Here is a 55,161-nt window from a genome sequence, read left to right on the forward strand (position 1 = left end):
CCCAATTTTAAAACCAACAAAAAGAATTTAATTGGCATGCGCAGCAAAAGAGAGGGACTAAATGCGCAAATTCCCCACCTGACGTCAGAGCGCGCGGATCCTCCCCTTCGGGTCGGGTCACCGCGCGGGTCAGGCCTGGGAAAACGACGCCGTTTTGAAATTGTTATTTAAAACAATTTTTCTTTCTAAAATCATTTTAAAAGAATGAAAGAAAAAAAAACAAAAAAAAAACCCCTTTTTGCTCTGCTAGGGTTTCACCCTAGCGTCCTCGCGCCGCCGCTCGCCTGCCTACGGCCTCCGTCGATGGAGAAGACGCCGACCCGTCGACTCCGGTGACCAGGTAAGTTTCTTTCTCCTCTCTTTTTACTTTAAATGAACAATAAAATAAAAAAACTAAAAAAAAGAAACTCAAAACTGAAAAATGGAAAAAAACCTTTTGTATTCGCTCTATTTCTGTCCCTGTTACACTGAAATTCCCCCCCCCCAATCATCGATATTTCACGGCTTTAAATAGCCGAAATGAAAAGAAAAAAAATAGAAAAAATCAAAGACGAATCTATTCGGTTGTTTTGTTCCTATTTTGTTGCCCGATTTTGCTTTGTTCTAGTTTGTTGTTGCAGGTGAGGAGCGCAAGGCGCAGAGAGGAGCGGCGCACGTGGGGGAGGCTTGCTCCGATCCTTGCGGCGGCTGGAAATTTTTTTGCTTAGGGTTTCTATTTTTTTGTTTGTTTTGGGCTTGTTGGGCTGTCATTATTTTGGGCTGTAATTAGGTTTAGGCCCGGGCATTATTGGGTTTGTACAAATTCAAATTTTTTTTAATTTTCAGTTAAATGTATCAAGTTACTTGGTTTCTTTTTTGTACCTTCTCAACCTAGCCTAGACGTTAGACTTAAGTTCGGAAGATTACATTAACTACCGAAGTGGCCCAATAAGCTATCAAAGTTTTTAAAAACAGTCCTTTTAAAACATTTGTTTAATTTGTTTAAAAAATTTAGTTAAACACTTGATTTATTATACCTCAAGTTTTATTTATTACCTAACAGCAGAAAAGATGGTAATTACTTATGTTTTTAGTAAAATTGGGATTTATCATATAATAGTTATCTAATAACCGAATTGAAATTTATAAAAGAATGCCATACAAAAAAAAAAAAAAACCTAAATCCTAAGTCTCATGCCACGGTTCATAAATGAATAATACACTCTTTAAGGATAATAAAGAATATTAACGGACTTAAAATATTGAGAAAAAGCGAAACTAAACCGAGTCCCTCTGAATTTCGTGCCCGCGCCCTAACCTGATGGGTTATCTGAAAGGATGGAAATTAAAGGGGGAGTGAGCTATGTCACTCAGTATGAGTTCATTTACAATAAAACCAATACAAACGGATATTAGGATACATTAAATAACATTGCACATAATTATCATAGACAGCAATTCAGTTCAAAGTACGGTTTTTCAATTCAACCATCACTTAAGCATTAGAACTCACAATCACAGATTTCAAAATAATTAATTTCTCATATTTGCCTACTAAAACCATATAAGATATACACACATTTATATACATGTATCCACTCGTCTGCACATAAATCTCATAACATAATTTTTAGACATGCATGCACATGATATCAAAGATGCCATACCAATTAGGTTTTAAACATGATTTATCCTACCCCACTGCTACACATTACATTGGGAGTTCCCCAGAACTCCAACCACAATAACACCAAATTGTGGATTAACCACCATTAGATTATAGTTTTTACTGCCAATAGTTGTGGACACACACAGTAAAACGACACAAAAAATAGCATAGCTTGAACCTTGGTTCTCTAAGGGGTTTGCTAAGCGCTCTACCACCTAGACTAAAACTCATTTCATAATGGATTTATTAATTCTAACCCTATGACTTTTAGGGTGTTACATTTTTCGAATAAACTTGAATAAGTAATTTGGTTTTTGGACTTTGAGTCGAGTTAAATTTTACAATTCGAATAATTTGAATAACTTAAATAATTAATTGATATAAATACTCCTTGGGTCCCTGATAATTTTTAAAATATGCAAATTGATCCATCTAATTTTTTTAAAATTTAAAATTATCTCTAAAATTTAAAATATTTATAAAATATTTTTTCCTAAATTTTAAATATATAAAATTTTAAAAATTATTAAAATATTTAAAATATATATAAATGCTAAATTATATATTTTTAAAAAGTCCAAGAAGATAAATTTGAGACCCTGAATTATCAAAATAAATTTACCATACCAATTATCTTATTATTTAATAGTGTTTTATATATATATATATATATATATATATATATATATATATGGCATTTACGTTCTTTAACTCGAATTTAGTCATATTGTCAATAAGATTTCAATATGGTTAGTTTAATTTTTTAATTTAACTCAAACAAATTCATTAGGCTCAACTCAACTCAATTTCATTTCATTTGACTTGATTAAAAAAAGTAAAATCAAACTAGAATGATAAAACATGATTCGTTAACTTGAGTAACTCGAAACTTTTTCACTCCGAATGCTCACCCTTATAAGCAATTATAAACACTACAAAGTTATTAAAATTACAAAAACAAATATAATAAGATGCATGAATAATGTGATAAATGTATCACACTATATTAATTACTATATGTTAATTAGACGTATGATATTCGTATCATATATTAATGAATCCATAATTATCGAAAATTATGTTCCACACAAATATCCAAATTCAAATCCGAATCAAAACCAAAATCTAAAGATGGTCCCAATGGTTTAGGAAACCCAGCTCATAGGGGGGCACCCATGCATGTGTTGTTCAGCAAAAAAATGCATAACCAGAAATGGGCAATTTGCTTATTCCATATGTGGTTGATTTTACATGTATATATATACACAATCTTGTGGGAATCCAATGCATCTATTTAAGTTTCTTTTTGTTGTGTTTTATTATTATTATGAAATGATTTTATTAGTGAGATTAAAAAGTCATAACAACCTTTTAATAAATAAGTAAATTACATAGTGTAAAACTTGAAATAAAGATTATCAAATTGTAAATTTTGAGCCAAAATAAACCCATTTTTTAGCAAGGAAACTAAAAAATCTTGGAGACCCAAAGGATGTATACATGCATGGCGCTCTCTATTAATTTAGTCTTTATATTATTAAAAGAAGAAGTCTAAGTTGTAACAAAGTTAAAATTTATTGTATAAAAAATATCTTGAGAATTATTGTTTTAATTGTAGTTCAATAATCAATTCCAAACAAACGATTTTATTTACAAAACCATAAAAACTTTAAAAATATTAATTTTGTTAAACAATCAATAATATCTCTATTCTAATTTGGTCTTATTTATTTCTTTTTCTTATAATATAAAAATTAAATTGATCTATTTAATGGTAGAAAGATTAATTTGATAACGTGACTTCTTAAATACATTCACCTAAATGCATGCCTATAAAGTAATAAATAATTTCTTATAAAATTAAAGTTAAAATATGCTCGATTTAATCTGGAAAATTAAATATGAAATTCTCTTACTTCATTTTTTAATTTTAAAATCTTATTTCAATTGTGGATATCATTAGTAGATTACAATCATATTAATTTCAAATTTTGATAAGCACATTAAAAAAACTTAACAATGGAGTAAATCGAAAAAATAAGGTTATTTTAATTTTTAACTTTTAAAATCATGGAGTAAATCTCAAGTTTTCTCAAATTACTTTCTCGAGAATATATCTTTTACCTAATATTAAAAGTTTATATAGTTATCTTAAAAAGCTAAGAAATAAAGAAAATGGAACAACAATTATTTTAAATGGAAAGATAAACAACATAATTATTTAAAAAACATTAAATTTAATTAGCATTTTAATAAAAAAATAAATGCTCTCAAAATTATATACCTTCTATTTTATCTAGAGGTGTGCATGGGCCGGGCCGGGCTCAACTAAAAATTTAGGCCCGTTTGTTAGGCCTGGCTCAAAAATAGGCTTAAAATTTTACCCAAACCTGACCCGGATAGAAATGTTAAAACTTAGGCTCGACCCGGCCCACACATTTTATTTTTATATTATTTTTTATATAATTTTAAAATACATAATATATCAGAAATACTAAAAACATCAAAATAAATATTTCCCAACAAATTGAAAATAGATTTTAAAAAATATGTATACTTAAACAGCACTAAGATAGATACAATTTAACAAGCAAATGCCTCTAAAATAATAACAAAATTAACAAATGTCTTTAAAATAATAACAAAATTAATAATAAAATGAGTTTTATACAATATCCAAACAATAACAACAAAATAGTAGCAACATAATAGTAAAATGGTAGCAAAATAGGGAGAAAGCAATAAGAAAATAATATTAAAAGAAATAGATTTTTTTGTCCTTTAGTGAATTTGGGCCGAGCCCGGGCCAAAAATGCCTTACCCAAGGCCCGACCTGTTTTTTAAACAGACCTTATTTTTTTGTTCAATCCTATTTTTTGGGCCTATATTTTTGCCTAAATCCTCTCATATTTTATGCTGGGCCGAGTGGCCCGACCCATAAACAGGTCTAATTTTATCACAAAATTTGTATGTAATATTGATAGGATGAAGATTTGGTGCATTAGTAGTGCATTTTTTTTATTCCATAAGAAGTCTTAAAAGGTTGCTATGTGCCTTTTTTTCAAAATATTTTACTATATCTCTATAGAAACTTGTCAATCCTCTTGACCTTGTGGAGTCTAAAAACTCTACTTACAGTGTCTCAAATATGACTTCATTTTCATAATGTTTCTCCCCAAGTTTCTACTTTATATACTCAAATACACTAAATGGTCAAAATATACTCTAAGTTCCTACACTCTTCATATATATGAAATTTAGTCCCTCTACTTTTTGGATTTAAAAAATGTAAATCTAATTTTTACACCTTTATTAAATCCGAGTTCATTGTAATATTTTTTTGTTACATGATTACTAAGTTTGCGTTCTTTTATTTTAAAATGTCACACTAATAAATTTAACAAAATAATTTTAACTGTGTTAACATTTGAATATGGATTTGAAAATCTAAAAAGACTTAATATAAAAATAAAAAGACTAAATGTTTTAACCTACATTAAATCCACACCAAACATGGACTAATTTGTCATCCAACCGCCAAACATTTCATAGTCCCCATATGTTATTGTACAATGCTTTTGGTAGGCCCCTTGAGGAGACATTCAACATTATCTCTTCCATGTGCACTATGTTTTTTCCCCTTAAATGCATTCTCTAAGTATAGACATTAATTCAAAACCTCAAACATCATTGCCCCTCCAAACCCCATTTATTTGATCTATGCATACATATATATTATATAGTTCATTACAAGATTTGAAACCGAGATTCTCGAGCTCAAATTTAAAATTTTATTGACTAAAATACCCTTTTTTGAAGGAAAAATGAAAGATTTTATTAGGTAGTTTCTGGGGTTCTTACATTTAGAGGGCCATCCACACCTTATGGTAAGGGGGGGAAATTAAGGGCAATTTGGTTGCTTATCCAAAACAGCTTCCAACATGGTTTCCATTGAGATTATTGGGTATTTGAGGTCCCAAATTCTTCTTTTAGAAAGTTGGAGATAATAGTACTATGGGCCATTAAATTTAACTTTTTTAATATTTAACCATTAAAGCTTTTTACCTTGAGAAGGAAAGACATTACTTGTTTTTTCCCCCCGCTTTGGTCCCCTATGAAAGTTCAATGAATCTGTGGGGCTTATACACTACATTTAACTCGGCCTATGAAATGTATTGGTGGATATTTAAGTGCAATGCATGAAAGAGTGAAAAATCTTTTGTTTGAAAATCCCCCCATAAAAAGAGCTTACCACTTATAATTGCACTACTTGTCTAACTTTACATAATTATGAATTTGGTATTAACTGCTTATTTAATATAATATAACAATGATAAGTGTTATGCTCTCATTTTAGGAATTATTTGAAATTTGAAGATTAGTTTGATTTTTTTTTTGAATATCTTAAAATAATAATGTTGGTTTTTAGCTATTTCTAATAGGAAATTATCTAGTTACTGAAGTTTCTAAACTCTTTAAGTAAAGTGAAGGTTGTCATCTGAATATTAAAAAATCAGGTCACTATTTACATTTTCAACTCTACTTGTGGAGCTTAAAATCTCCTCATATTATACATCAAATAATTTCCTTTTCTAGTATCTAGCTAATGCTTTTAAGATAATTATTTAATAGACTGTCGGTAGACTTATAGCAAAATCTCAATCTCATTTGTGAAGTTAAAAATCCTATCATCTATGTACTAAATAATTATCCATATTTTTAGGTTTATAAATGCATGCGCATATATAGTTTTGTTTAATGTAAAAGATAATAATAATAATAATAATAATAATAATAATCATCATCATCATTTACTTGAGATAAGCATTTATACACTTCAAAACAAGCAGTAAGAAGAATTAATGTATAATTAATTTCTAAACTCAAATTATGATTTATTGATAGAGTGTTCACCTTTCTTTAAAAATATCTTAGTTTTAATTAATCGTTTCATCAAAAAAATTTAATTTTTAAATATTTATTAAATTTAAATAAATATAAAATTAGAATGCTTTACTTTTAAAAAATAAATATAATACAAGTATTAATATATATTTTACCATTTAAGATATTTCTATACACTTAATTAGAAGATTTTGAATCGTAGAAGTTTAGAGAATAGTTTAAGATTTAAGCTATAATTTGAGGATATCCAATGAAATAATTCATAAATAAAATGAAATGCAAATGACTAGAACTAAAGCTGTCCATGAATTGGACCGAGGCTTGAGCTTGGGACCAAAGTTTTTAGAACCGAACCGGTGATAGAATTAATTCGTTTGATTCGATTAAATAAATTATCAAAAAAAATTCTTAAAATGAAAATTTGATTCGGTTGCTAGTTCAACTGGCCCATACCAATTCTTGAATCAATTGTACTGATATCTTTCTTCGAACCAGTGTCTCGATCCAAGTAGTTTGATCTTTAAGTTCGGTTCTATTCATTAACCATGCCTAGAATTGGCTCAGTTGATCCGAATAACTCATTTTACTATTAAAAAATAATAATTTTGAATTATTTAAACAGGAAAACAAATCAAATCGAAAAAGTCTGAAATTAAAAAATATCTAAACTCAAACCTAACCGAAAATAGGCTGAAATGACTGGGCCAGGCTGGCTGCCCGGAGCATGAACACCGAACAAACAAATATTGAAAAAAATGGTAGGCTAGGAAAAATGGGCCAAATAGGCCTGTAATAGGCCCATATATAATTAGGCTTTTAAGACAGAATTGGTGTACACCTTTACACTTTAAAATTTTGCCACGTGTCAAAACACAGAAGCAGTTAACAGTTTGAACCTCCTATCACAAATAGCCTCCCAAAAAACCATAAGCGGAGATAACCTAAAAAAAAAAAAATCCGAACTTTAAAACACACACAAAAAAATAAAAATAAAAAATGTCGACGGCAGTAGCATTGTCTTCCTCACTTAAACACAATTTAGCTTTGGGCATTCGATTCCCTCAAAACCCTTCCTTTTACCGTCGAAATGGACCCAAAGTTTCAACTTTTAGAACCTTCACAGTTGCAATGGCGGCCATTAACACTACTCCTCTTGAAATCTGCGTTAAAGCTTCTGTTTCCACTCCCAATAAGCTTGGCGACTGTAAAATCTCTTCCTTTCTTTCTATGATGTTGTTTGTTTGTTTGTTTACTGAGAAAATGTGAAACAAAAAAAGAGAAAAGTTCAATTATATTGTTCTTTGTATGTTTTGAGAATTCACTAATCAACTATAATTCATAAAGATTGAAGCTTTCTGATTTTGTTTTCAAATAAAGAATGGGAAAGAAAATTAGGGTCCAAAAGAGGAAATTTTGATTCTTTAGAATTGGAAATATGATATAATTTTGACTGTAAAATCCCTTTCTTTCTTTCTTTCTTTCTTTCTATGATGTTCTTGTTTGTTTACCGAGAAAGTGTGAAACAAACAAAGAAAGAAAAGTTTAGTTATTTTGTTCTTTATATGCTTTATATGTATTTAGTTTTAGCTTGATTGCAATTTTAAAATCCTGAGAATTCAATTAATCAAATTATATATAATTCATAAAGATTGAACCTTTTTTATTGTTTTTCAAATTAAGAATGGGAAAGAAAATTAGGGTCGAAAGGAGGAAATTTTGATTCTTTGGAAAATTTGGGTTAAAAGTATCATGGAGGCAGTCAGATTGCATTTTGCCCTCTTAGGTCAAAAAAATGGGGTAAATTAGTCCCTCTATGTTAAATTAAGCAAATCAGTCCTTTTTGTTGAAAATTTCAATAGAAATGCATGAAACTAGAAGGACAAGATTGCTCTTTGATGTAAAATACAAAGATTAATTTGCCCCATTTTTTTAGTAGAGGTGGAAAATTGCAATTCAACTCCTACTACAAAGGATTTCATGGTATTTTTATCGAAATTTGGGGTTATGGTGGAATATTTATTTATTCATTTATTTGTAAAATGTGTGGTTCAGGCCCCTTTTGCCAAAGGGTATTGCTGACTATGGAAGAAAAGCATCTTCCTTATGAAATGAAGTTGGTAGATTTGTCAAACAAACCAGAATGGTAATATATATATATATATACATGTATATCCATGGAACATTGTAGACAGTAATGTGCTATGTTCAATATTTTCGTTTTAACAATGGGTCAAATTCAGGTTCTTACAAATCAGCCCCGAAGGGAAGGTTCCGGTAGTGAAATTCGATGAGAAATGGGTTCCTGATTCTGATGTCATTGCGCAGTCATTGGAAGAAAAGTATCCCAATCCACCATTGGTAACTCCGCAGGAAAAAGCATTGGTGTATGTCTTAGTGATCATATTGATGTTTATAAACTGTTTTTGAGTGAATAAGTGATGTGTTGCACTGCTTGCTGTATAGTATTGTTATCTTGTACTTTTAATTTCGATGCTTTGAGTGATTGCAGCGCTTACAGTCATTTGTTTAGCTACATGTTCTGTTTAATGGTTGAGACATCGATATATCCTTGAAAATTCTAGTTTTTGTTGAGAACTATCTTATGATTCAATATTTGGCATGACTATCTCATGATGACGTCATATCGAGCTTTCGGTTTTCTCTTGCAGTGGCTCGAAGATCTTCTCCACATTCATCGGTTTTCTTAAAAGCAAAGATCCTAGCGGTGGAACAGAGCAAGCATTGCTTGACGAGTTAAGCTCATTCAATGATTATATCAAAGAAAACGTGAGGCCTCTATCTGGTTCGTTAAATGTGTTACAATTCGTTTACTTGCTGCATAATCGATTTATAGTTTTTTCCTTGAAGGGTCCTTTTATCAACGGGGTGAAGATTTCTGCGGCGGACTTATCTCTAGCGCCAAAGCTATACCATCTCGAGATTGCTTTAGGGCATTACAAGAAATGGTCTATTCCGGACACACTTCCCTACACGAAATCTTACATGAAGGTACATCGTTTATTATGCTCGAACCACATGAAAAAGTAGATATTAGAGCTAACCCATGACATATTATTGCTCATCTCAATGCGCTCTTAACACGAGCTAAATCCTGATTTTTAGCCCTCGACTTCAAGATACATGCCATGCATGCGTGCGTGTTTGATCGGATTATTTTCTCATTTGCAGACGATTTTCTCGATGGATTCATTCATGAAAACACGTGCTAGTCCCGAAGACGTAATTGCGGGTTGGCGTCCAAAGGTTATGGGTTAATTCTTGGCATGCAAATGAGATCAAAGGACCTAGTTTTGTATCTTCGAAGTTAATATCTTATTTCCATTGGTATTTACCCATAATGTATCAAATATTAACTCGATATTCTATGTCTAATATTTATCATAGAGCCTAATATATTTTATTTTAGGTTGAAATGCTAAGAAATCCCTTAGAACTAACTACATTTTAATAATGGTCCATTAAAGATGATAGCATTTATTAATTTTGTTAATTTGGTCTAAATTCTTTTTTCAATTTAATCCTCAATTTTTAAATTGTAGTTAGACTATATATTTTTGGATTAAAATTAAATCATATTTCAATTTTTAGACCTCGAATGGATAGAAAAAAATCAAAATTTGAACTTAATTTTAGATTGAAATCTCAGTTTAGTTCAAAATTAAATTTATAGGTTTTCGGTTTACTTGAAAAAGTGATGTTTAAATTTAGAGGTTTATTCTAGTTTAAATTCAAATTTTATTATCGATTCCAAATCTTAAATAATTTAATTATCCATTTATTAAAAAATTGAATTTGAAAATTCTCAAAACTCTTAAATTAAATTTAATTAACATTAGAACCGAAATTAAATCAAAGTTAAATCTCATTTCAAATTCAAACCCAACTCATGGTCAAACCCAAGGTCAAAATTAGAGTCCAAAGTCGAATTTCTTTGCTGCCCATTTTCTTTTCATTGTTATTTATTGTTACCATTTTTTATTTTGAATTTATTAGTAAATATTTCAGTTCTCAAATTAGTCTTTAAAGATTTTTTTGGCTATATATTATTTTTGAATTATCAAATTTATCTTATTTTATTCTACAAAATCCGATAAAAGTCAATAATAGTCACATTAAAACTATTATTATGTAGAAGCCAAAGATTTCGTCCTGCAACTACAAGAAGCAATGAATTCCAAGTGAGTATGAGTTTGCCAACGAAGCTAAACTGTCAGCAAATTCGTTACCTTCTCTATATATGTGCTTGATTTTAACTTCCTAAGGTAATTGTAGAAAACCAGTAATGAAAGGAAGAACAATAGAATGATGTAATGAAATGAAGAACAATAGAATGATGGGGTGCTGCCAACCTGTATCCAACGCCGGAACAGGGTACGAGGCGTTACCGGACTTAAAATTTCTTGAACATATAAAACCGGGTCATAAAATTTCGTCAACATGTATCATACTATAATTGGACATCCGAATATCAAATTTCCCATACACATTCCCATACACATCGTCATTCATGAAATCATTTGTAAACCACCTCCACAACATTCAATTACGCAATTACCACATACATGAATAACCACATCATAGGCGTATAACAACCATCAATATTGACCATCTCCAAATAGCCTTAATAAAAAAGAACATTTATTAAATAAGGGCTAACATTTTAGGCCATAAGAAATATGACATATATGACAAAACGACTAAGCCTACTATACATGCCATAACCCAAAAATTAATGTATCTAGATATACCAAGTGTTCCAATTGATAGTGTGAGCGAATCTCCGACGTCCGCCGATCCCCGAGCTAACTTGGCGATACTATAAGGCAAAGGAAAAGAGAGGGGAAGTAAGCATAAATGCTTAGTAAGTTCATATGAAAATAATAAGAAATTAATAAACTTGTGTGGACTAATCGTCGCAATAATTTCTTAAGATGATATAATCATTATATCACATGCTTACACCTTATTACTAATGTTCACATTAATCTGTTTATTCATTAAAGATTCCCCTATTTCACTGCTCGACAACTCTGACCCCTCTTCACTAAAAATTAATTATCTCTTTGCACAGAATTCAAATGATGTCCCTGTTTGTTTCTCTTGAAAATAGACTCATTTATAAATTTAAGCATGTAAATTACAAACCATTATTATTTTTGTACAATTTTTAGTAATTTTCCAAATTCAGAACAGGGGATTTTAAATTCATTCTGTCCTTGTCTCACTAGAATTCAAATATCTCAAAATATATAACTCTTTTGCTTACTCTGTTTCCTTTATATGAAAATAGACTCATTCAACTTTAATTTAATATATCATACAACCTCTAATTCAATTCCCACCATTTTTGGTGATTTTTCAAAATCACACAATTGTTTCTGTCCTAAACTGTTTTGTTGTTAAATTTACTCATTCTTAATTTCAATGCTTCATTTCATTGTGCCAAAGGTTTATTAAAGATCGAACACATTGTTCATAACATATATTTTCACTTAATTAGTTTCCCAATAAACACTTTGAAATAATCTCAGTTACACGGTGGATCAGCACACAGCACCACCCTTATAGTCAATAGCACTCGGTGAAATTAGCACATAGCAACCACCTTTATACTCAATGGTACCGGGTGAATTCAGCACATAGCAATCACTTATATAACCATTGGTATCAAGTGAAATCAGCACATAGCATCCACCTATATTTCCAACGATATCCGATCCATTCCAAAGGTTCAACCACAAATTCTCACTTTTTTTGTAACATTTTTCCAACTCTTCCATATTCAATTGTAATTCATAATTCACCTCAAGTAATTATTCCATATTCAATCATATCTCATAAAAATGTTAAAACGTAAGTAAAAGCAAGGAATTAATCACATACAAACTTACTTGTTTGCATCCTTACCAATAATGCATCATAATCTGAGCACATTACTTATGAGTCTCATATACATACATGTGCCTAGTCATAATACTCACATATCCTACACTTACTTATCTTGAGCATACTTCTTGAATTTCCCGTTGAACTATTTGTAATATTAGGGATGTTCGGGATATCTCATACACCTAGTAGGACACCAATGTCATATCTCAAATATGGTCTTACATGGGATCACATATTGGTGTTGGTGCCATGTCCCAGACTCATCTCGAGTCGATGCCATTGTCACAGGCCGCAGTTCAAAGCCCATGACCATCGCACCAAATGCATCCAATGGAGGTCTATTGCTTAGACGGGGATCATTTGGCCTACGAGAACTGGCCCGATTCAAAGAGCTATTGGATAAGCCTGTCAGATTGAAGCCTAGTTGGCCCGATAATGAAGAGATGGCAACTTAGGCTAATATGGTAACTAATCTTAGAAGATAGAGGGAATCATATCTTGCAAAGATTAGATTAGATTTGATAAGGCTTATCTTGTAAATCCCTAAAATCAAGGGATATGGTTAAATCTCGTCTGTCGATGTAAATGTATCTTGACCGTCGGTTTTGGGGGAGCTCAACTATAAATAGAGAGCCTCCTCCTCAGTTGTACTCACTCCATTCATTGTTTCATTATTTTTTGTGAATAAGAGAAATAGAGAGCATTTACTCAAACACTTTGCGAGCGTTCTTTCTGTTGTTCTTCTTTTGGCACAATCGCTTCCTCTTTACAAATGGGTGCCTTGGAGGAGTTCTAAAGAATCATCACTTTTGGGCGTAAAGGCTGACTTAGGCGAGTTTGGAGCAAACGGATCGCCTAAGGCCGCACAGATTGTGAGACGAAAGGTCTAGCCCCGTGACACCATGTCCCAGACATGATCTTACACTGACTCTCCTCTGTTCGTGCCGATGCCATGTCCCAGACATGGTCTTACACTGGCACACTCACTGCCATGGTCCAACCAGGGTCTTTTCCGTCAATTCATCACGAGTTGTAGTACGAATGTACTTGACCCTGCATTTCTCACGATTAATCCTTCAATCTAATCTTGTACTTGCATAAAGTCATGATTAGATAACAAATATATATAAAATAATACATCATCTCAATTCAAATTTAATAATCGATCACTTATACTAACCATATGAACTTACCTCAACGCGAATCGATCATTTTGATTGATATTTCCCCGTACTTGGTCCAAATCTCGATTTTTTTGATCTAAAATGTCACATTTCACTTAATTATCACTCACATTACTCATTTTAATACAAAAATCATACTACGGCAAATTTACAATTTCCCCCTAAACTTTCTCATAATTACAATTTTGCCCCTAGGCTCGTAATATGATTTTTATTCAATTTCCATAACATTCAAGGTCAACCGAACCTTTTTCTCTTCTAAAGGAACCTCAAATTCTTATTATTTCACACTTTTAGGAGTATTTACAACTTTTACTAATTAACCCGTTTTAACCATTTTCAACGAAAATCACTTAGCAAAAATCATTCTCCTAACCTCGTGCACCCTTATTCTACCATTAAACATCAAAATGCACAAATATCTAGCATGGTTCAATTTTTAAACTTCATTTTTCATGCAAATAAATGGTAAAAATAGAAAGGTTAAGCTTCTAGGATCTCAAAAATACGAAGAACATTAAAAATGAGGCTTAAATGCACATACAATTGAACTTTGAAAAAGCTTGAAACCCTAGCCATGGCTTTTTGAAAATTTCGGCTGTATGGAGAAGAGAATGAGCAGATTTTTGGGTTTCAATTTTGTCTTTTATGCCTTAAAACACCCAAATGACAAAAATACCCTTTTTACTAAACCTTCAATTTTTACCATTCCATGACTAGTTTTGTCCATAAAAAAATATGATGGTCTATTTTCCATTTAAAGACCTCTAATTTAAACCCTCATTTAAAACAAGTACTTATGTTTTAGAACTCATATTTTGCAATTAATACAATTTAATCCCAATAATAAAATTGGGCACTTTATCGATAAAAAAAATTACTTAACAAAATTTGCACACCATCACCCAAACATATCATAGACTCTAAAACAATCATAAATTAAATATTTCTACTTCAGGTTTGTGGTCTTGAAACCACTGTTTCGACTAGGCCCTATTTTGGGCTGTTACACCGGTAATGCTCCGTAACCCTATTCTGGCAACGGATTTAGGTTAGGAATTCAATCTAGCCACCGATTGGACCGTAAATCCAGTCTTATACACCGAGCCTGGTTCAACAAATTTTGGTCTCGGTCTCGATTTTTGGTTCTTAAGTGCAATTTTTTTTATCTTAGATCCATTTTTCAAGTTCAATTACTCATTGAGCCAATTGTTTGACTTGAAAATTAATTTCTAAAAATATCATATTTATTTTTATTAATTTGATTAATTTAGTTTTACTAGATAAAAATTAAAATTTCCAAAAATAATTGAGATTTTTGAAGAAATTTCTTTAATCAAATTCTCTAATTTAACAAATTCTCACGACAGCCTAATTTAATTTGCCATCGAATAAATCAACTCAATTAAATTATTTTCAAAGTTGTAGAATTTTCTTCAGATTCAAATGCAGTTTGATCAAGCTTTTGTTGAGCTAGCGGAGGGATCAATCAAGCATATACAATCAAGCTCGAGTAATTACAATTATGTCCAGAAGCATCGTTCCAATAATTCACAATTTACTTAATCATGGAGTCAGTCCACAAGAAGTACCATGATTGAAAACTTCTTATTGTATACGCTTTATGAAAGCAATTTATCCAACTGTTTTGTCCAATGACCTCGTCATATGTGTGCTACCTTCATATGATATCATTAATTCCTTTAAGTTAAATTCGTTCACTTAATACAGTCCTATTTTATCTCATTATCACCATTATGTCTTCTTAATCATTAATATGATCGTTTCCAACTAATGATTGTGATAAATTGCTTGTTTGAGAACAAGCAACTCGTGACCACATTACATATTTATCAATCTACACAATGCTAATGAGATGACATCGTTAACTCTCTAATCGAGCTATGAATTCCATTGCTGCTAGTAAATCCATGCCATACACAAGTCATGTACGCAACATATTGGCTATCGGCTCGATCATCTTTAGAGCATAAGCATCTACTTATATCAAAGCACATGAGTTATATACGCATGGTCAATGACTAACTCATGATTTAGGTAAGTCACACCATGAACGCCATAAGTGAATTAATTCACAAACGGATTCATAATTACTTGGGTCCAGTCCAATGTATCATTCTTCCAATGAGTACATCTATGTCTCTACCCGTAGAGTCAATTGCTCCGATAGCTAAGACTAGTCATCTCTTTAATTGGAATTGTAAATGACATAATAATCCTTTTAAATATTTAAATCAAATGCTCACCTTGATTCTTTTACGAGATTACAGGCTCGTTTAGATTATCCATTGAAGTAAGTTGTCTTTCTCACAATATAAACGTTCTTACAGTGCCACTTATCATCAGTTTGAATTTAGACAATCAATGAGCTAATATTTGTTTGTCACAATTTCGATATGTATGCAAAACATGAAAGGCAGAAACACAAAAGATATAATAGTGAGATGTGAAATTAACTTTATTAATTTATTCATCGTTCAAATATATAAAAAAATAATTACATGTTTACTACAATATGGACACATTTCCTAACACATGGCCAGTACGACCACTACCTATTCCTTGATTTCTACTAGATCATTTATCTCCCTTAGTCTCTTGTTAACGAAGTTTTAGAAAAAAAATGGTAAAAGTATTTATGATAACAACAAATAACAAAAAGGGTAAAGCGAAATAAAACGAAAAAACTTCAAAAATGCAAAAATTGTTCCAGAAAACCAACAAAGACTAATAAATCATTGACAACAGTTGAAAAATTTTCAAAAAAAAAAGGCAAAGTAATCTCGAAGAAGAAAGCCCAGAGATTATATAGACTTATCTCTCAAAATGCATCATTTTGAAGAACAAATGACAATGAATAGCAACTTACCACTTGTTCCAAATGGTTGTTGTTTATCATTATCACAACTTCCTAGAAGCATAATCCTTAAAGTACATTTATGGCAAAATTGCAAACGTTTGGATAATGTTTCATCATAAAATAAAGTCACCATCCAATACAACCTGGAAAAGAGAAAGTTATCAAATCAAAGTGTCTCGAGGAAGGCCACTTTATAACCCTCCTCTTGACTCAAAGGGGGGAATATTGTTACACCACCATTTGCGTTAAGACGTGTAGTAAGCATAGAAGACGCTTGAACAGTAAGCTTACCACCAGGAAGCCGAGAGGTCACCTGTGAACTCACCCTCCCCGGATGACTACCCGAACAACGAATGGCCTAATCTACATCTAAAATATGGAGTCGTTTGGCCACCAAACATCACGTGGGCTCAATTGCTTTATCTTATCAAAGTCAGAAGGAATGACAATATTTGTCCTGCCATAAACATCCTTGTCCTATTAAGACATCCCTCCCACCTTTTTCGTAATGATGGTAAGTCCAACACGTTAACAACACATTACATGGGACCTCTGCCTGTAAATACCCTAAGAACAATAAAGAAATGAGGATCCTTCAAGAATACTAAGTCTACACTATACCAACGCATTCTTAGCTTTCAACCTTTACGTTCTCTTCACGACCAATCTCTATAACCTTCGATTTTTCTTCTTGATTAGGTGAACTGACCTCCATAGCGACCACTCTCCTCTCCTTAGTACTCCTCTCTTGTTATACTCAATATCAACATTAACAAAGGTTTAAGTTCTCAAAATGCTTTGAATTTATTTTAACAAAATCAATTAAATCTATTTTCAAAAAACAAAGCGAATTTAATCTTTAAAACTTAAAAATGGTATCAATTAAATGATTTAACTAACGAAAATTGTGGTTGACTATTAGTAGTGGTTGACTGAAATCAGTCGAGGTCAATGTTGATTGGAAAGAATAGAACCCAAAACTAAAGTTAATTTATGTTGCTCGTCCTTGATTGTGAGCGCCAGACGTATCCAACACATACTTTTAAAGTTTTCTTCATACGTGAATATACATCCAAAATGATGAATATTAGACCTTAAATGTTTCAAAAAATAAAAATTAAAGAATTGGGGCTATACTTGTTAAAGTTGATTGCCCAAAACTATATATATGATTTGTAAAGGATGGGTTCAGAATATGACCACTTCTATTTTATGCAAAACTGTGGGTTCAGAGAAACTTATGAGTAAATGCCTTTAATAGCACCAAAGTAAATGTTTGTATTCTCAACAATGTGGTTTAATCTTTAAGCAAATCATGTGCACTTATTTTATGCCATAATTAGCTTCCCTTCACATGACATTGGAATTATAAATAGAAAAATAACAAATTTAGTACATGATATTTATCCTTTTTGTTATTTTAATTCTATTTTTTAAAAAATCATTTTAGCCCTTAACTTCTAAATTTTAAACAATTTATTTTCTTATGAAAAAGTTGACCAAACTCATGTACATGACAATTCGCATGTACTTCATTATTGATGTGAATATCTTTTAAAAAAAATTTAAGAAGGGCAATTGCCTGCTGGCTACTATGTTACTACCATTAAATTTTTAACAGCTCAATTAGATTTTTTCATTCAAAGAAAAATAATTTGACTAAAATTTAACGATTGATAATCAAAGTGATTTAGGAAAAAAAGGATTAAGACTAAAGTGACGGAAAAAAGTAATGCTAATTCAATCATCATGCTTTATAAATTTTCTCATCATACTCGGTTTTTATTTCGTTTGGTGGGAAAGAAATAAAATAAATAAATATATATATATATATATATATTCAAAATTGAAGAACGAAAAGAGAGAATTTCTTTATCGATGATCCTAAATTTGAGTCCTAATCCGTGTTAGATCAATTATATGTGGATTTTCCATTTAGATTTTATTTTGGTTTAAGTGTCACCATTGTAGATCTCGTCCATATTTTTTTATTATAGGTTCAATCCAATCCTATTGTGTTTATAATCATATAGTTGTTCTAACGAGTATCATTTATAATTGTATTTATAATTTGTGGAAAAGAAATTCTTTTCATTTTTTAAAATTTGAAAAATAAGTAGATATAAAATAATTTGTTTTAATTATTATAACATCTATTGTAACTTAAAATAGAATGATAACTTTAAAAATAATAGATCAATATAATTAGGTACATATGCTTCATTAATTTATATATCTTTCATTCCCTTCTTATCGTTCTCCTTTAGAAATTAGAATAATTAATTTTACATTATTTTACTAAATACACTCGAAAATCATATATATATATATATATATATATATATATATATAAGCCCTCTTTTTTTTTTTTTTCTTCCATTTTATCAAAGCAAACTCTTAATTTTAGGCCAAAACCGTAATATATAAGTGTGAAAATTAGAGTTGAATGGACCCACAATCCCACTAGATAGTGTGCCCAACCAAAGAAGTTTTAAATGTGTTGAGACACATTAATTAGCTACTTGATTTTCTTTCAAAATTGTTATTATTAAGTTTGGTGGAGTTGTGAAGCAATAACTCAATAGTTAAAATAGTAATAAAGATTGTGCTATTATAGTTTTATCATTGAAATTGGTGGATTGGTTTAAATTAACAAAGTAATAAAAGATAAACGTAAATGAAATAAAAGTTAATGGAATAAAAATGAAAAACGTAGCCGGTTATTATGGTCAACATGAGCATTTATATAGCCTTTGTGGCCCTTGCTCAGAACTACCCAAGCAGGGGCTTAGATCCAATTGCTTTGTGTAGATTTCCTGTTAACAACCTAAGCTGGGAAAGTTCATGCAAGTTTTCTACTCTTTCAACAACGGTGCTTTATAAGAGAGCTTTTGTGCTTTGTAGGGAAATGTCTTTGAAGCTTTGATGATTAACAAATTTCATTACGAAAATAGTGAAAATTTGTCATTGCACTTTTAATTTTGAGGGAAAAGAACTTGAATTATGGTTCATTAAATGGTAAAAAAGATATAAACCAAAAAATCCGTACATAACAAAGAGCCCCACAAACTAACATTAATGAACCAAATTAATCAAGTTGAAAGAATTTATTCAGAAACTTAACCGAATGCATTTACCCGATGTTTAAACAGATTTAATGCTAATTCACATATAATTAGCCCAAATACAATTTTCATTAATTAATAAAAAATAGTATTGATTCCAAATGGGATCCAGAAATTCCAATATTTAAGACTTTAATACGTTACCCAACAAAAACGGTTTTGTCACCAAAACCAAGACGATCTTGTTTCTTCCACTCGAATTAAAATTGCCCCTTTCTTTCTCTTTTTACAACAACTTTAAAAAAATATAAAATCATCATTCAACTATTTAAAAGTTTTCATTTAAGTTATTATACTATTAAAAATATTGTTCTATAGTTTTCTCTATTCCATTTGCACCAACCCAAAACTCTTGTTCCCCTTCTCTTTTACAATTCATTTTTATTAATGAAACAATTTTAAATGTCATGAATTTGCAAGCCCAAACAACTTTATTCTCCGATCTCCAATACTGGTCGTCATATCGACTTGGATCTAAGGTATGTTCTACTACTCGTCAATGGGTATTGATCCACTATACCGATCATCAAACCGTTAGTTGGAGCTCACTAGTCCTACTTTTTTTAACAAAAAAAAACTTAGCAATCAATTACTTAAATAAAACTGTCAAATAGTTCAATGACTTAAATAAAAACTCTCAAATAGTTCAATGACCATTTGTAACTTTTTAAAGTCAAGTGACCAAAACATAAACTCACTAATACTTTAATGACGTTAGGTGTTGTCGAAACCGTTTTTTTTTAAAACAAAAATTTGGTTGTCGACTTTAAAAATAAACAAATTGGAGTCGCCACCGATCCTTTATTGAGGTGTGATCGGCTCACATTAAAAACAATTTTGGTCTATGAAATTCGAGAAAACGGGTTCGGGAGTCAGTTACGTACGAGGAAGGGTTAGCACCCTCGTAACGCCCAAAATTGGTACCAAATTGATTATTTAATATCTTGGTGTCGAAAATTTGAAAAGATTTTAAAAGAGAACTTTTAACTCGCAAACGAATCAAAATAATAAAATATTCTTATTTCAAAGAAATAAAACATCACACCCAGTAAGTTAGGGCACAATATTTTTAAATCTTCAAAATACCGAATATTGCCTTTTGTTTTTGAAATCCTTATTTCGAGATAATAAAATGTCATGACCAGTAAGTTAGGACCCAACATTTTTGAATTCCCGAGAATAAGCTTTTATTTGAAATTTGTGGATTTATTGCAAAACAAATACTTGGCTTTCTAAATTCATCGAAAAATAATCGCAATCCAGTAAGTTAGGACACGATCTTTCTCGAAAATCATGAATGCCAAATATTTTGGAAATTTGTAAAATATGATGATTTTAATGCCTTGACGCAACCAAAATACATTTTTTAAAAAAGTATAGTAAAATGCTAATGTACCACATGAAACCAATACTTTAATTTAAATTATACCTATATATGTATCGTAAAGCGTTAATATATATACATGTATACAAAAATTATGAAAAGAAAATAATAATAAAATATGTACATGTACTTATAAAATAAAAATAAAAATAAGTATAATATATTAATAAAGTATGAGTATATATATGTATATAAAAATATGAAAATAAAATAATAATGTATATATATATGTAAAATGCGCATGTATTTATAGAAAGTATATGTATATATATTATATATAAAAAAATGCGTGTAAGTGTATAAAAATAATAATGATGATAAAAATAATGAATAATATAATAATAAGGATACAATAATAATATTAACAAGATTAAAAAAACTAAAATGACAAATGAAGGATTAAAACGAAAATAAAAGGAGTTTAAGGGCCGAATTTAAAGTTAGAAAACACGCAAAGGGACCAAATCAAAACGCGCACAATAAGTGGAGGACCCAAATAGAAATTAACCCATTCTCAAAACGTTGCGCAGCAGCATGGGCCAAATTGAAATAAAAATAAAATATGAGACCCAAATTAAAAAGAAGCAAAACGAGTTTAATTGAAGCGCGTTGCAAAAAGAAGGGACAAATTTCGAAAATTTCCCTTTAACCAGAACGCGCGGATCCTCCCCTCCTGGTCGGGTCACCGCGCGGGTCACAGGGCTGAAACGGCGCCGTTTTTGTGCTTACCCTTCGGCCCAAAACGGTGTCGTTTTGGGTGAGCTATAAATGCAATGTTTTTTTTAAAAAGGTTCATTTTTCTTTCTGTTTCAAAGAAAAACTAAAAAAACGTTTCCCTTTTCTCTCAAGCAGGACCAGAATCGGCCAAACTCCGGCGGGTGACCACTGACCGGCGCCGGCGCCGCCGTTCACGGCGGCGGGGAGTCGAAAATCTCGCCTTTTTTAAACCGTTTTTAGATCCCGTTCAATAGCCAAACTTCTTTGGCTCAAAAGGATGACTCTTGGCCCCTTCTCCTCTCGGATCCGACGGTCACGAAGGAGGAGAGCCCTCCGACGGTGAACCCGCAAGGCGAATCAGGTAAGCCCGTTCCCCTTTTATTTCTTATTTATTATGTGTAAAAAAAAGGAACAAACAGAAAGAGCAAACAAGAAAAAAAAAAGAAAATCGAATCTAAGGAAAAAATAACCTCCGTTTTGTATTCTGTTTTTTTCAAATCTTTTTTCTTCTTATTTTCCTTTCTATTTTCATATGTCTTTTTACACTGAAAAATCCCCCCTTTCTTTTAGAAGTTAGGCTTTTATAGCCTTAGAAAACTGCTTTATTTTACAATATTGGGACGCTTTTGGTCCGCTTTTGCAGGTGGTTATGGAGAGCACGGCGCGCGTGGAGAAGGGTCGATCTCCGAGTTGTGCGGCGACTGGGCGTTGGGCGCGACGCTGGAGACTGCTGGGGGCTTGCGGCGCTGAACATGAGGCTAGGGTTCGGGAAATTTGGGTGTTAGTTGGGCTAGGTTTTGGATTAATGTTTGGGTCTTGGGCTAGGGTCAATTGGGTATTGGGTTTTAATTTTATTGGGCTTGCTATTATTGGTAGGGCTGGGCAAATAATTGGTATTACAGGTGTAGTTTACAATATATATATATATATTTTAAACGTGGTATTTTCAACATAAATTTTTATATATAATTACAATTCATAAAATAACATGGGCTAAATCACTATTTGGAACCTAAACTTGACAACTATTGCCACTTGGGACCTAAACTTTTTTTTGTCCAAGCTAGGCTCTAAACTTGATAATTGTTTCTATATTGGGGCCTAAACTAGACAATTATTCTCACATTGCGGCTTGAATTTTTTTTGTCCAAATTAGTCCCTGAATTAAGCAGTTGTTCCCATACTGGGGCATGAACTTGACAATTATTCTCACATTGGGGCCTGAACTTTAAAGTTTTCAAGGCAATGCCAAGGATTAACTTAGACAAAAAAACATTCAAACCCCAACGCGGGAACAATTACTAAGTTTAGTGCTTAACTTGGACAAAAAAAATTCAAACCCCAATACACAAATTATCAAATTTATAAATTTATAATTTTTTTTCCCATACAAGACAATTGTGTAGTTTGCCTTTGAGTTTTAGACCAAAATGCGCATCAAATGTTGAATTGCAACCTTGGTCACATGCGCAAAGAAGCCCATTGATTTTTTTTTTCCCCTAAACCCAACCAACCAACTTTTTATCCACAATAGACAAAAAAAACTTAAAAATAAATAAATAAATAATATATATATACATATAACTCTTATTGTCTTTTCTTTTCTGTTACATAAAGTCTTCCTCCTTTTATCAATTTTTTATATACTAGGAAAATTGCACTTAAGGTCACTAAAATATTGATAAGTTTACATTATGATCATTCAATTTTAAAAGTTACAAAATGGTCATTGAAATGATCAAAACGTAAATTTACTAATAGTTTAGTGATCTTGAATGTACCTAATATTATAATAAAATTTATTATTGAATTTAATTACGAATCAACTATTAATTAAGAGAATTATTAAGAAAATGTTTTATTTCACAAAGTTTATTTAAATTTAAAATAAATTCACAAATGGTGAGATTTGAACGCAGATACCAACAGCCCTTAACCCTCAATTTTGTTGTTTCAACTAAAATGTTATTCATTTTTTATATTATTTATAAATATATTTTTTCATCCCTATCGTGAATGTGATAATCTTTTATACTAAAAAATAAATTGGTTGACTACCAAGACTTTGATTGTAGTGATAGGGGCGAATCCAAAACTTTTTTAGGGGTTGGAATCGAATTAAAAACTTTTGGGAGAGCAAAATATCATTTTATCATGTATTAATTTATGATTTGATCAATTTTGAAAGAATTAAATATTACTTTCTTCATTTTTGGAGGTTAGAAAGCAACTTTATGACATATTAATTTTTAATTTAATCATTTAAAACAAGATTTGATTGCAATTTTTTCAATTTAAGGGGGCCAAGGCCCTTGCTCCTGGATTCACTCCTATGTGTTGGTAAAGATTGAGATTTTGATTCTCGAGTGTCGGGTTCAAATTTTGTCACGTGAAAATCATGTTTCGTTTAGTTAGTTTGTTCATTTTTTTGATACAATGTCTAGAACTACTCAGAACCCCTCCCCACTCTTGAAATAGGAGGATAATATGCTTCAGCATACTCGAATCCACGTACTTCTGCACTGACAATAATGTTAATGCCAATCAAGTTAAGAATCAATCGATAATTTATTCGAATTTTTTAGATCAAGCTAAATCATTTTTCATATTTATTTTACTGCTGATGAAAATTAATTATTTCTATTTTAGAAAGAGATAAATGTATTTATATGACTTGATTTGATGTTGATTTTGTAAAAGAAATATAAAAAGGGAGAGATAAACGGGTAATTTACCAATAAAAGCCCTTTTTTTTCAAAATTTACCGAAAGGGGTCAACTATTTAATTATTTACCGGAATGGTCCATTTTCCGCGAAATCGCGTCCACGTCGTAGCGATGTCGTGGCACGTGACAGAAATCGCGTCCACGTCGTAGCGACTTTTGACGTGGACGGAAATCGCGCCCTAGAGGACGCGATTTCTCGACAATAACATGAACAGCTTTATGTTTTTAGCTTGAAAAACTTTGAAAGGCCATAACTTTTGGCTCGGTTGTTCGATTGAGACGATTTTTTTATTTCGAATAACTTTTCGAGATCTACGCGCTGACAAACTGCTTAGAGATGAATAGGGACTAATTTGTAAAGTATAATTTGTTAGTTACGAGTATAGGGACTAAAGTGTAATTATTTCAAAATTAGCATGAAATTTTGTACTTAAGAATATTTGAATGTTATGGAAGGATGAAATTGAATTTGAATTGAAAAACGAAGCTTAGATTTGAAAATATGACTATTTAGGTTTTAAGGACTAAATTGAATAAAATGGAAAATTTTAAGGAACTTCTCAAAAGTGGAATGAGCTGACTTATACCTATAACAGGATGATATAAGACAATTCTGTAAAAAAAGATCCGGTGTTTACTTCAAATATATAAGGAAAATAATGATTTGAATGTTTCAAAATTCAATTTTAAACCGAAAAAAATCAAAATTTAGGGGCAAAAAAGGATCTTTTTCGACGAAAACTGCGGTAAACCGCCTTCGGCATTTGTCTACGCGTAGATCTTGAAAATTTATTCGAAATAAAAAAAAATCGTCTCAATCGGACAACCGAGCGAAAAGTTATGGCCTTTCAAAGTTTTACAAGCTTAAAAACATAAACTGTTCATCCACGTCAGCAAATCGCGTCCTCGTAGGCGCGATTTGTGTCCACGTAAGCAAATCGCGCTGACGTGGATGCGATGTCTTGACACGTACCCTGACATCGCGCTGACGTGGACGCGATTTCGCGGAAAATGGCCCATTCCGGTAAATAATCAAAAAATTGGCCCATTTCGGTAAATTTTGAAAAAAACGACTTTTATTGGTAAATTACCAGAGATAAACATCTTTATTTGATTTTGTGCATATCAATTTCTCCAACCACCTACCAAGTGCCAAACTTCTAGAATATAAAAGTAAACACAATTTTTCATATCAATTTATGATCTGACGGTTGTGATTATAGATCTGTGTTGAGTAATCAGAGCTAATATCCAATTGGACCCCCACTACTTAATATGTATGATTCCTTAATATAAACGCTATATGATTATTTCTAAATTTATAAAATGTTAATTATTAAAAATTAAATTAAGTTAAAATTTTAGAATCAATTCATTTTTTTAAAAAATCCAAAAGATCTAATTTGGATATGATTCTAGTAATATAAAAATATTTAGCTAAGATTCAATTTCAATTTATTCGATATAAAACCTATTTTATTATTTATTAATATTTTTATATTAATGAACTTATAATTTAGATGAAATAGAATTTGGATAGAATTAAGACTCAAAACTTAAAATTCAATTCAATTAGGAAATCAAATCAAAATAATCCTACCTTTAATGAAAATCTCCTGGCTCGAATCCCAAAGAGAGAATCAGATTTGAGAAACGCAAAATGGTTAAATTCTATAAAGGGTCCCTATACAATATCATTTTTAATATTTGCTTTTTTTGGGTACAAGGACAAAAACATGAACAACGCCGCTCTCCAAATGAAGTGGTCCATTTGAAGGTGTCCATGAAGAACGAATATCATCTCATAAAAGTCTTAACTTTCAGTAGACATTGGAGTGTTTAGAGTTACTAATTTAAAGAGGAGGTAACGAAAAAGAATCAACCTACCATGAAACTCGGATTTTGTAGAAAGGCATGTACCCATAATGAGTGGAGGAAAATGTAATTGTCATGTGATTCCAATCGCCCCTGCAAGGCAGTGATTGGGGGATGGTAGGGGCCTCGCCCCCCCTAAAATGTAAAATTTTAATATTAGCCATTTAAGTTTTAAATAAAGTAAAAGGTAAAATTATATTTTGGCCTTTCAAAATGATGAAATTTGATTTAATCTTTTAGAAATTATAAATATAGAAGTTATTAAAATTGTGAAATTATATTTTAACTCTCATAAAAATATACAATTTAATTTCGTCCGATAAAAAACAAACACCAATGTTACAGTTGGATTTGTTGGGGGCGAAATAGCGAAAATGAGTTTAGTGACCAACTACTCCGGGATGTGGGTGTCTTGTGTTGTTAATTTTGGGAAGCAGCAGATGTATAGTGGGGGGAATTGGAGCATTGATTTATGGGTATTGTGTTTGGTGTTGAAGTAGCATGGAGAAAGATTAATATAGAATCTGATTCTTTTACTTCAATTGAGATGATTCACCATGGTGTTAACGATAGGCAGTCTGGTAGGTGAAATAAGAAGTCGGCTCCATAGAGACTGGTGCTTCATTCTTCTCTATATTCTGTGACAAAACAATAATGTGGCTCATTGGTTAGAGGATGGTTTTCGAATTTTTTAAGGCTCCTCCTCCTAGTCTTGAATCTTTTGTTAGCCGATTCTGTGGGAGTGGCTTTTCCTAGAGTTATCATTACTTGATTTTTTTGTAAGGATGTTGGTTCTCCTTTTTCGACAAAAAAGAGAAAAATAGAATTTTAAAATTATTATCCTATGTGAATTCAGAACAAATGTGGATAGATACTCCGAACATTTATTATTCGAGCTTGCATTGTTTATTTGGATATCCAAATCTACCTTATAATTTTTATTTTATACACGAATAAAAAGAATTTTAGGAGATTTGAATATCGAAAAATGATTGAAACTTTTGAAATCAATTTTTAATTCGGATGTCCCATAAATAATAATATTTAATTCAAATTTAGATTTGAATAATAAACAAATTCAATATTTTAGATAAGTTCATAGATTCAAATTATTTACAAAGACTGCCATTACTAGTCAATATATACAAATCAGGTCAATATACTGGACTAAATAAAAAATGAATAGTGCAGGGACTTATTATAGAATTGGACCAATGTAAAATCAAGGGTTGAGGAAAAAAAACAAAATACAGTAATCCACGTGTCCATTTTTGAAACACTGTCCAGTCTTTTCTCCCTTGTTTGTAAAATCTTTCCCTTTAAAACCCGCGACTTTCATTCCCCTCTTATAGTCTTATTTCTTCCCCGCCGATCTCTCTCGCCGGAATAAATAGTCTTCTCCAACGAAACTCCGCCGTTTTAAACCTCTCCTCTGTAAAGTAGAAGGAAAAGTGTTTTTACTTTTTGTTTAGTTTTAAACAATGATGGACGAAAATTCAGCTATGATCAAGCAAATTCTTAGAGAATTTGAAAACGAAGACGGAAAAAACGACGACTTCAACGAATGGCAAACTGTGTCGTATTCAAAACAGAATTGGAAGCCTTCGAAGCCTTTTCCGCCTGGTGGTTTTTTTGATCTTTACAATGGCGGCGTCTCCTCCGACATTTTCAGCTCGATCGAGAAACATTCTGAGGATCACCGTCGTCGCGCAGCCAAAGCTGCTGCGGCGGCGGAAGTAGAGGCTGCGGTTTCTTCTGCTGTTTCTAATGGAGTGAATGTTGATGATAAAGATGATAGTGACACCGATGGTGTGGAGGAGAACGGTGCTGTGGAAATTAAGAAGGTGAAGCCGAAGAAGCCGAAGAAACCGAATGTGACTGTGGCTGAAGCTGCTTCGAAGATCGAAGCCGGTGATCTTAGTGCTTTTCTTATTGACATCACTGTGAGTAACAGTAACTTCAAATTTACATTTTTGTTGTGTGTGTGTGTGTGTGTTTTAGTTTTGACTGATCTGAATCTGATTCTTACTTTAACAAAAAAAAATTCAGAGATCTTATGAGACCCAACAAGATATACAATTAATGAGATTTGCTGATTACTTTGGAAGAGCATTTCCTTCAGTGAGTGCAGCGCAATTCCCCTGGTTAAAGCTTTTCAAAGAATCTACCGTTTCGAAATTAGTTGATGTAAGCTTTCTTCTTTAAGTTCTATTTCATTAATATTTTGGAAAAGTTCATAGTTTCGTTCAGTTATTGTCTATTCAGTGGTAGGACATGCATGGAGAGAACTTTACTAGCTTGATTTTGGATTTGTTATTGTTATTTTGTTTTGAATAGATTCCGCTTTCGAATGTACCGGAAGATGTCTATAAGACATCGGTTGATTGGTTGAACCGGAGATCTTTGGATGCCTTAGTATCGTTTGTGTTATGGTCATTGGACAACATACAGGCTGACCTTGCTAGTCATCAAGTAGCTACTAAGGGATCAAAGAAAGTCCCCCCAGCCAGCACTATCAAAGTCTCTGGTAATTGTTGATCTTATTTCTTCCTATACTCTTGGAAAATACTTCTGTTGCATCTTTGAGAAGGGTCTCAACTAAAATGGAAGCACGCTAGTGACTGGTCAAATTTTCTATACGAGTGATACTGATTAGCCTAAAATAAGATCGATTGTTCGGATGTTCCTTTAATGATTCTATTTAGCTGTTCAGAGAAGCAATTCCTGTTTAATTAACTAATCTGGAATTGCAGGTTGCTATATTTGTGGTCCTATCCATGGCACTAAGAAGAAAGCCTGATGTTTTGATTAGTTTGGCACCAAAGTTGAGGGAAGATCCAAAATATCAGGGACAGGATAAATTGCCTATCACTGTGTGGATGATTGCTCAGGTAGCTATTGACAACCTTAAGACTCTAATTTTTCTTCCTGCACAAATCATTCTTTTGGGTATGAATTTCAACCATTAATTTGATTTGTTTCCATATACCACACAAGGAGATTTAGCTGTGGGCCTGTACATGTGGGTACATATTCTGTTGCCTATGCTGAGTGGCAAATCAAGTTGTAATCCTCAATCTAGAGACTTGATTTTGCAGTTAGTAGAGAGGTGTGGCATTTGCTTTTGATAAATTTCTTGCATTTTTAAATCTTTGGGCTTTGGGATTTGAGGAATATGCCAATACTTCTCTTTTTCCTCCAATTCTTTTGATCTTAATTGTTTTATCTGTTGAGATCAGAATAATTTCCTGTCCGAAAGCTCGTCCTATTTTAGTTAATGGTGCTGTCAGAAAGGGAGATCGACTGGTGCCACCTTCTGCTCTTGATATTTTGATGAAACTCACATTTCCAGCACCCTCAGCTCGTGTTAAGATACGTTCTTTTTTGTGATTTCTTTTGATTCCATCCCAGGGTTTCCAAAAGTCCTAAGACCGATTCATTTCCAATCTATTAATAATTTAGGCAACCGAGAGGTTCGAAGCTATTTACCCTACTCTGAAGAAGGTTGCCCTTGTTGGTTCTCCTGGAAGTAAAGCAATGAAACAAGTTGCCCAGCAGATACTGAGCTATGCTGTAAAAGCTGCCGGAGAAGGTAAAACTAAATTCTTAGACTGCATCTTAGACCCACCTGAATTATCTAAGGAAGCAAGTGATGTTTTTATTTGGTGTTTAACTCAAAATCCTGAGTGTTATAAGCAACATGTGAGCAATTTCTGACCTATTTGAAGATTTTTCATCCAATAACAAATTGGTTTTGGTTTCTACTGATCTTTCTGGTTAATGTTTCCCCCCCCCGGATCTTTGAATGTATTTTCTTTCTTAACTATTGTTAAAGTTTTGTTGTTATTTTTCCCCAATATCTTTGGAAACAGGATGTGCTTTATCTCGATAATCTTGATGCAAGTGTTGCTGTTTTGAGAAAGCTTGCTAATGAATGGAAAGAGCATTCTGCGAAACATTCTACAGTTGATCCTTTGAGGGAAATTTTAAAAAGTTTCAGGCAGAAGGTAATGCATTCTCATAAATGTTGTGGTTCTTGAACACTAGCTGCAACTTGTTTCTTCTCTATATTCTTATACATGTTCTCGTGGTTTTTGACCAATTACAAATGAGACTTAATCAATACTAATTTGTTCCATTTGGTTGTATAAATAGAATGAGAAAGCAGAAATCGATGTAGATGCATCATTGAAGGAGGCAGACAAGTACTGCAGGTTACTTCTAGGACATTTTTCGAAAGGACATGGATGCTTGAAAGGTGCGTTATTCGCCTCTATTGCACTAGTCGCAGGTGTCGCTGTCATGTCCCAAAATGTCCAGTTTTTGAGCTTAGATAAGTTGTCTGCAATGTTTAATCTATCTTAGGCTTGTTTACTCTTGACCAAGGGTTACCAGCCTTAGGTTTAAATATGTTCACAATAGGACCACATCTTTGAGATATTTAGACAGAGGCTCGAGTGTTTTTTCATGGTTGGTTATTGAATTCTTTTGGGTTTTTTTCTTCTCTTTTATTTTTTTACTGAAAAATCGGAACTCCGGCACCTGAAATGCGTGTTGATAACTTAGTATGATCCATCTGGGTTTATGATGTTTCAAGTTGTTATCCTTTCATAATGACTACTTATAGTTGTTTGGTTTTTTTTTTTTTGGTTAAATTACATTGCAAATGAAAACGAATGTGGGGAATGAATAAGTGTGGAAATTAAGAAGTCATATAGTTTTGTTTATTGATATATTCGTAAGTTATTATTTCATATGCTTCGTTGCAATAAAATATCAGTATTATAATAATTATAATGAGAACTCCTAATTAATTATTAAAAAAATCTCTATTCACAATGGGGCGAGCTTTGCACAAAGCCTCCAATGGATGAGCTTTAGGCATGGTGCTTCCCATACCTTCAGTCATATCAATTTCCTTACCGTCAACCCTTTCCCACTCGAAGCATTGAATCAATGAGCCAAGGGTTAGCCCCATCACTCGCTGAGCCAGCCCTGACCCTGGACATGCCCTTCTTCCTAACCCAAATGGCATTATCTTGTGAGATTGAGAATCATCATTCACAAACCTCTCTGGCTTAAAACTTGTTGGATCATCCCATGATTGTGGGTCCCTATGAATGGACCACGCATTCACCAACACAATCGCGCCGCCTGGCACATCGTATCCGCCTATGGTGCAATCAGTAGATGGTACATGTGGAAGTAGAAGAGGGAGTGCAGGGTGTAATCTTTGAGCCTCTAGTATAATACTTTGAAGATACTTTAACTTCGAAACATCTGGTTCATCAATCAGATTTTCTTGACCTATTTCAGTGTCTATTTCAGCTTGAGCCTTCTTCAATACTTCTGGGTGGTTCAGTAAATTGGATATTGCCCATTCTATTGTCACTGATGTTGTATCAGTTCCTGCTAGTATTAGGACCTGCATGATCACCATGTATGTTATTAAAATGTTGATATAAATAAAAAACACGACATTTCCCGTTTTGAACTTCCTATCCTGACATGATATAGATATTTTGAGAATTCAATTAGAACGTTGAATGGTTTGCTGTTTGGGGTTTTTATTTTTGAAAACAATGGAACTTTAAGAGAGAGAAAAAGATTGAACTAACCAGCATGAGCCCTTTGATGATTTCATCAGTATAGTAATTAGGATCAGATTGTTGCAAGTTAAGAAGGTGATCTACCATGCTGCCATTATCATTATTTTCCTGCTTCATCCGTCGATGCTCGTTGACCAACGTTTGCAACAATCCGTCCAACTTTTTCCCAATCTTTTTCACCTTCGTTTCGTACCCTCCGAACCAATTCAAAACCGGCAAGAACTCTGCACGATTTGCTGTGCTGCCATTCCTAAACGTCTCCGTTATAACCTCCCTGAACTCCCTCGCTTCATTTTCATCCTTCACTTCATCCCCGTAATACCTCTTCCCCGCAACCATCCTCATTATGTTGTTAAGTGTCAAGTCATTAATCATGGATTTTAGCTCTACCTTCGCAAACCCTTGACGTGAATCTTGTGACAGCCTCACCAACAACAGTCGGACCTCATCTTTTCGAATGGCAACGAAGGCATTGAGACGACTCGATGAGAAGATTTCGATGGATCCAATGCGACGTAAGTTGCGCCAATGATCACTGTAAGACGAAGTGGAAATTGTGGTGTAGTTGTAGCCGAAGTGCTTCCCTGTGATCAACTTCGGACGGTTAGCTAAAACCACATCGTTTTTGGTGAAGCATTCCTCGGCAACAGCTGAAGACGAAACCACCACAAAAAGCTAAGACCCTAGGCGAAGGGAGAAGACTGGGCCGTGTTTCTGAGAGAGACAGTGATAGAAACGGTGAACGGGAGATTCGAGGAGGTGGAGGTGGCCAATTAAGGGGAGTGAAGGTGGGGATGGAGGGAGGTTTTGGGGTGTTTTTTGGATTGAAACAGTAAGTTTAAACAAAGTAAGAGAAAGATGAATGAAAGAAATGCATAGAGAATTGTTATTTGGTCCATTTTAATTATGGTTTATTCATTAATTAGTGGTGTTTGTCTTTATATGAGGAGGTGATCCAAGAAAAATTGTCCACAATTTTCTTCTTGCATATCTTTCAATGGTCAGAGTTTTTACCTTTACGCATGATTATTATGACTTGATAGAAGTAGGAGATTTTTCATAATTTTAATACAAAATGATATTGACATCTTCTTTGAAATTCTTAACCAAAATTCGGCTCTTTTACCCAAATAGCCCAAAAAATATTATAGAAAATAACCCAGGTTTAAAAATAATTACCAAAATAATCTAAAATGAACAGTACCCACTCTTTTTTTGCACCAATGATTGCCTAATCATTGTGTCAGACTTAAAAAATTATTTTTTTGAGTTCTGGCCCGTCAATGGCCGAAACCATGTATTTTTTTTAAAATTGTATACTATTGATATATGAAAAAGAAAAAAGAAAGAAAAAAAAAATTTTGGGTGCGGGCCTGTCAATGGCCGGCACCCAGTGAACAGTAAAATTTTTTTTTCTTTTTTTTCATGTCAGAATCAGATATAAAAATATGAAAAAAATAAACTTTTTTTGGTCTTGGCCTTTCAATGGTCGCACCAAAGACACGATAATATTTTTTTCTTTTTTCAGATCAATTAGATATAAAATATGAAAAATAAAATAAATTTTTTGGGTCTTGGCTTTGTCAATGGCGGCACCAATACACATAAATTTTTTTCTTTTTCTTCGTGTTAGAATCAGATATAAAAATACGAAAAAAATAAAAAAATTTCTATTTCCTCCTATTTACTATTACAAAATTAAAATCCCCCAAGTCCTATATATTTTTTGTAAATTTAGAATTTAGTTTGTATATTAAATCCGCCAAGTCCTATAAAATTTTTTTTATTTTTTTCGTATTTTATATCTGATTCTGACACAAAAAAAAAGAAATTTTTTCTTGTGTCTTGGGTGCCCGCCATTGATGAGCCAGCACCCAAAATTTTTTTTATTTTTTCGTATTTTATATCTCGATTCGACACGAAAAAAAGAAATTTTTTTATGTAATGGTCACGCCATTAATGAGCCAAGACCCAAAATTTTTTATTTTTTGTATTTTTATTTCGATTCGACACGAAAAAAGAAAAAAACTTTTTTATTTCACTGGGTCTTTCAACAACGACAGCCCGCACCCAAAATTTTTTTTATTTTTCTTCGTATTTTTGTATCTGATTTTGACACGAAAAAAAGAAAAAAAATATTGTTCACTGGGTGCCGGCCATTGACAGGCCAGCACCTAATTTTTTTTAGTATTTTTACATCTGATTCTAACACGAAAAAAAAGAAAAAAAATTTACTGTTCATTGGGTAGGCCATTGTGAGCCGACATCAAATTTTTTATTTTTTTCGTATTTTTATATCTGATTCTAACATAAAAAAAAGAAAAAAAAATTACTGTTCATCGTGTAGGCCATTGTGAGCCAAACACCAAAAATTTTTATATTTTTTCGTATTTTATATCGATTCGACACGAAAAAAAAAGAAAAATTTTTTTCATTCATTGGGTGCCGGCCATTGATGTGAGACCCAAAATTTTTTATTTTTTCGTATTTTATATCTAATTCTAACCCTAAAAAAGAAAAAAATTTTTTTGTTCATTCCTGGTATGACCATTGATGAGGCCATCACCCAAATTGTTTTTATTTTTTTGTATTTTTATATCGATTCGACACGAAAAAAAAAAGAAAAATGTTTTTTCTTGTTCCTTTGGTGCCGCCATTGATGTGCCAAAGACCCAAAATTTTTTTTTCTTTTTTTTTCTTTTTCGTATATCAGTATTATACAATTTTTTAGAAAAAATACATGAGTTTCGGCCATTGACAGGTCAGAACCAAAAAAATAATTTTTTTAAGTCTGACATAATGATTAAGCAATTATTGGTGCAAAAAAAGAGTAGGTACTGTTTATTTAAGGTTATTTTGGTTATTATTTTTAAACCTGGGTTATTTTTGTAAATATAATATTTTTTTGAACTATTTGGGTAAAAAAGCCCAAATCACATCACCTAATCCTAATAAATTCTCTAAACCCGGCTATTTTACCCAAATAGCCCAAAAAAATATTATATTTACAAAAATAACCCAGGTTTAAAAACAATCACCAAAATAACCTAAAATGAAAAGTAACCACTCTTTTTTTACACCAATGATTGCCTAATCATTGTGTTAGACTTAAAAAAATTATTTTTTTGGGTTCTGGCCTGTCAATGGCCGGAACCCATGTATTTTAAAAAAAAATTGTATAATATTGGTATACGAAAAAGAAAAAAAATTTTTGGGGGATTGCCTGTTAATGGCCGGCACCCAGTGAACAGTAAAAAAAATTCCTTTTTTTTTCATGTCAGAATCAGATATAAAAATACGAAAAAATAAAAAAATTTGGGTCTTGGCACATTAATGGTAAGACACCCGATAAACAATAAATTTTTTTTCGTGTCAAAATCAGATATAAAAATAAAAAAATAAAAAAAAATTAGGTGCTGGCCTGTCAATGGTCAGCACCCAGTACACAGTAAATTTTTTTTTCTTTTTTTTTCGTGTTAGAATCAGATATAAAAATACGAAAAAAATAAAAAAAATTCTATTTCCTCCTATTTACTATTACAAAATTAAAATCCCCAAGTCCTATATATTTTTTGTAAATTTAGAATTTAGTTTGTATATTAAAATCCCCCAAGTCCTATAAATTTTTTTATTTTTTTCGTATTTTTATATCTAATTTTGACACAAAAAAAAAAGAAAAAAAATTTTACTGTGTACTGGGTGCCGGCCATTAACAGGCCATCAGCCAAAAATATTTTTTTATTTTTTTCGTATTTTTATATCTGGTTCTGACATAAAAAAATAAAAATATATATTTTTGGGTGCTGGCCTGTTAATGGCCGACACCTAGTACACAGTAAATTTTTTTTTCTTTTTCGTAAATCATTATTATACAATTTTTTAAAAAAAATACATGGGTTTCGGCCATTGGCAGGCTAGAACCCAAAAAAATATTTTTTTTATTTTTTTGTATTTTTATATGAGATTCTGACACGAAAAAAAAAAAGAGAAATTTTTTTTACTGTTCACTAGGTGCCGGCCATTGACAGGCCCTCACCCCAAAAAATTTTTTTAATTTTTTTTCGTATTTTTATATTTGATTCTGACACGAAAAAAAAAGAAAATTTTTGTTTACTGTTCACTGGGTGCTGGCCATTGACAGGCTAGCACCAAAATTTTTTTTTTATTTTTTCGTATTTTTATATCTGATTCTAACACGAAAAAAAAGAAAAAAAATTTTTACTGTTCACTGGGTGCCGGCAGTTGACAAGCCAGCACCCAAAATTTTTTTATTTTTTTCGTATTTTTATATCTTATTCTCACACGAAAAATTTTTTTTACTGTTCACTGGGTGCCAGCCATTGACAGGCCAGCACCCAAATTTTTTTTTTCTTTTTTTTTCTTTTTCGTATATTAGTATTATACAATTTTAAAAAAATACATAAGTTCCGGCCATTGACAGGCCAGAACCCAAAAAATAATTTTTTTAAATCTGACACAATGATTAGGTAATCATTGGTGTAAAAAAAGAGTGAATAATATTTATTTTAAGTTATTTTGGTGATTGTTTTTAAACCTAATTTATTTTTATAAATATAAAATTTTTTTAGACTATTTAAGTAAAAGAGCCCCAAAATTCGGTTACTTATGATATCACAAGTGGCTATACAGGAGACCTTGACATGATCATCTTTTTAATAACCTTCTTGTAGCATGTTGCTGTTTTGACCCGTGTCTTAGGCCTACTCCCTTGACTCTTGCTTGGTCGGATGGGATTTTTTGCCCATCATAACCCAATTTAAATTTTTTTTTATCAACTACAAGAAGCATGACCCATAAAATTGCAAATATGAAAGTTGCTTTTAAGCTTTAACCGCTCATTCCTCTGACGTGGCATGATCCAAAGCTTAAAGTCTGCTGCTTTTGTGAAATTTAATATATTAGTCCTTGATTTTTTATCTCATCCTAGTCCACTAAAAAACATTTCACTTTACTCCATATTTGAATTTTCTTTTCTAATTTCAATTTCATTCATATACTAACAATGTTTTTTATGAGTTAATCAAAATAATGAATGTATGACATGTGGCATATGGCATAATTTTTTTTAATTATTCAATTACTTTTAGTTTTATTTATTTATTTTATTTTTAATTTAACATAACAAATTTCTTTTATTTTGGGTTATTAAAGCTCGTTTTTTTAAATATCTTTTTGTTAAGCATAGCTTGAATAACAATTCTTGAACGTCGATTTTATTGATAATATTTTTAGGAATTGAGGACTTTGTGAAGATTAAGTGATGCTTTTCTCTAAAATCGTTCATGTCATTAACAGTTAAAGTAATCTTTGCCCCAACGAAAAGTAAAATTTGAGCATATTTAGCAAAACAAAGGAAACTTTCAATAAAAATAATCATTCATGCCATTAAATTTCTTATAATCGGCTAGATGTTGATCATACATTAGCCATTTCTTTTCCTTCAGAAAAAACTTATATCGCTAATGTTTTGAGGTAATTTACATAACATTTGACAAGTTTAAGTACCAAGTCAAACAACAAAAACTTAGATATTAGATTAGGAAAAAACAATGAGTTTAAATATTAAATTTGATAATAAAAAAGTTTTAAGTAGAAAGGATTATTTATAAAAGTATCACAATTTTATGAGTTTATTAACAATGGGGCGAGCTTTGCACAGAGCCTCTAATGGGTGGGCTTCAGGCATGATACTTCACATACCTTCAATTATATCAATTTATTTACAATCAACCCTTTCCCACTCGAAGCATTGAATTAGTGAGCCAAGGGTCAGCCTCATCACTCACTGAGCCAGCCTTAACCCTGGGCATGCCCTCTTTCCTAACCCAAATGGTATCATCTTGTGAGACTGAGAATCATCCTTCTCAAACCTCTCTAGCATAAAACTTGTTGGATCATCCCGTGGTTGCTGTCCTTATAAATGGACCACACATTCACCAACACGGCACATCGTATCCGCCTATGGTGCAATCATTAGATGGCACATGTGGAAGTAGAAGAGGAACTGAAGGGTGTATAATCTTTGAGCCTCTAGTATAATATTTTGAAGGTACTTCCAACTTTGAAACATCAAGTTCATCGTTCAAATTTTTTTTCCTATTTCAGCTTGAGCCTTCTTCTATACTTTTGGGTGGTTCCGTAAATTGGACATTGCCCATTCCATGGTCACTAATGTTGTATCAGTTCTCGCTAATATTAGGACCTGCATGATCACCATGTATGTTATTAATATAGTGATAGATAAAAATACGACATTTTCTGTTTTGAACTTATTGATATGATACGGTTATTTTTAGAACTTAATTAAAACATTTTAAAGTAAAATTGGTTGGTCACTGGCTTCTTTTTTATTCTTGAAAACAATGAAACTTGAAGAGAAAGAAGAAGATTTCAACTAACCAGCATGAGCTCTTTGATGACTTCATCAGTGTAGTAATGAGGATCATTGTTGTGCGGAAGCGTGTAAAAGAGTAAAACTATTGTACTAAAAAATACACTAAGTTCAATTCCCAGGAAAGAGAGGTGGATCATAAGGATCGCTTAAGTACCAGGTCTTTCCTAGCCAGAATATCCCTCAATCGTAATTTAATAGCACAATAAATCACTACAATCACACTCACAATTCATGCAGAATAATACAATAAAGAACACAAGAATTTAACGAGGTTCAGCAAATTTTGCCTACGTCCTCGGGCACTACCAAATATATTTCACTCCAAAATACAAGTGAGAATTTACGAAGATAGAGAGAGAGAAAATAATGCCTTAAGTAGAGAATGGCAAATTTGGGATGATGAACAAGAGAAATGGTTAGGCCTATTTATAGTTGAGATTTAGGGATTAAAATTGCAATTATCTTATGCCAAATCTCAGTCTCACTTTTGGTGCCTTAAATCCCAAATTTTGATACCCATATCTTTCTGATACCCATATCTTTGACTTTCTATAAATATGGATGATTTCCAATAATCTCCACCTTGAAGATTTGATTCAAATAATCTTATCTTTACACAATTCTCTCTGTATTTGTCAACAACACTTGATAGTGCCTTCTTCAACTGTTAAACAATTCCTTTCATAAACTGATCAAATCGCTTGTACCACTGTCTCGGAGATTGTTTCAATCCATAAAGTGACTTTGTCAGTTTGCAAATCCAATTTTCTTTATCAGTAAACTTGAATCCATCTGGTTGAGTCATATAGATTTACTCTTCCAAATCACCGTGTAAAAATGCGGTCTTCACATCGAGCTGAACTAGTTCCAGATCATATTGCGCAACCAAGGCTAGCAAAATCCGAATAGACGAATGCTTTACAACTGGAGAAAACACTTCATTGTAGTCCATTCCTTCTTTCTGAGCGTAACCCTTTGCTACCAATCTAGCCTTGTATCGAACTTCATTTTTACTAGGAAATCATTCCTTCTTTGCATATGTCCATTTGCATCCAATTGCCTTCTTTCCTTTGGGTAGTGTCACCAACTCCCAAGTCCTATTTTTATGAAGAGACTGCATTTCTTCATTCATAGCTTACTTCCACTTTACACCATTAGGGTTACTTCTTGCTTTTGTGTAAGTAGAAGGAATATCATCATCTGCAATTGCAAGTGCATAGACCACAATATCATCAAAGCGAGCAGACATACGAATCTCTCTTCTTGGCCTCCTATATGCAATTGAATCATGTTGCTGTAGAAGTTCTTGGGTCGAAACTTCTTCATCATTTGTTCCTTCAATATTAGCTGGATCATCATTAACCTTTTCAAGCTCCACCTGCTGCAAAGTGTCACTGGTTTTGTTATCCTTTTGTGAATCCTTGTTCTTCATCATGGTTGATTCATCAAAAGTCACATATCTACTGAAAACAATCTTCCTTGTATCAGGACACCAAAGACGGTATCCTTTTACTCCACCAGTTATACCCATGAATAATGCTTTCTTTGCTCTTGGGTCTAACTTAGATTCTTTTACATGATAATATGCAGTGGAACCAAAAACATGTAAAGAATCATAATCAGTAGCAGATTTACCAGTCCACCTCTCCATAGAAGTTTTTCTATTTATTGCAGCTGATGGCAACCGGTTAATTAGATGGCACGCATATGTAACTGCCTCGGCCCAAAATTCTTTGCCCAATCCAGCATTGGGCAACATACATCGAACTTTCTCCAGTATAGTCCGATTCATACGTTCTACCAGCCCATTCTGTTGTGGTGTATCTTGAACAGTGAAGTGTCGCACAATGCCCTCATCTTGACATACTTGTAGAAATAGATCATTCTTGTACTCAGTACCATTGTCTGGTCGAAGTTGTTTGACCTTTCGATCAGTCTGGGTCTCCACCATCTTCTTCCATTTCAGAAATACATCCAAAACTTCACTTTTTCTTTTTATTAGATACACCCATACTTTTCTTGAATAATCATAAACAAAAGCAACAAAATAGTGCATACCTCCCAAAGAAGCCACTTTAGTAGGTCCCCACACATCACTGTGAACGTAGTCCAGAATTCCTTTTGTATTGTGATTTGCTGAACCAAATTTTATCCTCGTCTGCTTGCCCAGAACACAATGTTCACAGAATTCCAATTTGTAAGAATTTGCACCTTTCAACAGGCCTTGCTTCGCCAAACTCTGCAAACTTTTTCACCAGCATGTCCCAATCGCATATGCCATAACCTGGTAGCCTCTGAGTCTGCATCTTTCGTAGATGCTGTTGATGTTGATCCAATAACTGTACTTCTATTTAAAAAGTACAGGTTATTCCTTCTTGTGCCTTTCATCACTGTCAATACCCCAGCTACTACCTTTAGTAATCCATCTCTCAAAGTGATTGTGAGCCCTTTAGATTCTAGGACCCCTAATGAGATGAGATTTTTCTTCAAGCTAGGTATGTAGCGAACATTTGTCAAAACTTGAATTGAGCCGTCATGATTCTTCAATTTGATTGTACATACTCTCATTGTCTTACAAGCGCAGTCATTGCCCATAAAAACAATTCCACCTTCTAGTTCTTTAAGACTAGAAAACCAGTCCTTATTAGGACACAAATGGTAAGTACATCCCGAATCCAAAATCCACTTATCTGTATGACATGCCATTGCCATGCCAACCAAGCTAAAGTCTGACTCATCATCATGCTCCGCTACACATGCATCAGAAATAGCCTTTCCCTTTTGTAACTTAGGACAATTCTTTTTCCAATGCCCTTTCTCACGACAAAAAACATATTCATCTTTCGCAGGTCTCCCTTTGGACTTACTCCTTCTACAGTTGTTTGTTGTCATGAACGACCTCTTCTTATTAAGACTTCGTAGTTGTATCTCTGTGATCTTTTTATCTTTCTTTCGAGTCTCAGATCTATACAACGCACTACAGACTGCATCAAATGTGATTGTATCCTTTCCATGAACCAATGTAGTGGTAAGATGATCATATTCATCAGGAAGAGAATTCAACAATAGTAATGTCTTATCTTCATCTTTAAATTTCTCATCCAAATTTAGCAAGTCTGCTAAAATTTTATTGAATGAGTTCACATGGTCATTCATCGACATACCGGGTGAATACGTGAATCGATAAAGTTTCTTTTTCATATAAAGCCTATTTTCAAGACTTTTTGTTAGAAACTTTTCTTCCAGTGTATCCCACAACTTTTTCGCTGATGTCTCCCTCATGACAGAGTACTTCTGCTCTTTGGCCAAACATAGGCGAATTGTTCCACATGCCTGTCTATTGATCTTGGCCCACTCCTTGTCATCCATCTTGTCAGGTTTTTCTTCAAGGGCTATATCCAGCTCTTGCTGACATAAGACATCCAGGATCTCACATTGCCACATACCAAAATTATTGGTACCATCAAATTTCTCTACTTCAAATTTTGCATTGGTCACAGTAGTCTTTGCTAATGACGATGCCTTTTCCATTTTTCTCCTCAATCCCAACTATTGTACGTGAACAGTGCCGTGAACGATCGTATTCCCCAAGTACGAATCTAGCTCTAATACCAATTGTTGTGCGGAAGCGTGTAAAAGAGTAAAATTATTGTACTAAAAAATCACACTAAGTTCAATTCCCAGGAAAGAGAGGTGGATCACAAGGATCGCTTAAGTATCAGGTCTTTCCTAGCCAAAATATCTCTCAATCGTAATTTAATAGCACAATAAATCACTACAATCACACTCACAATTCATGCAGAATAATACAATAAAGAACACAAGAATTTAACGAGGTTTAGCAAATTTTGCCTAAGTCCTCGGGCACTACCAAATATATTTCACTCCAAAATACAAGTGATAATTTACAAAGATAGAGAGAGAGAAAACAATGCCTTAAGTAGAGAATGACAAATTTGGGATGATGAAGAAGAGAAATGGTTAGGGCTATTTATAGTTGAGATTCAAGGATCAAAATTGCAATTATCTTATGCCAAATCTCAATCCCACTTTTGGTGCCTTAAATCCCAGATTTTGATACCCATATCTTTGACTTTCTATAAATATGGATGATTTCCAATAATCAGACTGTTGCAAGTTAAGAAGGTGATCAACCACACTACCATTGTTATTATTTTCTAGCTTCATCCATCGTTGCTCGTCGACCAACTTTTGCAGCAATCCATCTAACTTTTTCTCTTTCTTTTTGTATCCTCCTAACCAATTTAAAACTGGAAAGAAATCCGCACGATTCGTCGTGCCGGCATTCCTAAGCGTATTTGTTATAACATCCCTGAACTCCCTCGCTTCATCTTCATCCGTCACTTTGTCTCCGTAATACCTCTTTCCCGTACCTTGTCTTTTCGAGTGGTGATGAAAGCGTTGTGACGACTCGAGGAGAAAATTTCGATGGTGCCGATCCGACGTAAGTTACGACAATGACAACAGTAAGACGAGGTGGAAACCGTGGTGTAATTACAGCTAAAGTGCTTCCCCGTGATTAACTTGGAACAATTGGCTAAAACTATGTCGTTTTTGGTGAAGCATTCCTCAGCAACAACTGAAGATGAAACCATCACAAAGAGTTGAGACCCGAGGTAGAGGGAGAAGACCGGGTCGTGCTTTTTAGAAAGACGGTGATAGAAACGGTGGACGGGGAGTGAAGGTGGGGATGGAGGGAGGTTTTTGGGGTGTCTTTTTTATTGTAACAATAATTTCAAACAACGTAGGAGAAAGATAAATGGAAGACGTGCATAGACTTATTGTTTCTTCCATATTTGGTTACGTTTTATTCATTAAACTATGGTGTTTTACTTTTTATATATATATAGTGATGAATTATAAGTGTTATCCAAAAATAAAAGAAAATGATGACCATATCAGGGTTAATTTTTTTTACTGTATTCTAATGTGAATAATTTTAAACTTTAAAAAATACAAAAATAAAAATAAAATTGAAGTATAAAGATTAAAGGTAAAATATAAAATTAATAACAAAATTTTGGTGAAATTTTTGGAGAGTCATAGTTTTTAACGTTATGCAATATTATTATCACATGATCTTAATGGTTGGTGTAGGACTGTCGGAGGCTTTTCATAATTGTAATACAAATTTATAGCCATCTTACACTTCACTGTTTTATGTTTTTGAAGTTCTTAACCCAAAAAAATATCAAAGTAAATATAATTATTTTTCTTATAATCTCATTTTTTAATACTAATAAAATACTAAAATATATTATGACAAATTTATCATTTTAATGAAAATGATGTTCTTGGAAAACAAATGAGGCTTTAACGGCAATCTTAATACACAATTTGTGAATTTATTTTGGGTTTAGATTTTTTTATAAATTATATATATATAATAAAAACATCCTAATATTAATATTTTTAAATAAAATTCCTTTTAAATTTTGAATTGTGTTTAACTTAATCGTTACACCAAGTCGATCAGGATTTATCTTTAGTACAAATGTATTGTCTAGAAAAATGTAAGAATTTTGAATTAGTTGATATATTCCTTGATAATGAAATATAATACTTGTTCTAAATGTATTTTTATAATAATAAATAAGAACTAAAAAAGCAAAAGAAAAAATTATAACAATTTAGTCTAAAATATTAAAATTTAATTTTTATATATAAGTAAATTCACAATATATCAAACATTTAGTAGTGTACAAATGTTTTAATAATTAATAAATTATTATTGTATTGAAATTGTCAAAATAATTGATAAATTTTAATTATACATAGTAATTATTTTAAATAATTATGACAATGAATAAAAAAGGAAAAACCTCTTTTAGAACCTCCCTTGGCCCTGGATCTTCCCCTATTTTGGAGTATTAGAGATTTATTTTTATTGTTGAAGCATTTTGGGTGCATGTTTCAACTCTTGAGTTTTACATGAGAGCTACAATGAAACTTGTTCGCATTAGGGAGAACTTAGTTCATACTAATATGTGGTGCTCTTTAATTTGAACAAACTTCATCCATCACGGCCGCCTATACCGGAGGTTGTGGTCTGTCAGCAAGTCTTTCGCTGCCCTCTTAACTTGTAATAACATTCTTCTAGCTAGCTGCTGCTCTAAGCCGTGTCTTAGGCCTACTCTCTTGATTCTTTTTTGCTTACTTGGTCGGCTGGGGTCTTTTTCTCCATCACAACCCTTGAAAGGGTTGCAAGACAACCCCCATTTCCCATAAAATCTGACTTCGCATGATCCAAAGGCTATAGTGTGTTGTTTTTCCAAAATTTAATATCACTCGTTGATTAAATTTGGATTCCACTGAAAACATATCTCATTTTAGTTGATATAATTAACTTTTTCTTAATTTGGTACTTATTTAACTCTTATACAAATTACTTCAATATATTAGCAATGTTATTTTTTATGAGGTAGCAGAAATAATTAATGTTGAATTACTTTAAGCTTTATTTATTTATTTTAATTTTTAATTTAAAATAATGAATTTCTTTTATTTTGGGTCATTAAAACTCTTGTTTTCTTCTTCAATATCCATTTATTAAGTATAGCTTGAATCATAATTTTTGAACATGGATTTTTTATATTAACGATGTTTTATGGAATTGATAACTTTGTGAAGATCAAGTCATGCTTCTCTCTTAAATCATTCATACCATCAACAATTAAAGTAATCTTAACCCCAACGAAAAGTAAATTTGAACATATTATTTAGCGTAAAAGAAAACTCCAAATAAATATAATCATTATTATCATTAAATTCTATATCATTTACCATATATTGATCATACATTAACTACTTTACCGTCATAAACAAATTATCACTGTTAGTGTTTTGAAATAATTTGCATAACAGTTAACAGTTTTAAGTATCCAATCGAAAAAAAAGAAGAAGAAAAACATAAGTACAAAGAATTACTTATAAAAGTATCAAAGCTCTATGAGTTTATTAACAACGGGTCCAATGGATGAGCTTTAGGCATGGTGCCTCCCGTACCTTCAGTCATATCAATATCCTTACCATCAACTCTTTCCCACTCAAAGCATTGTATCAATGACCCAAGGGTTAACCCCACCATTCACTGAGCCAGCCCTGACCTTAGACGTGCTCTCTTTCCTAACCCAATTGGCATTATCTTGTGAGATTGAGAATCAACATTCTCCAAACTTCTCTGGCTTAAAACTTGTGAGATCATCTTATAATTGTGAGTCCCTATGAATGGACCACACATTCACCCACACGATTGTGCAGCACGACACATCATATCTGCCTATGGTGCAATCACTAGATGGCACAAGTGGAATTAGAAGAGGGGGCACCCTTTCTTTGAGCCATTAGTATAATACTTTGAAGATACTTTAACTTCAAAACATTGGGTTCATCAATAAGATTTTCTTGCCCTATTTCAGTGTCTATTTCAGCTTGAGCCTTTTTCAATACTTTTGGGTGGCTCAATAAATTGGACGTTGGTGTTGTATCAGTTCCTACTAGTACTAAGACCCGGATGATCACCAAGTATATTATCAGATGTGAAGTTATAAAATTTTTCGAGGGATATAATTTTATGAGAGTTAAAATATAATTTTACTATTTTAATAGTTTATATTTAAAAAAATTTTAAAGTATTAATTCAAAATATTATTATTTTTGGGGTCAAAAGTACAATTTTATCATGTACTAAAATTAAATTTCACATGTTTTAAAGGGTCAAAACTTAAATTTCCCATTTTAGGGGGTTGGTGCCCTTGCCAGGTCCTACTGTAGCCCCTGCATGTTATTAACATGGTGATAGATATAAACATGACATTTCTTGTTTTGAACTTATGTTGCAATGATACAAAATTTTAAAGTAGAATGTTTTGGTCTCTGGCTTTCTTTTTTATTCTTGAAAACAATGAAACTTGAAGAGAAAGAAGAAGAGTTCAACTAACCAGCATGAGCCCTTTGATGATTTCATCGGTGTAGTAATGAGGATCAAATTGTTGCAAGTTAAGGAGGTAATCTATCACACTACCATTGTTATTATTTTCTTGCTTCATCCGTCGATGCTCGTCGACCAACTTTTGCAGTAATCCGTCCAACTTTTTCCCAATCTTTTTCACCTCATACCTTCCAACTAATTCAAAACCGGCAAGAAATCTGCACCATTCGCCGTGCCGACGTTCCTAAACGCCTCAGTTATAACCTCTCTGAACTCCCTAGCTTCATTTTCATTCGTCACTTTGCCCCGTAATACCTCTTCCCCGCAACCATCCTCATTATGTTGTTAAATGTCAAGTCATTAAGCATGGATTTTAGCTCCACCTTCGCAAACCCTCGACGTGAATCCCGTGATAGTCTCACCAACAACCGTTGGACCTCATCTTTTCGAACAGTGATGATGGAATTGAGACGACTCGAGGAGAAGATTTCGATTGCAAAGATCAAATGTAAGTTGCGCCAATGATCACCGTAAGACGTGGTGCAACCATGGTGTAGTTGGAGCTGAAGTGCTTCCCCGTGATCAACTTGGGACGATTGGCTAAAATTATGTCGTTTTTGGTGAAGCATTCCTCGGCAAGAACTGAATACGAAACCACCACAAAGAGCTGAGACCCGAGGCGGAGGGAGAAGACCGGGCCGTGCTTTTGAGAAAGACGGTGGTAGAAACGGAAGTCAAGAGTTTCGAGGAGATGGAGGTGGCCAAATACGGGGAGTGAAGGTGGGGATGGGGGGAGGTTTTTTGGATTGAAACAATAATTTTGAACAAAGTGGGAGAAAGAAATGAAAAAGATGTATAGAGAATTGTTGGTTCTTCCATTTTTATTATGGCTTATGGTGTTTGGTTGTGTATATAGAGAGAGAGATAGTGATGAATTGTAAGTGTTATCCAAGACAATATGTCCACAAATTTCTAATTGCCTATCTTTCGATGGAAGGAATTTTGTACTTTAATTTAATTTTATATTTTAATTTTATTAATTTTAGTCTTTATATTTCCTTAAATTTTAGTCTTATCTAAACAATAGTTAAACCTATTAGGTTAAGTTTTATTACTAGTCTTGTACAATGGTTTCAAATTCGGAATGTTAATCTTGACACAAATGATAGCCATTAAACATTTAGAGAGTAATATGTGAAAATAATAAGCTTTCATCGTATCAAATTTTAGAAATAACAGAACTCAATGAATTAAATAATTATCATTTGGTGAAAACCAACATTTTAAAATTTAAAAATAAAAATTTTATAATCAAATTAAATTTAATTCTTTTCCTTTATAAGAATATAATATCAAAATAATTAATACTAAATTATGACTCATTTATTAAATGAGTAAGTAAAATGATATTAGTAAGAAATAAATAAAGTTTTGATCGAAAACACAATACTAATTCTTGAAGATTTTGGTGTCTTAGGTCTCAGGGTTTATTTTGAGTTTATATTATATATATATATATATATAGATTTTATTAAAAAACACATCCTCATAATAATATTTTGAATAGGTTTTCTTGTTAATGAAATATGATACTTGTAAATATAAATGCTGATCCTAAATGTATTCATATCTCTATAACTTATATATAAAAAGAAGGATTTAAGGTTTTCCTACACAATACGTCTTTTTATTTATGTTATTATTTTATAATTAATCAAATTCCAATTCTAATCACTTTATATTTTAATTTTATATAATTTATCCTCAAAACCCCTTGGTCATAAATGATATGAGATAAAAATCTTAATGAAATAAGGTATAAGATTAATGAAAATGAAAGTGAGTTAAATTAAGAAGCATGGCATGATGTATAATTGATTTCTCGATAAAATGAGAAAAAGATATAAAGATGATAAAAGAGAATATTGAGGAGTATAATAATAATAATAATAATAATAATAATAATAATAATAATAATAATAATAATAATAATAATTAAGAAGTAGGTTTTAGTATATTGATTTAAAGTAAGGACTAAATCATAAATATGTGAAAAGTTTTTGGCTCAAGTGTAAATATTTAAAATTTAGGGGATCGAATGGAAAAATAAGAAATTTGAAGGATCAAAAGTGAAAATAATCCAATTTACTATGATATGGAATTGGCATGTATGGACCAAATTGAATAGGTGAAGAATTGTGAATGACTAAATTGTAATTTTACCAAATTAAGTGATGATTCAAGGATGAAATTTTAAAATATCATAAAGGGAAAAATGGTCAATTAGAAAGAGAGAACTCTAGAAGGCAATGATGTTGTTGGAGATATTTTGAAGATATATTACAATTATTTAATTAGATAAATATTACTTCATTAATATTTTAATGAGATATTTTATTAATATTTTATTATAAATAACTAGTATAAAAGGAGACAAAGATGAAGAAGAAGAAGAAGAAAAAAAAAAGATCCTCCATCTTTCCAATGTGAGTGAGGGGAAGAGAAGAAGAAAACTTTGTTGTCATTATAGTTTGGTCTTTTTACTAAAAATCCACCATTTTCACCGGAATTTTCATAATCTCCAAGAGAGAAAAGTGATAAAGAGACTATGGAGAACAAGAAAATCACCTTGGATTCAAGAAAATGGAAGTTGGAGGACAGAGAAAATCAAGTTAAAGTTTGAAATCAATAGGACAAGATAAGAACATTAAGATTTCAATATATTTTTAAGTTTGATATTATTGAAAAAAAACATGAAAATGATGTTAAAGTAGAGTTTTCTTATATAAGGTTCTATGTTCTTAATATGTTAGTGAAGGTAAATAAGAGGAAGTGATGGAAAATATTGTAGAGAAAGGAAAGGAGAGTGTTATTAACTTGGTTATCAACATTTTGCACTAAAACAGTTTTGAACAGCAGCAGTAGTTTGACTTTGAAAATTCACCAAAATTGTATAAATTGAATTAGAGATTAATTAAAGTATGAAATTAAATTCTATTGAGTCTAGTTTTACATAGAAGAAACGGTATAAGCAAAATAATTTCATATTATGAGATATATGAATTTTTGTGAGACAAGGTCAGATTGATTTCGGGTTCCCCTGTTCTGACTTTGGAAAATCATAAAAAATTCTAAAAAAATTATTATGGGTTTAAATTTATATTTTTAAATTATTAATAAGTCTATTTTTAAATGGAAACATCATCCAAACCTCGTACTAAGAGATAATTAATTTTTAGTAAAGAATGGTCGAAGCTGTCAAGTAGCAGAAGAGGGACAAATTTGAAGAATTTACTGTACTTATTGGCTAAATTATAAATTCTAAAATTTTGAAGGTAAAAATATATTTGAGTCTAGTTTCAAAAACATCAAGCGGATCTTAATGTCAAATTCTGTAGCTCAAGATATAAATAATTTAGTGACTATGACTCTAGTGGACAGCTTTGATATGAACACATAAGTAAATAGTGGAATTATAGCTAATGTTACATATAAGCATGTTATATACTAAAAGCTAAAGATTCTAACAAATATATACATAAAGGATGTGGAAAGGAGAGGAGAAGGATGAAAATATAAATATGAATGTATATATATAGTAGATGAATTTGAAATGTTTCAAATGGTTGTAGGTGATGGAATGATTAATGCATGTGAGTATGTTTTAAATGAATTGATAAAATAATAAGTAAATAATTTTAATTGATGTGATATTGAATTCTTTGTTAAAATTTTATGAAGAATTAAATTGATTGACACAATTTAGAAATAAATATGAAATATACATAAAGTGGGTAAACTAATTTTACAAGTGCAAGTCCTCCAATGGTCTTATTTGTAAAACTTTAATATTTGTGTTAATTTTATAAACTTTGTTATCTTTGATTGAATATCATATTTTTATGACGACTTGAGATTAGAAATAGATGTAAGTGGATGATATGTAAAATGAAGTGGTGGTTATGATATTTGAATACGGTTCAGGTAATGATATAAAATAAATAAATAAAAATAAAGCGTGGAACTTGTAGGAAAATGGAAACGACGTCACGATGACAAGTTCGCCATGTCGCGACGTTGGTCGCAACGACAGTTCAAAAATCTTTATGAACTTTACAATTTGGTATTTGATCAATTGTGGATGTTTTAATGAGCTCCTTTAACCCATAATTAGTTCTATTGTAGATTCAATTATTACTAATTAGTTAATGATCTACATTAATTAAATAATATGATAAATTGATCTAAAATTTTCAGTAGTTGCTTCGGCAACAAATGTGACATCCTGATGCCTTGACTCGACGATCAGGTCCTATATAGGGGTGTTACACTATTTCTATAACAACATTAGTAAGTCAAAATATTCATTATCTTTAACTATTTTGATTAAAATGTCTAGGTTAAATTTTTCTTAAAAATGCATATTCTAACTTATCATGTCAAGATATATATATATATATATATATATATATATATATATATTTATTTATGTTAGAAAGGTGTTTCTAAGAAAAATTATGTATATACACAAAAGAAATGTTCTAAGGGCTTTTCGTTGGTGAGATGTGTACATTTTATTTTTATTTTTAGCCATTTTAAAATAATAGTCAAATATACTAAGCACCTTTCTAACAAAAAGATCTATTTCAGCATGGTAAGAGAAGATGGGTATTTTTAAGAAAATATTCAACCTCATCATTTTACCCGAATAATTAAATGTGTCAATTATTTGAACAAACCAATGATTTTATAAAAGCACAGGGACCAAATTATAAATTTTAAATTTTAAATTTAACCATAGCGGTTAGGCGAATTATAATTTGACGTAAAACAATTTATTCCTAACACAATCATTTGCACTTAATTTAATAAACAAATCGACATTTTCTTAAAAAATTAATGGTATTAAGAACTTAATTTAATAAATATTTTTAGGTATTGGTTCTTTACTTTTCTAAGCTTCATGGTTGTAGTGGCAATTTTATCAATTTCTATTGTAGTTTTTCTTCTATTTACAATTAGATACTTAAACTTTACTTTGTATATTGATTTCTCTTCAAGTCCTTTAATATATTTCAGTTTTTTTTCACCATTAAAAGTGTAAAAATTCCAACTTTAGCTGTGTTTTCTTCTCCATTGTTGTTGTTATCATCTTCTCCAAAGAACCCACGAAAAGCCACTAAGATTTCTCTAACCTTACTTTTATGTTTTATTTAGTGAATCATTTGAGCATGTATTTGGCTATTGTTGTTGGATTGAAGATGAATAGTAACTAAATTTTATGGTGGTTGGTTGATGGAAATGTTGCATATTTAGTTTTTGGGTTAAAAACTAAATCGTAAAAATTAGATTAAATTGAATAAACCTTGAAACCTAGAATTGATGCCTTTAGGTGAATATTTAGATAGGTGAGATCGAGAGGAGAGCCTATTGAGAACTAATCTGATTGTCTTGATTTAGATTGGTGAGATCAAGAGATAAGCTGAACTAAATCATCTAATTTGGTAAAATAGTGACCAAAAGATAAAATTGAACCAATTAGGAGTTTGAACCCTTTAGATCCCTAATCCAATAATTAATTAACAACATGGAAGTCGACCAACCACCTTAGTTCTTTGGATTGAATTTTTGTATACTTTCGATTATTTTCAATTTAGTCCTTTTAGATGTTAGATAACATAACTAACCCTTGATAATGATTTGCCATAGTATGATATTAGTGAGTAGCTATCTAGACTTCTTATTTGCATGCATATTTATTGTTGATCACATTATCACTCGAACACTCTTGGGTTCGATCCTTGGTACACTTGTAAATATTACAAATGATCTATCAAACTTGCAGACAACCGTTATATTTCTGATTATATTTGTGTTGATTCGATAGCCTCGTCGCACACACACTGGGGCGCAATCAAAGAGCAAACAAAAGTATACCCATCCCAATAGTTCCAAAAGCTTTGCTCAATCTAGGAATGAAAAGGTATGATATTTGTATTTAAATAGTGAATATTGACTTTAGTTGAAATGATTTATTTGAATTAGATTACGGGGATATGGTGTTAAGAAATCAATTGACTTTTGTATGTATTTACTGTCAAGCATATTCGACATTTGATGTTGGAGCTTGCATGTAGATATGGATCATTCAAAATTCAATACAATTGATGTTGGAAATTATATTTAAATATGGATAACTAATATTTGAGTTTGCATTTCTCTTTGTCATGATAACTTTATTAAGTTGATATTTTCATTTGTGTTGTGTTTGTGAGACTTATATAGGTGATTCAATATATAAAATAATTAAAATTTAGTATCTATTAACATAAGTTGATTTCACTACTTAAACACAAATTGTAATATTGTTTTGTAGGAAATTTTGTATGGTCGACCACCTACTAGACTTTAACTTTTCAAATGACCCATACGAAAAAAGATGGATTGTTTATAAATTAAGTCACACAATAAATTTTGGTACGTATATTATTTATTATTTATTTATTTAGTTGAAATGGTTATGTTATGTTTGTATTTTAAATTTTGTTAGAAGAATGCAAATGCAAAAATTGCTAAGTATCAAGTTGCTGCACCTGAAAGGACTACATTGAGTGTACGAGATATTAAAGATCAAGTTTTGGCTGAAGTAGTTGGACCAGAAAAGAATGGACGAGTTCAGCATATCAGATTAGGTTCGTCACAAAGATATTACTTTGGGAATAGCTCTCAACGTTACACTTCTTCTCAACAAGTATCCAAACAAAAAGTGAAGAAATTGAAAGCATAGATAGAAAAATTTGAGGTTGATCAAGAAGCAAAAAGAAGAATATTTGAGGCTAACCGAGAAGAAGGAAGAAGAAGATTTGAGGTTGATCAAGAAAAAGAAAGAAGAAGATTTGAACCTGACCGAGAAGAAGAACAAATAAGATTTCAGGTTGTGCGAGAAGAAGAGAGAAAGAGATACGAGGAAATTTAAGCACAAAGTCAACAACTTCCAATGCAACTTCTAAGTCTCATGGCTTTTCTTCAGCAACAATCTTGACCTCCAACCTCTTAGGTGCTTTTCTTAATGTTCATATAGTTCAAACTTTATGGTCTCAGTAGACTTTGAACTTTAAGTTTATATTAAGAACATGTAATGAATATGTATTTTGAAATTTAAATATTTTATTAAGAATAAATATTTGGATAATTTTTTCTTGTTGAATGGATTTTGAACAGGTAATGTACATGCAGTTAGATTATGAAAATAGAAAAAAAAAATCTTAAAACAAGGAATTATCGACGTTGGTGAAAGGAAGCGCTATAACAACCCTATTTTTGATGGTATCGGAAAAAGTGATTTCAGAACTCAATTTTCATAAATTCAGTTCGTAAATATTAAATATGAATATTTACAGAGTTGGTATAAAAGTATATTAAGTTTAGTCTAGTAATTTTGCTGAATTAATGGTTAATTTAGGTACAAAGATTAAATTGTAAAAGTCAAATCACTATAGGTTTTAATTGACCAAAGACTTAAGGACTTAAATTGCATTTAGCCAAATGTTCAAAATGGTAATTAAACCATCTTTTAATAAGGGTTAGTGGATGGTAATTATTTTTCCACTAAATAAGTTTAGTAATTAGCTTTTGTTAATTAATTATGCTTAAGTTAATTAAAACAAGTTAATTAAGCATTAATCTTACTATATATAATAAAATGAATAGATGATAAAGTCATCTCTACTTTTCCACCATTGTTGTCCAAAGAAGAGAAGAAAACCTAGAAAAATTTTACACAATTTGACCATTAATTGGTAAGCTCAATTAAGTCATTTTCTTGTAATTTTATGATTTTGAGGTCATGAGAACTTAATTTAGCTATCTCATGTACCAATTTACAAATCTATTAAAGTTTTTGGAAGTTGTTATTATTGATTTCTTGAAGAAATTGATATGAAATTGATAGATTTTAAGCTTAGGTTATGAAAATGACTAGATCATAAAGTTTAATTGTTACTTTTGTACATGGGAACCAAACTAAATAAAATGTAAAATTGTTGTAAAATTTTGGTATAAATAGAAAGTAGAGGGTTCCTAAGGGGTGTAATTGAAGTCGATTTTTAAACCGAGGCTCAAAATTGAAAGTTATGGCTATTTCGATTTTATGGACTAAATTAAATAAAATGTAAAACTTTAAGGGTATCGAAAAATGAAATCAAATAGGTTCATTCATGTCATGGTATATTTTATAATTTTTTGGTATTGATGGATTGGATGAAATAAATGTTTAGATCAAGAACTGGACCAAAGCAGAATTAGTCGAGGAAAAACTAAAATTGTTGATTAGTCCCCGAAGAATAAACTTGTTTGACGTTTTGATCAGGTAAGTCCATATGGTATTTATTAACTTAGGTTTTTTTATGTATTTGAATTGTGTGTGTGTGTGTGTGTGAATTGGTACGATTAGGCTAGAATTGGACTAATTGAAAAGTGATGTTAATATGTGTAAAAGATGCCCGTGTAAACTTAGTAAATGTTAGGATACGATTGATATGACAATAGGGTTTTGTGTGCACTTGTATGAGATTGATTACAAATATTACTAAGGTCCAACATTTGTTGCAGATTCTCAATTTTATGTGACACAAGTTTAGCTCGGACGAGTAACCAAATGTAACAACCTGATTTTTAGTGGTGCCGATAAAAGTGGTTTTGGAACCCCATTTTTGCAGATTGGGTCCGTAAATATTAAATATGAATAACTAAAGAGTTGGTATAAAGATATATTAAATTTTAGTTCTTCAAGTTTGTCTTTTAATTTCTTAATTAAGGTACAAAGATTAAAT

The 55,161-nt window shown here is 31.7% G+C and overlaps 2 protein-coding genes, 1 long non-coding RNA gene and 3 pseudogenes across 3 annotated transcripts; 2 read left to right on the forward strand and 4 right to left on the reverse strand.

Annotated features, from left to right (window-relative positions):
- The first annotated feature begins 7,477 nt into the window (after positions 1–7,477).
- Positions 7,478–9,987, forward strand: LOC105789278 (glutathione S-transferase DHAR3, chloroplastic). The gene is made up of 6 exons (XM_012616603.2): positions 7,478–7,757; positions 8,606–8,696; positions 8,794–8,937; positions 9,223–9,340; positions 9,422–9,562; positions 9,743–9,987. The coding sequence occupies exons 1-6, from the start codon at positions 7,550–7,552 to the stop codon at positions 9,827–9,829; spliced, it is 789 nt and encodes a 262-aa protein (XP_012472057.1). The 5' UTR covers positions 7,478–7,549; the 3' UTR covers positions 9,830–9,987.
- Positions 9,988–12,448: 2,461 nt separating this feature from the next.
- Positions 12,449–14,255, reverse strand: LOC128042292 (uncharacterized). The gene is made up of 3 exons (XR_008197449.1): positions 14,192–14,255; positions 13,657–13,723; positions 12,449–13,516 (listed from the first exon to the last, which is right to left on the reverse strand). It is a non-coding gene; the product is annotated as an uncharacterized LOC128042292 (long non-coding RNA).
- Positions 14,256–27,839: 13,584 nt separating this feature from the next.
- LOC105789271 (uncharacterized) lies at positions 27,840–30,993 on the forward strand. The gene is made up of 9 exons (XM_052633953.1): positions 27,840–28,298; positions 28,405–28,542; positions 28,693–28,875; positions 29,109–29,247; positions 29,344–29,464; positions 29,595–29,725; positions 29,816–30,057; positions 30,228–30,362; positions 30,511–30,993. Exons 1-9 carry the CDS (start codon positions 27,840–27,842, stop codon positions 30,718–30,720), a joined length of 1,758 nt encoding a protein of 585 aa, XP_052489913.1. The 3' UTR covers positions 30,721–30,993.
- A 29-nt stretch (positions 30,994–31,022) lies between these two features.
- LOC105789266 (cytochrome P450 81Q32-like) lies at positions 31,023–32,865 on the reverse strand (annotated as a pseudogene).
- A 4,734-nt stretch (positions 32,866–37,599) lies between these two features.
- Positions 37,600–44,626, reverse strand: LOC105761496 (cytochrome P450 81D11-like; annotated as a pseudogene).
- A 720-nt stretch (positions 44,627–45,346) lies between these two features.
- LOC105761487 (cytochrome P450 81Q32-like) lies at positions 45,347–47,209 on the reverse strand (annotated as a pseudogene).
- Between the last annotated feature and the right edge of the window lie 7,952 nt (positions 47,210–55,161).

The sequence above is a fragment of the Gossypium raimondii genome, chromosome 7 (assembly GCF_025698545.1).
Source record: "Gossypium raimondii isolate GPD5lz chromosome 7, ASM2569854v1, whole genome shotgun sequence".
Classification (NCBI taxonomy): Eukaryota; Viridiplantae; Streptophyta; class Magnoliopsida; order Malvales; family Malvaceae; genus Gossypium; species Gossypium raimondii.

Coding starts and splice junctions, on each gene's coding strand:
- LOC105789278 (XM_012616603.2), top strand. CDS start 7,550: ATGTCGACGGCAGTAGCATTGTCTTCCTCACTTAAACACAATTTAGCT. Junction 8,697..8,793: donor TTGTCAAACAAACCAGAATG/GTAATATATATA, acceptor GGTCAAATTCAG/GTTCTTACAAATCAGCCCCG. Junction 8,938..9,222: donor CCGCAGGAAAAAGCATTGGT/GTATGTCTTAGT, acceptor TTTCTCTTGCAG/TGGCTCGAAGATCTTCTCCA.
- LOC105789271 (XM_052633953.1), top strand. CDS start 27,840: ATGGACGAAAATTCAGCTATGATCAAGCAAATTCTTAGAGAATTTGAA. Junction 28,876..29,108: donor CCCCAGCCAGCACTATCAAA/GTCTCTGGTAAT, acceptor CTGGAATTGCAG/GTTGCTATATTTGTGGTCCT. Junction 29,248..29,343: donor TGTGTGGATGATTGCTCAGG/TAGCTATTGACA, acceptor TGTTTCCATATA/CCACACAAGGAGATTTAGCT.